Below are 72089 nucleotides of genomic sequence, written 5' to 3'. Positions count from 1 at the left end.
TAATACCGACACCGGAACACCGAGGATGCCAGCCTGAACGAAGGTAAGTCTGGGGCGGCCTTAGCGTTAGCTACAGGGGGGAGGGGGAGGATTAGGCACTCTAGCGGGGTTAGGCACCCCCCGGAAGGGATAGCTTTAGGCACCCTTGGGGGAAGCTAGGCACTAGGGGGGAGGTTAGGATTAGGCACCACTAAAGGAGGGTTAGGGGGGGACAGTGGGGGGTTAAAAATACCTGCCCCAGTCGGGATCTCCTCCTGTCGTGCATCCGCTGTTGGGATTTGAACTAGGGATGTGCAGGATCTGATAGGTTCGAGTTTGCACGTTGAGTTCGGATTTTTCCCTCCAAAAGTCCAGGAATGATGATGTTCGTCCATGCAAGTTGACGTTTTGCCTCTTTCTGAGTTCCGTTTTTTTTTAGGGAAAAATCCGAACTCAACATGCAAACTCGAACCTATCCGAGCCTGCACATCCCTAATTTGAACCGGCGGCTAAACAGCCGTTGGCATTTCAATCCCGTTCCGTTCTGTATTACTTACAGAATAGAACATATCCAGTATAGGAAAACATTTTCCAATAGCATAAATTCACCCACAAGGGGGAGCAATTTACATCAATAAGAAAAAACTATTTAAAGGATATATCAGCTGACTGGTCCCTAACTGAAACTCCAGAAAGGGTTATTAAGTAGAAGTGGCTGCAGTTTTCATCGCCTCCTCCAGGAATGCAGCCGCATCATCAGCAGAAGTAAAGTATTTAAACTCTTTTCCCTGGAACATTCTCAGTTTAGCTGGGAATAATAAAGCAAATTTCCTTTGTGATTGAATTAATTTGGTACAAACTGGGGACATCTCTTTACGGGCACGGGCAACCTCCACCGAATAGTCCTGAAAAAGTAGCAAACGTCAGTTCTGCCATTCAATGTGTCCCAACTTGTGGGCTGCTGACCAAATTTCGGCTTTGTACGAAAAGTTGAGACAGCAAAAAATGACAGTGCGAGGTCGTTTTGAATAACGAAATGGTCCCAGTCTGTGTGCCCTCTCTATGGCAAAATCAGGAAGTTCATCAGCCAATCCCAAGATTTGTAGTAGATCAGTAAGGAGAAATTTGGTCAGGTCAGGGCGCTTCAAACTTTCAGGCAGTCAGACTATTCTTAAGTTATTTCTACGAGAACGATTTTCTAGATCATCCACCTTATTTAAAAGCTGGTAGTTCTGCTTCTGTAAGAGTTGCATCTGTTGTTGCAGGTCAAATATAGCTTGCTCATGTTCCCCTATTTTTACTTCATTTTCTTCTTCGGGATCCACAGGGATACCATGGGAATATTATGGTTGGAGAGAGCAGGCACCAAACAGTTAAATCTTCAGCTCCCAGGATGCCTCGTGTCCTCGTCCATATATACCCCGCCCCTAGCCATAGGACTTAAATTGTTCGTTTGGTGACGGGACTGCTCAGGCAGTCCTAAGCTTTTATGTTTTATGTTTTATTTTATGTTTTTGGATTGGCAGTACTAAGCGCCTGGTTTAAGATGCATGTACTACAACTCCATCTACCTCCGCTGGGTCGCAACACCAGTAACTGGGCTGGTGATTCCAGCGGGTCGCGGCTGAGTTTGCTAGCATGGATGCTGTGACCTGGACTGCAACCGGGCGCACGGAGATGTCGGGTAATGCGAATCCTCGCTTACGAGGAATCACACGCAGCAGTTCTTGCTTCTGGTGTCAGAGATGCACCAGAAGCTGTTGCAGTCAGGGCCCAGGATTGTCCGCGTCCTCCCTACACCACCGGGGCCTTATCACCGGACGCGGGGATCGGCAGCAGACGCTTCTGCTGGCACGAGGTCAGCGTACCCGCCTGGTTAACGCAGCTATGACCCAGACACAATCCCTACGAAGAGTTTTGCGTGTCTGGGTTGCACCACCTCATGTATATGAGACGCTCACAGTCCATGTTCAGTGCACCCTGTAGCTGTTGGCCTCCAGAGGATTTGGGTCAGTCTCCCTGTGTACCTCTCCCTTGGTTAAGGTATATGGTGCTCTATTTCCTACCATTCCTTGTGTTTGTGTAGTTGATCTAGAGTTGATTGTAATTATATTACATATGCATTGTATGTCACTGTTTGATAGCTGCTGTATTGACACTGTCTTTTATTTCTGTCTGTCTATTATAACTATCACTGTTTTTTCTCTCCTTCCTCCGGGGTGGAGGTTTTTCGAGTACTTCACATTCATTAAGATTTTGTGATGGCTTAACATAACATTGCGATTATTGCCCTTATTAAACATGTCAAAAGATACAGGGAAACAGGAGAGGGAGCCACCTGTGCTGGTTTCATATAAATCATGTATGACCTGTGTATCCCCGCAGAATGTAAATGATGGATCATGTATGACCTGTGTGTCCCCACAGAATGTAAAGGTTGGTTTGTGTGTTGTTTGTTTTAAAGAGCCACCTTACCAATCCGGTTTACCTGTATCTGGACAAGAGCCATCTTGGGTCTTCTCATTGTCCAAGGTAATGAAGCAGGTTGTGTATCGTATGGTTGCTCCCACAATGCCTCCTTGGATGGGGTGTCCACAGTATGCTATGTTTGCTCCTCCTATGCATCCTTCCTTGAAGGATGTTTATGGTCAGTCTAGTCATAGTATGGCACCATCTAATGTTGATAACAGACCGGTAGTGACTAAGGCGCCTAAGCGCAAGTTATCTTTTATCAGTCTGCCCAACATATGGATTCAGACGCATCATCAGAGGATCAGATGATGCGCAGGGTTACTCTCCAGAGTCTAGCTCGGGAGAGGAGGATCATCCGTCCACAGTGGATGCTTTTTCTTTGGTGAGGGTGGTTAAATCAGTCCTAGATATTCAGGATGATGAAACAGCTCATAGTAAGAAAGCTCCAATGTTTAATCACCACTGAAAGGTGGCTAAAACAGAGTTTCCTGTTTCTGAACAGCTCACTGAACTTATGGATGAGGCATGGGGTAACACGGACTAACGATTTTATGCAAATAAAATAACATCGTTGTACCCTTTTCCAGCTACTGTATGTACTAAGAGGGAGGTACCTCCTACTGTGGATGCTCATGTAACGCATTTAATCCAAAATGCTACATTACCTATTCCGTCTGCATCTTCTCTGAAGGATTCCACAGATAGAAAAATTGAAGCAAGTTTTAAGGCAATATTTTCATCATCTGGAGCGGTTACTCTTCCAGCTATGGCTGGAGCCTGGGTAGCCAAAGCTGTTGAAGAATGGATGAGGGCATTGGAAGACTCTCTACCAAATGCTACCAGAGAACAGATGATGTATATCTCCCACATATGGGATGCAGCCTCCTATCTGGGAGGAGCTGCAGTAGATGCAGGAATCTTAGCATCTAGAGCATCAGCAGCATCAATAGTGGCATGCAGCGCTCTTTGGTTAAGATCCTGGAAGGCTGATACAGGATCAGAGAGGGCGCTGGAATTCTTACCTTTCTATGGAAAGGTACTTTTTGGAGCAGAGTTGGATAAAATAATAGCTACTCTGGTGGCTTTAAAATCAGCAGGTCTGCCATCCAAGGTTACAAAGTCTAAGCAGGTTTCTTTTTGATCCTTCGCCCTCAGGGACAAGCAAGGGAACAGTCTTCCTCTAAACCAGCTAGTTTTCGCAAAACCACAAGGCGACAAACTAAGAGGTCTGGCCCGGAAAAACATCCAGCTTCTAAACAGGATGACAAACCCTCGGCCTGATGGGGAGGGCCTCCTCCTGGGGGATCCCAGGGTGGGAGGCCAACTTCTTCAGTTTGCGGATTATTGGCATCAAACAACAGATGCCTGGGTTCGAGTAGTGGTCGAGTAGTGGTCTCTCAAAGGTATGCACTTACTTTCAGAAGGCATCCTCCCCACAAGTTTTTTTGTACAGATCCTCCATCAGATGTGGTCAAGGCTTTAGCCCTTCAGGAAGCCATTCACTCCCTGCTGCAGGTAGGGGTAATAGTCCCGGTTCCTGTGTCACAACAAGGAAGGGATTATTATTCAAAATCTATATCTAGTTCAGAAACCGAATGGGACCTATCATTCTATACTAAATCTAAAAACCCTCAACAGGTTTATCCATGTACCCAAGTTTCATATGGAATCTCTCTGGTCAATTATTTTGGCAATGGAGCCGGGGGATTACATGGTTTCCCTGGACATTCAGGATGCATATCTGCATGTTCCTATTATACCTTCCCACCAACAATTTTTACGGTTTGCTGTCCTTCAACAACATTACCAATTTCAGGCTCTACCCTTTGGCCTATCTACAACTCCCCGGGTATTTACCAAAATAATGGCAGTCATGACGGCCTATCTCAAGCATCAGGGAGTCAGAATTCTGCCATATCTGGACAACCTTCTGATATTGGCGCAGACTCCTGTGGTTTTACAGAACCATCTTCAACTGAACATAGCCTGCCTACAAAGGCTCAGCTGGATAATCAATTGGAAGAAATCATCAGTTTCTCCAACACAGTAGATGGTACATCTGGGAGCATTGCTGGATTCTCAGGCACAGCTGGTGTTTCTGCCAGAGGACAAGATTGCGGTCCTATCATTGAGAATACGCAAGCTGCTAAGTAAGTGAAGAATATCCATTTTGTTAGCGTTGCAGGTCCTATGATCAATGGTATGCACCTTTGACATGGTTGGATATGCTCAGTTCCATTCCCGGTCTCTGTAAAAATTTATTCTCTCAGGTGGAATGGACAGCATCATCTAATAAGGTCCCAGAGGATCCTTCTCACTCCAGAGGTTCGTCACTCCCTCCTGTGGTGGCTGAGAAATGATCATCTAAACAAAGGGCGCCCATTCTGGATTCCAAATTGGGTGCTTCTAACCACGGACGCCAGTCTTCGCAGATGGGGGCAGTGACAGGTCATCACACCTTTCAGGAAAGGTGGACAAATCAGGAAAGTCATCTGCCAATAAACATTCTGGAACTATGAGCAGTATACAAAGTACTTGTCATGGCACAGGACCTGCTCCAGGACAAGCCGGTCCAGATCCAGTCCGACGAGACTACTGTACAGTAGCCTACCTCGATCATCAGGGAGGCACAAAAAGTTATGCAACCATGAAAGAGGTGACCAAGGTTCTGGTTTGGGCAGAACATAATCTTCCAGCCCTCTTGGCAATAAGCATACCGGGAGAACTCAATTGGGAAGCAGACTAACTAAGTCGCCAGGACATACATGCCGGAGAGTGGTCTCTCCATCTGGGAGTGTTCCAGCTCCTGGTAAACAAGTGGGGTCTACCAGAGATGGACCGCATGGCATCACGCCACAACCACAAGGTCCACAAGTACGGGTCCAAGTCCAGAGACCCATCAGCAGCCTTCAAGCTGGTGTATCTCTTTCCTCTGATTTCCCTCCTCCTCCTCTCAATAGACAGTCCGTATCCTCTTCCTCTATCGCAGGATCTGATAATGCAGGGTCCCTGCCGGCATCCAGACTTACCTTGTCTGGCTTTGACAGCGTGGTTCTTGAATCTTCCATCCTAAGAACGAAAGGTTTTTCTATTTCTTTAATTCAAAAGATGCTTAGGGCACGGAAGCCTGCCTCTGCCCGCATCTATTACAGCATTTGGCATTCTTTTGGTCAGTGGTGTTCACATAGGAAATATGAATCTATGGTGTTCAGGATTTCCAGGGTACTGGCTTTTCTTCAGGCGGGTTAGATAGTGGTCTCTGCCTGGCCACTTTACAGGTTTCTGCACTATCAGTCTGATTCCAGAAGAAGATTTTTGCGAGTTCAGTCTCCTTTTGTTCCACCTGTGACACCATGGGAATTGTCTTTGGTTCTTAAGGGGCTACAAGCTCCCCCAGTTAAACCTCTAGACTCTGTAGATCTGAAGTGATTGACAGCAAAGACACTTTTTTTTTCTTGCTATCTCTTCTGCTCGCAGAGTCTTTGATTTGGCAGTGCTGTCTTGTCGCTCCCCATTTTTGATTTTTCACCAGGATAAAGCTGTTTTTCGTACAGTTGAGGGTTACCTTCCTAAGGTAGTGTCCCGTTTTCATGTGAATTAAGAAATTGTTGTTCCAGCTTTTCAGGCTCCAGATCTTTCTGTAGGTGAAGCCTCCCTGGATGTGGTTAGTGTTCTCCGTATATATGTGGAGCTAACAAACTCTGTTAGAAAATCAGATACTCTTTTTGTATTTTATGGATTTCGCAAACGAGGATGGCCAGCTAATAAGCAGACTCTGGCGAGAAGGCTATGCATGACTATCTCTCAGGTGTATATACAGGCTGATCTCCCTGTTCCAAGCACGGTGATAGCACATTCTACTTGGTCTGTAGGGCCATCGTGGGAATTTTGTTGTGGTGTCTCTGCTGAGCAATTGTGCAAGGCAGCCACGTGGTCTTTTATCCACACTTTTCTTAGGTTCTATGCCTTTGACACTTTTGCCTCTCAGGATGCTTCATTTGGGCGACAAGTTCTCCTTTCTGTTCAGGAGTGTCACCCACCCTAGGGGAATTGCTTTAAGACATTCCCATGGTATCCCTGTGGATCTCTTTGGACCCCAAATAAGAAAATCAGTTGTGGTAGACTTATCTAGATAACTCCTTTTCTTCAAGGTCCATATAGTCCACAGGGCACCCACTCTGACACACCTGGCTGCATGGGTCATTTTTTCTTTCGGTCACAGATTCCCTCATCTTGTGTAAGAGTGTTTCTGGTGTACAATTGCTCTTCCTTCTCTTTCCTTCTCCTGCTTTGAGGCTTGTTAACTAAACTGAAGTCCTATGGCTAGTGGCGGGGTATATATAGCAAGGACTGAGGCATCCAATCCAAAAACATAAAATAAAACATAAAAGCTTAGGACTGCCTGAGCAGTCCCGTTACAAAGTTGCATCTTGATCTTGCAGCACCAAACGAACAATTTAAGTCCTATGGCTAGGGGTGGGGTATATCTGGAGGAGGACACGAGGCATCCTGGGAGCTGAAGATTTAACTGTTTGGTGCCTGGTCCCTCCAACCATAATATCCCCATGGTTTCCCTGTGGACCTCGAAGAAAAGGAGTTATCTAGGTGAGTCTACCATAACTCTGATTATTAACTACTTGTAAATCTGCGGAGGCTAGGTGTGCATTGATTTCTTTGAGTGCTATGGCTAATTTATTCACTTGTTGCTCCATTATGGGTGACATTGTATCTTCAATCGCTCGAACCATATCATCATACATTAAACTATATGTTTAAACTATATTAGGTGTCCATGTGGGCTCCTATATATAGGGAAGACATCGCGACAACTCAAGGAAAGGATGGCCTTACATAGGTCAAACATTAGGGCGGCTTTGGAAGGCAAACTGTCAGACCATCCAGTCGCAAGACATTTCCGTGATAATAAACATCCTCTATCCACTATTCGGTATAAAATGATTGACTGGATACCGCCGAATCGGAGAGGTGGTAATAGAGACCGACAACTCCTACAAAGGAAGCGTGGTGGATCCATATCCTACAGACTGTGAATCCTCATGGGCTCAATGAAATCTTAACGTTCTCTAGTTTTTTTTTTAATTAGTCCTATTGCTATTTTTTTTCGCTCTGTTTGATAGTATGTGTCATTGATTAGGCTTTTGATACATAGATTTGGTATTTACCATATTGGCACCGATATTGATCTGTAGTATGTTCTTATGTTGGTATTTTGTTTCACTGGTATGTATGTTATATATTCTGTATAGCCGTCCGCTCTTTCTGCTCTTTTGTAATTTAGTGTTTGTTACTGATTTTAACAATTTATAAGAGTGCTAGCACCAACAAGTGTACCTAAAGCTGGGTACACACTGACAGATATATCTGTCCAATCTGTCTGGTGGTAAGGAAAATCTGGTAATGTATGGGAGCAAATACCAATAGAAATTTGCTCCAAAACCCTGGAAGACAGACCAGATTTTCCTTTCCACCAGACAGACAGATTGGACAGATATGTCTATCAGTGTGTACCCAGCTTTAAATACAAGCATACACAGAAAAAAGGAAAGGGGGGTTGGGCTGCACATCCTAATTTAAACACAATATGAGGTGCTACCTTGCTGAGATCTGTAGTTCTACAGCAGAAATAGAAGGAGGGAAAAGCAGATGCACACTCTAAGCACTAAGAGCACTTAATATCACAAAATATATAATAAACTGTCAATAAACATGGTTTTAAATTGAGGATCTTAGTACTTATTTGGTCAAAGATGTTTGACCACCTACCGCATCAAGGTGAACCTCATCAGGTGGGTCCCTAACATCCCTAATACCTGACACATTGTATACATTTATCTGTAATAGCGCCCATCACATGTTTGTATTGCAATGCACAGGACTCATACTAATTAAAATCACCTGGGGCAGGTAGGAAGATGTATATGCGTGTAGATAAGTGATTTTTATCAGGATTTTTGAGATATACACCCTAGTATGGGTATGATATGTATTAACACAGGGGCGTGTTCAGCAATTATAGGGGGTGGTGTTTCAGGTGATTTCAGGGTATTTAAATGGACTTGCAGCACTCAGATTTGTATCTTGACAAAGGTCCAAACTCGGGACTGAAACGTCAATATAAAGATGGATATGCTGTAAACCTGCCATGTTTTAAGATTTAATAAAGGACTTTTTTTTGAAGACTGGTGAGTGCACCCCATTTTTTGCATACATTTTTATATATATATTAGATATGAAGTTTCAATAGATTGTACATTTATGTACAATCTATTGATAAGTGGATGTATATTTTAGAAATAAATGTATACTTTTAGAAACTTCACACTCAGGTTAGTTTTTTTTAATCTATTTTATTGAATTTTCAGAAAAATATAGTTACATGAAGTATACATCTGACCTTAAATCACATTGGTATACAAATCAACAGATAAAAATATAAAGAGTACAATTATATAAAGATGCAATAAAGAAGATAATGATAACGTGTCACCGTGATTTATTACAGAGATACAATGATGTGTATAAGTGATTATTATCATTCAATAATTTTTGTTGTACATTTGTGAGTAATAACTATCACTGAACAATATATACTTAGAAAAAAACATTAAATCACAAATGATAATGGGGGGAGACAAAATGATTAGGGAGAAGGGGGAGGAAAACACACGAGGGAAGTAGGAAGAGGGGGGGCGGGTGAATGAGGTATGACCTCACAAGCCTAACAATAGAGTACATCATCTGAAAGAAATCTTTTATTAGAATTTAAGATTGAGGATGAGATTCTCTAGTACAACATGGGAAACAGCCGCACCAGTTGCAGATCCTGCCTCTCTTAAATATACCAAAATGAATTTATCAAATTCAGCATGAACCGCTACCCTACCCAGAATGGACAATGGAAACAACCTCCAATTGTCCAGTAGAGAAGTTATCTTTGCTATTACAGGGGTGAAATTTTCCTCATACAATCTGGCGAGATCCACCGTGATCTGAATCCCTAAATATTTAATCTTAGTAGTATCCACGACAAAAGAGGAGATCAATGAAGATTGAGAAATTAGTCTTTGGGAGTTCCCTAGGGTGAGGAGTTCGGACTTGGCGATATTAATACAATATCCTGCCCTCTTTCCAAATGTATGAATTGTTTGGAGAATGTCGGGTAAGGAGGAAGCGGGATCTGAAACAAAAAACAGCATATCATCTGCAAACAGTGCAAGTTTTAGTTCAATACCGCCAATCCTAATTCCCTTAAATACAGTGGATGAATGTAAAGCAATTGCAGTGGCTTCCAGTGCCACAGCAAATAAGAGTGAGGAAAGGGGGGTTCCTTTACATATAGGGAAGGGGTCAGAAAGGACTCCATTAAAGGATATCTGTGATCGCCAGTTAGAATAAAGCAGTTTTCTTAGGTTAATAAAAGGTTTGGGGAAACCAAAATGTGAGAGGGCACAACATAAGTAATCCCATCATCTAAATCAATGGTCTTTTCAGCATCGAGTAAGAGGATTATATTATTAACTGGTAGGGAAGGGGCAGTAGAGGAAGACCCGCCGAGCGTTAAGTTCAGAGTGCCAACCCCATATAAATCCCGTTTGATCCGGATGAACTATATGAGGAAGTGATTTTATATGATCTGCCAGTATTTTGGTTAATATTTTATAATCTAGGTTCAATAATGAGATGGGGCGATAGGAATCTGGGAGGGAAAGATCCCTACCAGGCTTTGGTAATACTTTAATAGTGGCTGTATTGAAATGTAAAGGCAGGGATTGTGAAGTAATAATAGAGTTAAGGACTTGAGCTAATGTGTCACCCATTCTAGAAAGTAGGATCTTATAGAAGTCAGAGCTAAGGCCATCAGGGCCTGGAGCCTTGTCTCCCTAAAGCTGCTGAATCTCATCTGGTGTAATTGGTGCTAAAAGATATTGAACTGATTCTGGAGAGAATTTGGGAATATCTAAGGTACTCCAAAAGTCTTCAAGCAGTACCTCTTCCGGATTTTTAGGAGATGAGGAAATTGAGGGCCCAGAATATAGATCTACTGTATATAAAATGATCTCATCACTTGAGAAATTTCTGCTTTGTTGTTAGTTAGATTGCCCTGTGAATTTCTTAGTGGTTGTGTGATCATGGGGGGGGGCGTGTACCATTTAAGAGATTTCTAAGGCGTTAACCTGTACTATTGCTGAATTTATGATATCGGTAATTAACTGAGAAGTGATAGCTGTTACCGTAATTCTGCATGAACTCATCAAAATGGGTTCTAGCCAGAAGATATTGTTGTTTAGTCTGGGGACTTGGTTGCATTTTGTACTGCTGAAAGGCTGTTAACAGAGCATATTTGAATTCCATATATTTGATAGAATATTTTTGTTTATTAGCAGAGACATAGGAAATAATTTCGCCTCTGAGTACAGCTTTCACTGTCATGTAGAATAATATTGGATCATCATCCAGATATGTCAAATTGTCGTTTTCATACGTTTTCCAGGTAGATTCTAGCCTTTGTCTAAATTTGAGCGGTTTAGCGAGATAAGTTGGGAATCTCCACAATTTAGGAGAATCATGGTTATCTAATATATGCAAGGAAGCTGATACCAGAGCATGATCTGAAAGAGAGATTGGTTCAATCTGTGCATCAATAGCATTCAGGAATAAGGAATGAGACATTAGTATACAGTCTATTCTCGCTAGTGTATGATGGGCAGCTGAGGGAACAGGTATATTCCCTGTTTGTGGGATGCAGGGCTCTCCACACATCAATTAATTGTAAACTTTCAGCCACCAGTGGTACGCCTAGTTTTGGTTGTAGAGATTTGTCTAGAAAAGCTGAGGACATCAGAGGGATCAGATAGTAAGGGAGGAAGGAGTGCTATTAATTTTTGAAAGAAGGATTTGGAATATGTGTTTGGGGCATATATATTACAGAGCAAATATTGCCTATTATCAATCTTAAGAGAAAATATCACATATCAACCCTCTGAGTCCTCATAAATCTTGATAAAATGGCATGTGGCGTTTTATTAAAATGGCAACTTCCCTAGCCTTAGAAGTAAAAGAACTAGAGCCAATTACTGACCAACCCAAAATGTTAAATTTTACTACTTCCGTTGGTAAGAGATGGGTCTCTTGGAGAAACGCCAACTCAACATTTTGCTTAGTCAGATATAACAGAATCTTTCTCTGTTTAGCTGGGGAGTTAAATCCTCCCATGTTCCAAGAACCAATGTTTACTTTAGGCATATCTCAATGAAAGAAACAAAAATAAATTTGACATAACCAATCATATATGTATAGATGTGCCCACATGGCCTATGAGTGTAAGAGGGGGAGGGAAAGAGGGGGAGGAAAGACATGGGTGGGGGGGGACAAAATAATATTACAAATGAGAATAGCGGTGGTCACACAATACAATACTGAATGTAGGAATATATAAGAACAAAAAAGTGACCACAAGCTTCCCGCCAATATGTCTGTATAGGTCATTTACAATTCACACCAGTATTAGACCTGATAGTAAATTGAGGTGAGCTCTGACCACACATCCCGAACATAAACTTGAATAGAATTATGTGATTCCTCCAGTATCGACAATGTTATAATTAGATAGAAGATAAAACAGGATCTTCTTATTTGAAAATAGATAACAGCAAATTTGTAATCAAATCCCGATAATTCAACTGGAATTGGATATATCTTCATTATAGCCCGCAATAGTAGAAAAACAACAGAGCATAAACTACACCTTATAATAAAGGAACATATATTCCGTTCTCAAGGAAAAATATACGTAATCTGGACAGTCACTTACATGTCCACAGGAGGGGAATCGCAGATGTCTGTCGAACCAGATTGGGAGAGTTCCTTTAAATATGCAGCTGCATCTGCAGGTGAGAAGAAATCTTTATGGGAAGACCATTCATATAATCTGAAACGGGCAGGATACAATACAAATTCAGGCCCTCTGCGATTGTGAGCAGATAGGATAGAAAGCCTTACGGGCCCTGGTCAGCTCCACAGAGTAGTCTTGGAAAATGAAGAGCTTATGGCCTTCCCATTGTAAATTTTTGATTTTGCATGATGCGGACCATGATGTGGTTTTATGAAGATAATTTAGGCAACGGAGCATAGTCACCCATGGGCAAGATTTATTTGGTTGGGGGTCGGTTCGACACCAGGGCCGCAACTAGGGAGGGCTGGAGGTGCACGTGCACAGGGTGCGCCGCTGCACCCGCCGCCAGTGTCCTCCAGCACGGCCTCGCAGAGGGGCTCCAAGCCATATGCCCGCTGAGATTTTATTATCAGCGGGCACCTAGCTGGTTTTCAGCCTGTGTGATCCTTTTTGTGAGATGCTGCATTTGGCTGGTGATGTCATTCACAGCCTGAGATAGAATGGGTGTCATGGTGGATTTAATCACCTCCACTACATCCCCATAAGTAACTGGGGAGTCAGAAGGGCAACATACCTGGGAGGCTGGAGTGCTGAGCGGATTCGTCGCTGATTTTTTTGAAGCAGGGGAGGTCCAGCACCATGTTTCCGGCTGAGCGGCGCTTCTCATGGCGTGGCGCCACACTAGCCGTCGGCTGATTCAGCGTTGCTGCGAGAAGGATATAACGGTCCATCCTGGTCGCGGCAGCAGAAAGGGCTGAGCAGGAGGAAGAGTGGAGGCTTTAAAAAGCCTTTAAAACCTGCATATTGGGATAGTGAGGACGGAGCTTCAGGAACTCCTGTCCTACAGCATCAATCTAGAAGCGGAAATCCACACTCAGGTTATTGAAGTGGATCACTACATATTCCTCTGATATAATTATTCTTTGAATGGTGGAGCGCAGCTCATATTTCACTGTTATATGTTGCAAAATTACAGAAGTTTTGTAATGGGCAGAAGCTGAACTAGTCAAGTTATTTTTGTAATTGTGGACATGATTCACTACGGAACGCAACTGCGAATGCAATAGCAATTATGCACGCAGTTCACTTGCAATAGTATGCTAATCTATTGTGAGCGCAATGCAATCTCAGCACAACATAAGGACGCCCACTTTACCTTACATCCGTAATGTTTAGCAAGACTGAGAAAACATCGATACAACCGAGAATCATCACAGCCTCACTCACACTTACACAAGCTCTGACCTTACTCAGAAATTGCTAACTTCCACACATACTATCAGGCCTCAGGCTGTGTAGGCCATTGCAGTGGATAGTTTGTGCATGCCCCTGCAATGGCGTTGAAATGCACTGCACACCTGTGTTTGCCCAACCCACCCCCCCCCGTCACCACCCACAAACGGCACTTCCTGTCAATCACTCTGCGATGGGTCTTCGTAGTCACTGCGATTGCAGTCCCAGTCGCAATGGCTAGTTCACGCACGTGCACTGCGATGCATACGCATGCGCAGTACGCAACAATCAGCCGATTGCATGCATAATTGCAGTTGCATATGATAGTGAATCAGGCCCTGTATCATTTGTTTTATATCCAATATATTTATTATCAGCGCCACTGATAGTGAGTTATATTGTAAACACTATCCCCCTGCCTGGTATCAGATAGTCAATTAACATATCCCAAGTCACAGCTGTACCCAAAATGTGGTAGGTATGCTATATCTGGAATACATTAGCATATCCTACATCCATATACCTAATGCCTGAGGCAAACTGGAAACTTAAAAAAAAAAAAAGGAAAGTGCCCTCGTGTAGACAAGACCAGATCTGTAGGTAGGGCAAACGTAAATATAGGCAGAGCGTACTCACTATTCACTCTAGCCTCATCAATATAATCTAAGGTATGCACAGTGTGTCTGTGCTTGTGAACGTGTGCCTCTTATGTATATACAATTTCTACTGTTTATTGAAGAATTACTTATTATAAGATGGCTATGGTGATACTCCTTTATTAGTAGTGCACACATTTTCAGTTGCTTTAGGATTGCTCAAAGTCAGTGATTAAAGAGATAAACCATTGGCATTCCATTTCCATTGGTGCCCCCAGCATGAAAATGAGAAGCTGGGGTTTGACAAAGACAGAGTCACTGTAATACTGCAGAGGAAGGGGTGCTACCATTGGTACAGGGGGTGCTGTTGCCATAGGGTCCACACCTTGTTTGGAGCCCACCTTCCCTTTTGTACCTATTCATGCATCAGACTGAGGTCCTTCCGCCCAATCCTGCTGCATAGTCTATACCAGCTGCCCACCCTACTGGGATGAACTGATGTCACAGTAGCCAAAGCCAGATGGGATAGAAAGACAATGCTCTGGAGTTTGGTACAAGATGAGTGCCGTGTGCTCTCTGTCAGCACTTAGAGTCAATCATTGTCGCCAAGTTCTTGTTATGCCCCTGGGTGCTGCCGTTTTTTGTGAGTATGAGGGACCACCTTATTGAACGTACATGTTTTTGCAATAGGCTCAGGAGTTGCTTAAGAGAGGAGGGGGACCATGTACAGTCTTCGTGCTTGCCCCCTCCACTGTCACAGGCAGTGTAGGTAAGTAAACTCTGGCACTGTGTCGTCTCTGATAACATGGTGCACACGTTGTGATCCACTGATTGTTCTACTGTACTACGCATGCACAAATCTCCATGAAAGTGTCTGCCACACCACCTGCCCGGTGATGTGTGCAGCGCCACAACGGGACTCCAGAGAGGTAAGTACAGTATATTACATGGGTCTAGTGTGGGCCCGTGTGCACTGCATATACTGCATCCATCACAGGTACACCACTGAATAAACTGCATGACCCCACCATTTAAAATGAGTCAAGGAGAGGGATTAAAAATCTTCAAGGTGGCAATGAATGTGCCCCAATGCGTCAGACACTCCCCCACCTCCACAACCTGGTGAAAATATATATTTTTTAAATTATAAGGGAAAAAAATAAGAGACATCAGATAGTCCCACTCAGACACTAGAACACCAGGAAACTTCCTGCTTAGGTAAGGTGGCCAATCCATGCTGCATCTGCCTCACACCTGTTTTACTGTTATCAAACCTGCAGGTGTAGAGATATACATGTGGTTCCCCAGACTTTGGTGTACTTACACAGATTCGGTCTTATATAAAATGTATAGATGTAAATACTTTAAGATTTGTATGCATCCAGTAGTACATGAGAATGTATGTTTGTACATTTTTATTCAGTTCACTATGCCAACAAGAGACAATAAAGCCCTACTGCAGTGGCCAACAGGGGGATGAGAGGAGGAGTGAGCAATGGAGTGGTGGTGAGCCAGCAGCAGACCACATGACTCAGAACTTGCTGGAGCCAGCAGCAGGTGGCTGAGGTTGACAGTTACGTTAGTTACAGAGGGTCTCTTCTGAAGCAGGAGACCAAGCAAGGGTTTGTACTAGTGAGGTGCCGCTGGTGATGGCCGTGTGTGATCACAGCGTGTGTCAGAGCCAGCACCAAGTGAGAGGAAGGCTGCAGTGATGTGCAGTCAGGTGAGGCAGGTCAGCAGAGTCTTTCCTATCATACTTAGGTATACTCAGTGGTGGCTTCAGAGGTGGGGCTGCAGCACAGTCCAAATTTCAAATAGGGGACCCACACCAACTGCCATTTCAAATGCTGCCAAACTTAGATGACTGTGACTCACTGACAGTTGGTGTGTCTCCCCTATTTGAATTTTGGACTGTGCCGCAGCCCCACCCCTGGAGCCGCCACTGGGTATACTCCAAAGTTTTAACTATAAAAATGATAAGAAATATTATAAATATCTTCTTTGTATTATTATTATTATTATAAATTTTTTATAGTCAAAACTCTGGAGTAAAATGTAAATGGCAGGTGAGGCACTGCCTCCCCTGCCTACTTTTTCCGCACATCCCTGATGAAAACACACCAAATTTCCAGCACTATATACTGCTGCACCTTTGTATAATGCCCACATGAACCATCGGGTTCATATATGTATCTGTATATCTAGCCAGTGCCTCCCCAGCCATTTACCTCACCGCAGAAAACTGGAAGGCTGACTCTCCTCCCCTGAAGGCAGGCTGTGTACACTGGGCAGAACAGGGAACAGACAGTCCCTCTCAGGGTAATGCCAGGATGGAGGGAGGCAATTCGGTTGTGTATAGATCCCTTTCAGTGAATGTACCGGACGTGACATGGAGTGAGGGCAGAAGTACGGTACCATGCCCTTAAAGACCACCTACAGAAGAAATTTGTATCCTCGCAGGCTCACTTCACTCGCCGTGCTACAGACAGGTTACTATTCCCAGTAGATGTCCACATTTATAGTAACTGATGACCAGGGTACATTTACTAAAGGGTAAATATCCGCAACTGAGGCGATTCCTCACTGACAGGAGACCCAGACCAAGCGATCAGACAGTTCTTTAATTATACATCAATTACAACCCTACATCTCTTCACTGCACTCCAGCTGACAACTTCAATTAAATGGCTACAATTTGCAAAGAAACAAATAATGGACAAAAAAAAAACATTTTTGGGGGCACTCTTGTAAACTGAATGATAGTGAAAGAATGAGAAGACAATCTAAAACTTAACTTTTAATAATAAGTACCTCTCTTAAAATGAGTACTAGAGTGCACTCAGGCCCTGATTCAGAGCCGGACGCTCTGACAGAGCGCTCGCTCTGAATCAGGGCCGTCCCTCTTAATTTTTAGAGCGGCCTCCTGGCCGCTCATATAGCTGTGGGTGACCACCCACAGCTATAGTGAGCGGCCAGGAAGACCGCAAACACCTGCAATCTTAAAAACACATGGGGCATACTTGGGGACCCCCCTGGAGTCTATTTCGCTAGTTTTTAAGTTTGTCTCCCAACTTTTTTTTTTTTTCGCCCCAAAATGAAAGTACTTTTTTGGGGTGTACTGAAGTTTTTTTAAAACTTTTTTGACCCAGTTTACCTTTGAGGGGCTGTCCCTAGGGTGCAGGTTGGTTTCCACAAGTTTGCACCCCAAAATCCCAATTCTGCACTTTTTTACGACAGCTGTCATAGGCGAATCTTTTTCGCCTATTCCAATGCATTGACTTTCCGCACCCGTGAAAAGTCTTTGGATTTGAATACAGGAATACGTTTTTGCCTGGCGAAATGATGTCACCGGCGATACTTTTCCGCAGAAACCGACTTTTTGCTCTTATGTGAATATGCCCCTTACAGTCTGTTTGCTGTTTCATAGAACAAAACTCATAATCTTAGGTTTTAGAATCCTAAATCATATGTCAGAAATCAGAGAAAACATCCCTTGTTCATATATTACTGAATGATAGGTTCCTACATTTACTCTCATAGAGTCGGCTGCAGCATGTAAGCAATTCTGTTAGCCAAAAAATACCTAATACCCCTTCCACACAGAAAACAATATTACCATGTAAAGCACTTTTAACCAGTATTTTGCAGATCAACACAGGTTTTTGTCTGTGTGAAAGGGTCAACCCGGGTCGAAATTTCCGGGTCTCCGACCCTGGTAAAGAGCAGAGTCGGAGACCCGGCAATTTTGACCCGGGTTGCCCTTTCACACAGAAAAAAACCTGTGTTGATCTGCAAATTATCGGGTAAAAGTGCTTTACCTGGTAATTTAATTTTCTGTGTGAAAGGGGGGCAAGTCTTTAACTGGCAAAGCCACCCAACATTTAAATGCCGGATAAAAGCCATTATATTTCACACATTCTGTGTAAAAGCAGTATAATACCCATTTTCCACCAAAATTCCGGTTCTGACCTGGAGTTGGAACAGAGGGCCTGATTCAGAGCCGGACGCTCTGACAGAGTGCTCGCTCTGAATCAGGGCCGGCCCTCTGGTTTTGCAGAACGGCCTCCTGGCCGCTCGCATAGCTGTGGGTGACCACCCACAGCTTTAGCGAGCGGCCATGATGATGGTCGCGATGGTCAAGACCATCGCGACCATCGGGCTTGCAACGAGACCCTTGTGGTAGGGTCTCGTTGCCACAAGCCCAAGAGTGCTTTTGGCTCAAACAGAGCCAAAAGCACTCCCACTGACATCACTAGTGATGTCAGTGGGGCCGGCCCCAGACGGTAGGCGTTCCAATGGGAACGCCTCTGTCTGGGCAGCCACACCCCCAGCCCGCCCACCAAAGGGGTGGTGCTGTCACTCAACATCGACAGCATGCCCCCTTTGGTACAAGACCCGGAGCGACGGTTTGCTCGTCGCTATCCGGGTCTCGCGCATGCGCACGACGGAGCCGGCTCCGTCGTACGCATGCACACTGGGCCACCATCAACCCGTCTGAATCAGGCCCAGAATTCCTATCCGGATCAGACCCGGAATTTTGCTCACACCAGAGTCGGGTCTGCATAGACCCGGCTTTCCTAGCATGAAAGTGGACGCTTGGAGATGACATCATCTTCAAGCGCCACTGAAGCCGGACCAATCGGCTGGCTAGCAGCGCACTCCAGGTCATCGTGACCCGGAGTGCGCTGTTCTCACAGCAGAGTTTCACGGGCTACGCCCGTAATTAAACCCTGCTATTTACCTTTGTTTGGATTGCCGGGTCACTCGACCCGACGATCCAACCCTCTCCCCTTTTACACCAGGGAGCTGCCCGGGTTAATCCTGCAATAACCCGGGTTTTAGCTCAGGTGTAAAAGGGGTATAAGTCAGCATACTGCTGAAGCATGATAATTAGGACATATAAGTTTAGACAAAAGATAGACAGTGTGTTCAGATGCAGGAATTGTATATGTACTAATTACTTTCCTAATTCCTGCTTAACACCTCGTAGAACTCTACATATAATCCTGAATTTTATAAGCCCAGAATTTAACTCAGAGAAAACATCCCATGTTCATATATTGCTTAGTGACAGGTTAATACATTTCATCTCATAAATGCGACTGCAACATGTAATCAGTACTGTACACAATAAATACCTTGGCTAGCATGCAACTGCAGTATGATAATTAGGACATATGAGATAGTGACCAGTGCCATAGCTAGGGTAGTGCGGCCGGTGCCATCGCACAGGGCACCACAGGTCACCACAGATCAGGGGGCGCTGTTTGGGCCTGTCAAATTTCTGTTTATTATCATTCTCACTTGTAGCTTTCTATTATTTCATCCCCAGCATCTCCTGGCCTCTCCTATCTCTTCCCTGGCCCTTCCCCATGAAGCCATGGCCCTATTTTGGGTGCATTATGTCCCTTTGAAAAATGAGGGGGGAGCCAATGCTCTTTCTGGCACAGGGCACCAAAAAGTCTAGTTACGGCTCTGATAGTGACAGATGAAAGGTTCAAGCATTTCCTCTCATAAAAGAGACTGTAGCATGTAATCAGTTTTGTTGATAATAACCAGCACATAGCTGTAGCAGGATAATTAGGCCATATGAGATAGATTAGAAAGAAGCAAACTCCATGGAAAAGGGTGTGTCCCTCCACTCTACTTTCCCTTGTCTGTGCCAGCGAACAAGGGATGAGAGAGTGGAGGACATTGTCCCCAGATGAAACAGTCACCACGCTTATACTGTCCAGGCACCTAGCCATGTCTGCCTCCTGTTATCTAAGCATTGCAGGAGGGAGAGCTGAAAAGAGGGATAGTGAAGATTACCTCCGATATAAGATCTGTTGGTAGTAAGGGCTACTGGAGCTGTGTGTCTGTGTTGCTGCTCTCCATGAGCAGTATGGACGGAGCGGGAATCACGTTTTGCCTATGGGCTTGGTCACCTGCGCATGGCACCTGTTCTCTAGTGTTGGGAGAGCCTGGGGGCTGCCCAGCATCTTTGAGAGTGCTGGGCACGCCCCCATCATGACGTAAATGAAGAGTTCCCGCGAGGCTCTGCCCCATTTTCCAAATGGCCCACCTCTTTTATGTGAAGCCCCACCCCATTTTCGACCACGCATGCCTACGGCGCGCGAACTGTCCCTCTTTAGGAAACTTAAAAGTTGGGAGGTATGCTTTCACCCATAATTTATTCCAGGCAACAATCTGCAGAATATTATTGTTCATTTGCATCTGGCCACAGCTGAACTTGAAATTAATAGCAACTCCGTTTGTGCACCAACTTTAAAGACACATCTGAACTTTTTACTGTAAATATAGTTTGGTATTAATTTTGCTGTAATCTACCAACATTATTGGTTCATTCTAGTTCTCATAGCAGGACATCTATACATATAGGGCCTGATTCAGAGCCGCTTGCAAAAAGCGTGCACTCGCTCTGAATTAGGGCGGCTGCTTTGTTTTAAAAAACCCGGCCTTCTGGCCGCTCGCTAAGCTGTGGGTGACCACCCGCAGCATTTGCGAGCAGCCAGGTGATGGTCGCGACCATCAGGCTTGCGACGAGACCCTTGTGGTAGAGTCTTGTCTTCCGCAAGCCACAGTGAGCTTCCTACTCTAATAGAGCCGGAAGCTCACTACTGACATCACTCGTGATGTCAGTAGGGCCGCCCACAAACTGCAGGCGTTCCTTCAGGAACACCTCCATTGTCCAGCCACCCCCCCATCCCGCCTACAAAACGGGGCGAGCTGTCGATCAACATCGACAGCCACCCCGTTTGTAGCGAGCCCCGGAGCAAGAGAATTTCTCTCTTGCTCTGGGGCTTGCGTACGCGCATTGTACACGTTGCACGTGCGCAATGCCCCACCATCGACCCACTTGTGAGTACATAGCGCTTGCGAGCAGGTCTGAATCAGGCCCATAGTGTTAGTTGTGCAGTAGTATTACTGCAACTTATTCTGTTTTGCTGAAATATTTAAGACAGTGCATCCTGTAGCTTTATGTAATTACATATGAATATGTGTTTACCTTGAGAAGAGTAGATTTGCATTACTAAATCCAGGTAAAAGCTCTTGGTTCAGATTAAGAGACACATCAGTTATCGCAGAGCTCCAGTATAATATATTGACATTTTGTTGTTACTTGCCAATGTTGCTGAATTGGAATTAAATGTAATATCAAAGTTGTTATTGTAGTTCTAGTAATCCAAACTTGTTCAAAATATCGCTTCCTTGAATAGAGAGAAACTTACATGGAAACATTGGCTGTAGTTATTTGCGGAATCAGTATGTAATAGCCGCCGGTTCAAATCCCGACACGAGAATCCTGACAGCAGGAGATCCCGATGGCGTCTGGTAAGCACCCTAACCCTCCCCTCTCCCCCCCTAACCCTCTTTTAGGGGTGCCTAACCCTAAAACTGCTAGGGGGGTGCCTTACCCTAAATCCCCCCCGGGGTGCCTAAACCTAACCCTCCTTGCCGCACCCTAAACCTAACCATTCTGAGGGGGTTCCTAACCCTAACCTACCCCCGGGGTTGCCTAACCCTTACCCTCTCCCCTAGGGGTGCCTAACCCTAACCTTCCCCCCAAAATCTAACACTAACCCTGCTGCATTTCCTAAACCTAACCCCCCCCCCACGCGGATAATGCTAAAGACGCCCTGGACTTACCTCTTACGGGCTGTCATCCTTCTGTGTTCCGGCGTTGGGATTCAGGTAGGCGTCAGTATTTTGATGCCTATCTGAAGTCCCCCGTCGGGCCTCTCGTGTCGGGATATAGATCGGCGGCATTTAGTCCACCGGTCTATAAACTGCATCCCGTTCTTTGCAATCAGGCTAATCCTCCTTACCTCTCTAAAATTACAAAAGAAACACAAGAACCTGCAGAAAGTAGTACATGCCATCCAGGCCTGGTAAGTTTGAAAACTTTACACCCCCACAGCACCCAGCTACCAGAGTACCACATACATATGCTTCGTTTTGATGATCCAAACATTTATCAAAGATTTGGGAAAAAATTTTATCAAACCTTGGAGAGAGAAAAAGTGGAGAGAGCTAAAGTACCAACCAATCAGCTCCTAACTGTCATTTTTCAAACACAACCTGTAAAATGTCAGTTAAGGGGCATACACACTAGACTATGTGTTGAAAGATATTGGTGAAAGATATTGGGTTTACACACAGAACGATATCGTTAATGATATCGTTCAGTGACGTCATCCTGTCACACCCCTTAACAGGCACTTTCTGATGATATCGTCAGATTGGCCTGCAAATTTGCATGACAGCAAACATCGCTTCGTTGGTCAATAGGTGCAGACACACTGGATGATATAAACGATATATCATTGAACGATATCGTTTTCGTTCACTTTTATCGTCTAGTGTGTATGCCCCATTAGACACTGATTGTTTGGTACTTTATCTCTCTCCACAGTTTGATTCATATTCCCCTTGATTCTTTTCTACTCTGATTTTCAAGCATTTGCTTATTGTTTCTTCTAACCCCACTTTCAATTCCTGTCCACCATGGGCGTAGCTATAGTGCATTCAGTGAGTGTCATTGCTATGGGGTCCAGAGGCTTAGGGGCCCACCTCTGGAGCCTGACTCAACTGCACCAGTTCATAAAATGGTCTACCGCACTGTGTGGCATAATGCAAACTGAGGGCCTGTGTACTGTAGACAGTACAATGTGGCATATTGCTGACATAATATGTACTAGGGGCACTATGTTGTATAAAATGAACTAGGGCACTGCTATGGGGCATAAATGAACTAGGGCACTGCTATGGGGCATACAATTAACAACTGCTGTGGAGAGAGGTATATCTCTAAGAGGTGGGAATGGGCACCTCCAGAATGTCGCTATGGGGCACATAAATTCTGGCTACACCCTATTCTCCGCTAATTCCTCTTGCCTAGCTATACTATCTTGCCCACTCTTTCTATCTTTACTCTCTCCCCTAGTTCCAATGTTAAAATCACCTTTAGCATTCTTATCTTTTCCCATCGCACACATCTGCACCTTTTCTGATACATCTGAATAGTGGGTTGCACCCAGGATTATGTTCACTCGCCCATCCTGGGTGCGACCCGGCTGAGACCCTTTGCAGACAGACGTCCCAACCCAGCACTAATGCCAGGTTGATGATGTCATCTGCATCATGTGATGAGCTGGCACTTGGAGATCTCCAAGCGCTGGCTCTTCCTATGCAGTGAACAGATCGCATCGACCCAAGTTACTCGTTCACACTGCATCATGTGACCAGGGTTGAAATGCCGTGTCGCTCGTCCTGGCTTATTTCAACGTGGCCCTTTCACACTGCACAGAAACCTGGGTTGCTGCGCGTTCACGTGCAATAACCCGGGTTATTGGAGCAAGTGTAAAAGGGGTATAATACCTCTTTTACACCAGAGCTAAAACCCGGGTTATTGCAGGGTTAACCCGGGCAGCTCCCTGGTGTAAAAGGGGAGAGGGTTGGATCGCCGGGTCGAGTGACCCGGCATTCCTACCCAGGTAAATAGCAGGGTTTAACACAGGTGTAGCCCGTGAAACCCTACTGTGAGAACAGCGCACTCCGGGTCACGATGACCTGGAGTGCACTGCTAGCCAGCCGATTGGTCCGGCTTCAGTGGCGATTGGAGATGACGTCATCTCCAAGCGTCCACTTTCACGCCGGGAAAGCTGGGTCTATGCAGACCCGACTCCGGTGTGAGCGGCACCGACATCTACAGCACGCCCCCTTTGATCAGACACTACGAGCGAAGGAAAGTCCTTCGCACGTCGCGTCTCGCGCATGCGCACGACGGAGCTCCCTTCGTCGTGCGCATGCGCAGTGCACACCATCGACCCACTTGCGAGCGGACAGCCGCTCGCGAGTGGGTCTGAATCAGGCCCTAAGTTCCTATTCCCAGGGAATCCACTTTAAGGCCCCTATACATCAGCTATCAGAAAACCACAATTGAACAATTTGAAGATTTGTTGCTCGATTTTAGGATTTCCCAATCCTGCAATCTGCGCCCATAAATTACAGATCTTTTTCAGTGTTTGGCAGATCTGTATTTGCTGAAATTGATCAGTAATCTTGAAAGGCCCATCCTTTTACTAGTACCGGTCTGCAAATCTGCTGATTGTTACCATACGCTAGCACTCTACAGCCCCAATTGATCTATGAAATCCAACATGTTGGACAATCTGATTTAACAATTCCAATCACTTTTTGATTGCAATCTGTGATCTGAAAAAACCATACAATGCAGATTTTTAATATAATCATCTGCAAAATGCAGAATTGCCACAATCAATTGCTGATGTATGGAGGCCATTTCCTGGCTGCCAATATGGGAAATCACTTAGGATTGGATACAGCTGAAGGGCAGTTCTTGGGAAACCCTCTACCTCCCCTAATAGTACAAGTTTTATGTAGAATTGCAAAATTCTAATGTAACACTGTAGCTTTTGGAAGCAGGAGTTAACCAGGAAAAACTGGCTGTTATATAACAGTATACTAAGTATTTAAACAAGGAGAGTCTTTGTTGAACATAATCCTGTAGACAGTCTTCCAGTGAATTGTATTTTATTTCAGTTTACAAGACTTTACAGTGTCTAGTCAACTGACTTGATGAAGAAGCAGCTTTCCTACAGGAAGTTTAATTCCTAGACACTGCAGATTCCAAACAAAATACACAGCAACAGTCTTCAGGTCATGGCAGATGAGACAGACTCTGGAAATAACTCTTTATCTCTGTCATTCTCTGGCAGTGGATTTTTGTCTTTGTATCAGATTGGAGCAGTGAAAGCACTTCTAGATCTGGCCCCTGCACTATTGAAGTCGGCTCCTAAGGTTTACGGAGCCTCCGCTGGATCTTTTGTTGCAGCAGCTGTAGTCTTCAATGTGGACCTAGGTAAGGAATGCACTAATAATATATGTTATGACATGTAACTAATCTTTGTGCATTGCATAATGCATAAGTATATAGACCTGTGGCATTATGATTTCTGATATATTCCCTTGATTTAGCTAAATTCTGACTAGTGGTGCTCATCCAGGCAAACCCTAAAACAAATTCCGTTCCCATTATTTCTAATATAGACTTGTTTTTTAATGTGTCATTGAATATTCATAGTTGCAGTTCTATTGCAGTAGTTCATTTTGGTAGCTCTCCTGTTATGTACTTACAACAGCATTTTAAGTACAAACTTTGAGAAGGAATTTGACCAAGGAAAAGAAAAGATAGAGATCAAGAAATTTGATAGTTTAAAAGTGGAAACACTGTTAAATGTTTACCTGAAATTCTATTGCGGCTCTGGTATAAAGTTAAGCATTGCCTTCAACCTCCATTACAGACTGCTGCGGACACTGTGCTGCCGGTATCTAATCAGGTTAATCCCCAGTCTGAGTTGCTTCATTTATAGTTCCACATTTTTGCTTCACTGTCCCTGTCCTGTATATGATTTAACCAGTTGCATGGCAAGGCTGGTTAGCTCTCAGTCCCGGCTACTGTGATTTTATTAATAGAAAAGCACCTAATTTGTAATAGGATAAACTGCTACAGAGATGAGAGAGAAAATGGTGACCCTCTTAGGTATAAACACTCCAGTTATTTCATGGATATTATTTAGCTCAGTATATATACTGCCTTTTATAGGTTAATGTCAATTAGGGGCTTTGCTTCCCCTTTAAATATTTGTTCTCTGTGGGTGGCTGCCAAATGTAAAACAAATAAGCATGTTTCATTGACCCGTATGTTGGAACAAAATAAAAACTACTGTATAAGCTCTTGACAAATGGATATAGTTACAAAATGCCTTCCTCCAAACTAACCCTTTTAAACCAATATCAATCTGTGCTACTTTTTTCTGTTATTTTTTAATATAAATTTTGGCCCGTATTCAATTAGCCGCTATAAGTCGGAATGGTTTCACCTGCCGCACTTTCTTCGTACATCGTGTGTTATGGCCGCGGAAACTTATCGGGCGAGCCCCCGCCATTCGCCCTATTCAATTCCAAACCACGCAAAAACGGGAAGCTGCGATGTCGGAACAGGCGGAAAGTGCTGTCAGAAATGGGGAAATCAGCCTGAAACCCCCCAAAAAGTGCAATAATATTGGGGATCAATGTAGTTGTCCCCAAATAGCCCTAGCTATTTGTGGTACTAAAGTTGTTTCAATAGCATCTAATTAGTGTCTTTACACAAGTGGTGAAGAATGGCATAAAGCAGTATTTTTTGGTAAAAATAAGTAGTCCTGTCAAATTTGGGGTACTTCAAAATGGGTGCAAGCATATTTTAAAGTGTGTAAAGTGAAGTAAAAAATATCGTGAAAAATCCACCTGTTGCAAGCACCTGCAATCAAAAAAACAACTCACCCCTACTTGCAGACCCCCCTAAAGTCTATTTCACTACTTTTTATGTTTGTACCTCAACTTTGAACTTTTTAACCCCCATTTTCAAAGTCATTTTTTTGGGGTGTCCCTCACTTTTTTTAGGGATTTTTTTGATGCAGTTATCCTTTGGGGGGCTGTCCCAAGGGTGCTGAGTATTTTCCTGATGTTTCCACCCCAAAACCCCAATTCTGCACTTTTTTTCCGCCTGCCTTCATAGGTGAATCTTTTCCGCCTATTGCATTGCATTGACTTTGACTTTCCGCGTATGCGAAAAGTCTTTGGAATTGAATACGGAGGTAAGTTTCCACCTGAAATGACGTCATCCACGATATTTTTTCGAGGAAAACAGCTTTTCGCGTCTAATTGAATATGGTATATTCATGGTATATGGTATATATTGATATACACATAGCATGTTTGGGGTAATTTTTTTGTTTTAACCAGTTTATCAGAGGCTCCCACTCCTTTTCACTTCTACAAAATTAATAAAATACAGCAGTTTCCCAAAATTACAGATACCCCTACATGTATCACCATATACCATTTGGGGTAGATTTATTACAATTTTTAAAATAGTAAAAGTGGAGTTGTTACATGTTGCAACCAATCAGATTGTCACTATCACACATCTAGTACATTCTATGGGGTCTATGTACTAAGCCTTGGAGAGAGATAAAGTGGATGGAATTAAAGTGCCAACCAATCAGCTCCTAACTGTCACTTTACAGGCTGTGTTTGAACAATGACAGTTAGGAGCTGATTAGTTGGTACTGTATCTCTCTCCAAGGCTTAGTACATAGACCCCTATACCAGGAGTGGGCAATTATTTCTGTTGGGGGGCCACTTAACAAGTTTTAGTTAACTATTGAGGACCATACACCAAATATTTCATATTTACAATACCTGTCAGTAAAATCGTAATGGTATTTATTGTACCAACCAGTTGTATATTTACCACACAAATTTACAACACTGCTGTTCAATAAATGAAATAAAAATGTATACACATAAACTGTTGTACCCCCAGACTCATTATGTTGTCACAGTAGAACTCCAGGTCATCTATGCCATTTAATATGTGCCCCCAGTCTCATTATGCACCACACAGTAGTACATCCAGGTCCTCTATGAAATTCAATTGTGCCCCAGTCAGAGGCGGATTGGCAGCGGTCTTCACCGGGAACATTCCCAGTGGAAGGATGGCTCAGGGGGCTGCTGGCTCAAAATTTTATATATATATATATATACGCACACAGTCAGGTCCATAAATATTGAGACATTGACAGAATTTTCAGATTTTGGCCTCTATTCACCACCACAATGGTTTTGAAATGAAACAAACAAGATGTGCTTTAGCTGCAGACTTTCAGATTTAATTTGAGGGTAATTACATCCAAATCGAGTGAACGGTGTAGGAATTACAACAGTTTCAATATGTGTCAAAAGTAATGGGACTATCAACTCAAAAGCTATTTCATGGACAGGTGTGGGCTATTCCCTCGTTATTTCATTATCAATTAAGCAGGTAAAAGGTCTGGAGTTGATTCTAGGTGTGACATTTGCATTTGGAATCAGTTGCCATCAACTCTCAATATGAGATCCAAAGAGCTGTCACTATCAGTGAAGCAAGCCATCATTAGGCTGAGAAATCAAAACAAACCCATCAGAGAGATAGCAAAAACATTATGTGTGGCCAAATAAACTGTTTGGAACATTCTTAAAAAGAAAGAATGCACCGGAGAGCTCAGCAACACCAAAAGACTCGGAAGACCACGGAAAACAACTGTGGTGGATGACAAAAGAATAATTTCCCTGGTGAAGAAAAACCCCTTCACAACAGTTGGCCAAATCAAGAACACTCTCCAGGAGGTAGATGTATATGTGTCAAAGTCAACAATCAAGAGAAGACTTCACAAGAGTGAATATAGAGGGTTCACCACAAGATGCAAACCATTGGTGAGCCATAAAAACAGGAAGACCAGATTAGAGTTTGCCAAACAACATCTAAAAAAGCCATTACAGTTCTGGAACAACATCCTATGGACAGATGAGACAAAGATCAACTTGTACCAGAGTGATGGGAAGAGAAGGAAAGGAACTGCTCATGATCCAAAACATACCACCTCATCAGTGAAGCATGGTGGTGGTAGTGTCATGGCGTGGGCATGTATCGCTGCCAATGGAATTGGTTGCCTTGTATTTATTGATGATGTGACTGCTGACAAAAGCAGCAGAATGAATTCTGAAGTGTTTCGGGCAATATTATATGCTCATATTCAGTCAAATGCTTCAGAACTCATTGGACGGCGCTTCACAGTGCAGATGGACAATGACCCGAAGCAAACTGCAAAAGCAACCAAAGAGTTTTTTAATGCTAAAAAGTGCAATGTTATGCAATGGCCAAGTCAATCCCCTGACCTGAATCCAATTGAGCATGCATTTCACTTGATGAAGACAAAACTGTAGGGAAAATGCCCTAAGAACAAGCAGGAACTGAAGACATTTGCAGTAGAGACCTGGCAGAAGAAACCCAGCGTCTGGTGATGTCTATGCGTTCCAGACTTCAGGCTGTAATTGCCTGCAAAGGATTTGCAACAAAGTATTAAAAAGTGAAAGTTAGATTTAGGATTGTTTAGTTTGTCCCATTACTTTTGGCCCCTTAAAAAGTGGGCGGCACATATAGAAACCGTTGTAATTCCTACACCGTTCACCTGATTTGGATGTAATTACCCTCAAATTAAATCTGAAAGTCTGCAGTTAAAGCACATCTTGTTTGTTTCATTTCAAAGCCATTGTGGTGGTGAATAGAGGCCAAATTATGAAAATTCTGTCAATGTCCCAATATTTATGGACCTGTCTGTGTATGTATGTGTATATATATATATATATATATTAAAAGTATTTCCCCTGCCTCCAATGAGCTGGCTCCAGGGGTCATCAGGGCCAGCTCCAGCTTATTAATACACTTCACGGTGGCTGGCCCCTCCCCAGGGACCAGCCACCTCTCTACAAGGGCAGTCCATCCCTCTTCCTCCTTCCACTTCATCTCCCTTGGGGAACTACTCATTTCACAGTAGAATCAAACTGAGGTGGAGCGCTGTATAAGCATTTCCCTGAGCACCATCAAAAGCCAGAACATTTCCTGGAGAAGGAATTCCCCATGGATAGGGCTTGGGGTAGGGGCTAGTAAGAGGTGTAGCATTGAAAATAAATGTGAAGCTCCGGAGAGTGTCGAGTCCAACCGTGGCCATGTTAATATTTTTTTTTCTCCAAAAGCATTATTTTCTGCTGGCAGGTGCCAGGATCACCCACTGGCAGAAACAATGGCACAAAATTGTGCACATGCTGCTCCCCCTGACCTTTTCTCAGAGTCCTCCTCACCAACTGGCCTGGAAGCAGATCTGGTGAGTACCTCTCCTGTCTTCAGCTCCCCCTGCTGCATTCATTATTATGCTGACTGGGGATCTAGTTATAATACCGATTATAATACAGTCTGGATACCAGCGCTTAGAATGCCGACGCCGGAAACCCGACACCTGTCAGCATCCCAGCGCCGGCATCCTGACAGTAAGTAGTGGGGTTAGGGATTAGGGTTAAGCACTAGGGGGAGAGTTAGGGTTAGGCACTGGGGGGAAGGGTTAGGTTTAGGCTGCGAAGGGGGTGATTAAATTTAGGCACTTGGGGGGAGGGTTAGGTTTAGGTAGCGGCAAGGGAGGGTTATAGGTAGGGGGAGGGTTAGGATACCCTGTCTGGTCATCTCTTCATCTTCGACCCCGTGTCTTTCTATGTTCCTCTGTCACCTCTTGCTTTCCACTCAGTTGTATTGTATTTATTCCAAAATTGGTCCCCCTTCCATTAATACCCTAACACTGCCCCCCCCTCACCACACTGCTCTCTCCTCTAAAACTGCAGAAAATTTTACCCCCAAAAAAACTACCACAAGAGTGCTCACCATTCTGAAAACTGCCCTGACACTGCTCACCCACCAAAAAAGTACACTAACACTGCTCCCCTTTCAAATAGTGCCCCAGCACTGCCCCACTCAAAATACTGCCCCAACAGTGCTCCTCCCTCCAAATACTATCTCAACGCTGCTTCTCCCTCCAAATATTGCACTGATGCTGCTCCTCCCTCCAAATACTGCTCCAATGCTGCTCCCACTCGACTTGCTGCCCTAACACTGACTACCCCTAAAAATAATGCTCGAATATGCTGTAACTCCAGATTGCAGCCCCTATTACCTATGTGTTCAAATCCCGACAACAGAAGACCAGCAGGAGTGAAAATGCTACGGCCCTGGGTAAGTATAGTAACTGCACCTAACCCTATCCCCCCTCTAACCCTAACCCTCCTTTAGGGGTGCCTAACCCTAACCTCCCCCCATATTGCCTAATCCTAATCCACCCTGTAAGTGCCTACACCTAACCACCCTCATCCCCACAGCCTGACCCTAACCCTCCCGGGGGGTGCCTAACCCTTAGTCCTCCCGGGAGCCCTGAAACCTAAAGCGGCTATCTGCGCCCGCCGCCCGGCTTACCTTCGTTCGGTATGCCGGCCAGCAGGTTTTCGGCGTTGGTATTTTGAGCCTGTCATTAGACCCCTATCGGGATTAGGCAGTCGGGAAGCCGGTGGTCGGCATTTTGACCGTCGGCTTCCTGACTGCATACCCTATTAGCGGTGCCACCAGTCTCCCTAGATAGTCCTGGCACATTAGCTGTATCCACTAATGTCAGCCCTGTGTGCACCATCTGTCTTCCCTTGCACTTTTTTGTCACTTCATCTTGCCCCGATATGCTGGCTCACTTCGATACTGGGAAGTGCAGGGAGGAGTGCTGTAGCGTTAGCTTGCTCCAGGCACTGCAGCTCCACGCTACAGCTCTGATGATAACTGGAGGATTGGCTGGCAGGGCCAGGGAGCTGACTTTGGGGCAGCTGTAACGTCACATCTGGTGACTGAGCAAGCTAGAGTATATGCTGTGCAAAGGCTTCTGGGAGTTGTAGTTTTCCTGTATCATGGGGAGCTGTGTAAACACTAGGGGCCTGATTCAGAGCCGAACGCTCTGACCAGAGCGCTCGCTCTGAATCAGTGCCCTCCTACCTGAAAATGGAGCGGCCTTCTGGCCGCTCGCATAGCTGTGGGTGACCGCCCACAGCATATGCGAGCGGCCAAAAAGATGGTCGCGATGGTCAAGACCATCGAGACCATCGGGCTTGAGACGAGACCCTGTGGTAGGGTCTCGCTGCCGCAAGCCCATGAGTGATTTTGGTTCTATCAGAGCCAAAATCACTCCCACTGACATCATTACTGATGTCAGTGGGGCCGACTTCAGACGGTAGGCGTTCCTATGGGAACGCCTCTGTCTGGCAGCCACGCCCACCAAAGGGGGCGTGCTGTCATTCACCATCGACAGCACGCCCCCTTTGGTGCGAGACCCCGAGCGACTTATTCCTCATCGCTCGCCGGGTCTCACGCATGCACACGACGGAGCTCCCTCCGTCGTGCGCATTCACACAACATCGACCCGCTTGCGAGCGTCCTTTGCTCGCGAGCGGGTCTGAATGACCCCCTAGGTGCAGAAGAGATTTGCGACTGGTTAGCAGCCGGTGTGTTACTATAATACTGAATCAGGAACCCTGCATGTTTTATTCCATCCACAGCCCCTGTAGTTGTATGACATACATATGGATTCACAGGTAGCAAACACTACAACTCTGGGTGGTTGTCCCCCTCCCCATTAATAAAAGCACATCAGTTTGCATTGGAAGGTCTCTCTATTAAGCTGTGCTCACTTGGAAGCTGTTTTTATGGTGGGTTGCTGTCTGTCCTATATTGCGGTTAATGGATGCTGTCTGTACTGCATGGTGGACACTAGTATGCAGTCTGTATTTTATGGAGATCACTAAAATGCTGTTTGTATTTATGGCAGTCATTGGGACATTGTTTGCCTGCATAGCGGTAACGTGGGTGCCGTCTGTCCTGTATTGGAATTACGGATGCTCTCCTTATTGTATTGTGGTCACATGGATAGTCTCTGTATTGTGGCTAGGTCTAGGTTTCTGTATGTCTCCACCTGTGTGAGGCCACTTCCATAAATGTTTCCAGGGTCACGTTAATTCCTAATCTGCCCTGTAGGTCATCTATGTCAATCTTGTGCCCCAGTCTCATTATGCACAACACAGTAGTACACCCAGGTCATCTATTGTATACCATACAGTTCTGCCACCAGCCTCAAAATACACTCTGTTTTACTCTTATCTTTATATTTACTCTCTATCCTCTCCTCCTCTGCAGGCAGCTGCTCTGCTCCTCAGTGCAACTTTGCACTAACCCTAACATGCATGACCTTAGGCCATATCAGCGTCATATTGAGAGCTTCCCAGAAGTTGTTAGTGACTGTGCTGGGAGAGAGGATCCTAGCATGTTTCCATCATATGGGATGCTATTGCCTGTGAGTCATATTTTGCCCACATTTACAGAGTTTATTTGGCCTACCACCATATTTGTTGGTTTCTTTTCAACAGCAGACTTGTCGTCGCTAGATGGACTTGTGTATGGTGTTCTAGGTCTATGGAGGCAATGGCATATTGTAGATCTAAGGAGACATATAGTACTGTATCAAGCAGCCGTTTGTCATGTAGTGGTAGCTTTACAATATGTTGGATGTCAACCGGTTCTCTCCCTCTTCCTGTCTCTACTGCACTTACCCTCACAATCCCCTGCTTCTCATGTGGCAGTATTAGAGGTGGTGGGTGCTGACCTCTGCCTGCTCTGACCTGACCTTACATTTGGATACTGATCACTCCTGGACCACTGCCATCCCTAACCTATTATTTTCAATGTATTCAATCTTATTGCAATGTATCTCCTAAAAGATATAGAAATGAGGCTGCTGTAGGTGAAGGTCATGATTAGTCAGTTCTAGTGATCTTATATTAAATATTCTGACCTTTCAGGTAGGTTTAGAGGTGGTTAAAGAGAATAAGGGAAGACTAGATCTGTTTAGATGTCCATGCAGGAGTGAAAGCCTCAATAATATATATTTTTATTTTTTCCAAAGTTTTGTTCAAATAATCATCACTTAATGAAATGCCACACCTAACCTAGTATCACCATGAAATTCAAAAAACGTAGGTTATAGTGGAATTCACATATTCTCATTGCAATAATTGCTTATAAATAAAACATGAATTTTACTAAATTATTTCAAATGTACATGTAGTACAATCAGCAAAAAATATTTAACACAAATAATAAAGTGATAGAATAAATAAGTGATTAAAAACCACTGTGTACCATACCTATTGTACTGCTTAAACATTTAATAATTGATGTTAGTCAGAATAAAATAAATGAACTTAATATCAACTAGCGTTTGCCCGAAGCTTCACTAGCGTGGATGTCTGTTATTGCTCAGCGGAACTAATTTTACGAAAACAGTAGTGGCATCTAATATTGCGATGTATATTTTGTATTGTAGACATTGATCACAAAATATTTCTGTAAACAATATTTGCAGTCTTTCCTTCAGGGAAGATGCTTGGGGCTACTAACTCTTGAGCAAGCCACTGAACCTACAGCTATGGCCAAAAGTTTTGAGAATGACACAAGTATTGGTTTTCACAAAGTTTGCTGCTTCATTGTTTTTAGACTTTTTTGTCAGATGTTACTTTGGTATACTGAAGTAAAATTACAAGCATTTCATAAGTGTCAAAGGCTTTTATTTACAATTACATTATGTTTATGCAAAGAGTCAATATTTCCAGTGTTGACCCTTCTTTTTCAAGACCTCTGTAATTTGATCTGGCATGCTGTCAATTAAATTCTGGGCCACATACTGACTGATGGCTGCCCATTCTTGCCGAATCAATGCTTGGAGTTTGTCAGAATTTGTGGGTTTTTGTTTGTCCAGCCGCCTCTTGAGGATTGCCCACAAGTTCTCAATGGGATTAAGGTCTGACCATGGACCCAAAAGTTCGATGTTATGTTTCTGAGCAGCCACTTAGTTATCACTTTTGCCGTATGGCAAGGTGCTCCATCATGCTGGAAAAGGCATTTTTTGTCACCAAACTGTCCTTGGATTGTAGTAAGCAAAAAAACCAAGGTCTGAGGAAACCGCCGATGATTCTGAGGCGGAGAAACGTGTAACAAGTGCTCACTTGTGGAATAGGCTACGGGTCTCTGGGCTGCTGCTTCCCACGACTGTGGTTCCCTGCTGTACAGGAAAGATACACTGCTACCGGTAACAATACTGCAGGCTTTTGCACCTGCCATGCAGCACCGTGATTGACAAAAGGGATACCACTGGGGTTGAAATTTGAGTGAGACTAAATACTCAACACACATGCATGTTGTTCAATATTGCCCCGGATACCCACGCTGATACCTCATTATGCCTCATTATTACCAGTGATTCATTTGGATTTATCTACAGTTTTTTTCTATCTACTTTTTTTCTGGCCCCAAGTGGAATTGCTATACATTAGCAGAACAGGAGACTATACACATATCAATTAGTCTCCTGGGAACTTTCTACAAACATTGGGTTGTTCAAAAGGATACAGTATTTTTCGTCTCCGACATGGAGCTACAACTGTGACAATTTTAGAGCACAACACATACTTTTATATCCATTTTGTTTCCATGTCGCTAAGTAGCATCAACTAGTGCTCTATAGAAGTTAGCGATTTTGGTTATGTCATATTTTTACTTTGTGTGGTGCATATCGTTTTAATTGTCTATTAGTTTTTTATTTATCTTTTATTTTTCACATTATTGTTTATTATTTTTGTATTTTCTATTTTTTATTTTATATATTTTTTTCATCATGTTTATGTCTCCTGATTATTAGCTATTATCTGTTTATTACATGTGTTATTAATATGTATTATTAAACATACCACATTATTTGATTAGCGCCCATACGTTCTTCTCTTCTTGTTCTTGGATTGTTGGGAGAAGTTGCTCTTGGAGGATGTTTTGGAACCACTCTTTATTCATGGCTGTGTTCTTAGGCAAAATTGTGAGTGAGCCCACTCCCTTGGCTGAGAAGCAACCCCACACATGAATGGTCTCAGGATGCTTTTCTCAGCTTCCCGATCGCACTCTGTACGCAGACGCTCCACTACAATGAGTGACAGGGCGTGCCGTTTGTGGGTGGTGACAGGGGGTGGTCGATGGAAAGGGTGGTGTGAACGCAGGTATGTCTGAAAGCCATTTCAGGGGCGTGCATAATTAAGATGCATCGTCAGCATACAAGTCACATAACTGAATTACACACAGCAGCACTCACAGTTCTTGCGGTAGGGTATGGTCAGCCACAAGTGTTGCGTATGTCCGATGTTACCGATTGTTTAATATACTTCCTGGACATTATGTAAGTTACTAAGGGAAAGTGGGCATCTTGTGTCAGGCTGGTGAGTGTCTAAATACATACTGCGATGGCACGGCAAGACATAGTGGGCGTGCTAATGTCTTGGTAGTGATCACGGGATTTGCATACTTTGGCTGCTTATGGCTGCATGCGAACGCATCCTAGCGAACGGTCTGAATCAGGCCCGGAGTTCTTAATAGCTACTTCCCCCGATGTCACATTGAAATAATACATAGCTCAGTTTCTTTCTAGGTGACTAAGCCATACAATATTGAAAGCGCAATTCAAATTGGCATCACGCAAAAGCTATGGGATGAAACAGACAGACAAATTTTTTTTTTATTTTTTTTTAAATAAATAAATAAATTGTCTGTATAGTACATACACAGGCCCTGATTCAGAGGCGCTCGCTATTTGCGAGCGCTCGCTCTGAATCAGAGTGGGCCATTTTTTTTTCCACCGGTCTCCAGGCCGCTCACTATGGGGCTTGCGCACACGCAGTGTGCACACCACGCATGCACTCTGCCCGGCCATCGACCCGCTTGCAAGCGCTATGCGTACATGCTTACAGACGCAACCATAACAACATTATTATAAGTATAGATAGAGATTGCTTATTCCCTGCTGTGGTATTATATATAAGTTTAATGATTGCTGATGATACTTGAATGAGGGATAATCTATACTAATATAATAAGAATTACAAAACAAAGGGTAAATAATATCATCCCAAATCCCGGCTCTAAAATATATAAAAATGGTATCCCAATTAATTACACTTGCTGCAGATCGATTGAGACCAAATGCCAATTGGTCTTAAGAAAAAAAGAATTATAAAAAACAAAAACGACTGTGCTAGTGCAATTAAAATGCCAATAAATCTCCAAATAATCTTCTGTGACAGGGACAGTATGCTTTCACATGAAGTTAATGTGGAGTTGCATGCTATCCAGGCCAGGTTTTCCTGGGACTAGTTGTAAGCCACAAGCAGGGCTAATTAGCAGCACCTGTTATCTGTCTTGCCAGTGCAAATCCACAATGATGCTGATGATGAATTAGTCATCCAGGTTATAGTCATCCAGGGGGTTACTAAGGGTACTCCCGTACTGGGCCCCGAGTCTCAGAAGGCCCCGAAGTTCAGATTGGTGAAAATGGGTCTGCGGGGCCTAGTTGTAGTTTACTAATGGGCGACTGACACAGGTGCCCACTTAATCCCGTCCCTTCATCTCCCTTACCCCTGTCAGGCCCAGACCATTCACATATAAATTATATTGCAGCCTCCGCTGTTTTATTTCTGCATTCCTACCTGCAACCACGGCGCGGTCCACTGAAGAAGCTGCTGAGGAGCACGAAGTTGGAACAGTCAGCAGGCGACGAAACCACCAGGCAGATGGTGGCACAAACAAGCAGCAACCAACACTGTCAGCTGAGCTCTCTGCTGACACATGAGGTAGCTGCAGCAGAGTCTGGTGAGTCTGGTAAGGTCTGTCTCTCTCTCTCTCTCTCTCATGGAAGTTTATATAATTATATAACAAGCAAGTGCCCATAATCACGGACCAGGCGGCACTCACACGGACTTCATATAGATGTATAATGTGCTTTTATTGCCAATGTTTCAAGGCCCCGTAGGCCTTTTCGTAAGGTGAATATATATATAACATGGATGGTGGCCCCAGAGGTATAAATGTACTGGGCCCCAAGATTTCTGTTCCTGGCCCTGAGGCCTGGGGGTGACTACTGTTAGGGATCCTGGACCTGAGGGTCCACTAAATGTACTGGTTTGCTGGATAGAAGATTCTGTGTACCTGCTGTAATATCTTGCCTGTGAACACTGCACTGACCTGTATATCTGCCTGTGGTGAGAAAATAAACTTATGTTGTTTTTACTCCGGTCTATGTGATTCTTGTCACATTTGGTGACCAGATCCACCCACAGTGGCAGTGAGACGCATTGCAGGATGCTACCTGCTGTGCAGCGGCTTGGTGAGTCTGAGTTGCGTTACTAGCAGCTGGGTAGGTGAGTGTGGCAGGCCAGCCATAAAAACAGCAGTTGTCCATGTGTATATGCAAATTTTGCACAATATAAAACTGCTTAATTCCTGTGTATGGGGCTGGTAGCCCAGGTAATGTAGTGTGGTTTTAAAGGTAGCCAGATGATATAGATTGCTGGGAATCTGGCTTGCAATGAGAGTTAATTAAGACTGCTATAGTTATCCACAAAGTGGGAAAGCAGTGTAATATAGAAGAGCTTTTGAAAAGTTTTGCTGAACTGGCTGCATGGCAGCAAACTCAAATACAGTTACTACATGCTGAATTACAGGAAATAAGAAAATCTGGGCAAGAGCAGAAGGTGTTACAAAAGCTTACACCAACACATGATATTGAGGCATTTTTGTGCACCATTGAACACATTGCTGTTCACTTAAAATGGCCAGAGGAGGAGTGGGCTGCCAGATTAGCTCCCTGTCTCACAGGGTAGACACAAAGAGCATATGTTGATTTAACAGTGTGTGAAGTGAGCTCCTATCCTCATATGAAAGAGGCTGTACTCAGCGGGGTTTTGGTGACTGGCCCCAGTAAAGCCCAGGAGTTTCATGAGTGGCGGTTGATCCCATCTGAGACTCCTAGAGTACAATTGGAAAAATTATCTTCACTGAGTAAAGCCTGGTTGCAGCTGGATAAAAATTCTGCACAGTGTGTGGTGGAAATAGTTGCTCCTATAGACCATGATATACGGGCATTGTACAAGCTGAGCTCCAAACATTTGAGGAGTTACCGGTGGTAATTGAGCGGTACCTGACTTGGGAAATTGAATAAAGCCAAGCAGGGGTTCCAGCCAGTACCCATGCCTAGAACCCAGGTCTCAGTTGTTAAATCGAACAACCCACCTCCGGCTGTGTTTTTTTGTTGCGGCGACACCGGTCATGTGTGCCATAACTGCCCAAAGCAGGGCAAGCCGATGGACTGCAGTGTGGGAAAAACAACTTGACCGGTGCTCAGCATGGCTGCTTGAAGCATTTCCATGGCTGAGACTACCTTGTTTCGTTTGATGGTTCAAGTGGAAGGCCAGGAGATCTGGGCCTTAGTGGATACTGGCAGTGAAGTAAATATCATCTCTGTTAACCTGGTTCCACCCGGGGCTGATCAGGTGCTTCCACCGGTAAAGGTTATATGTGTACATGGGTATGTAGAAAAATGGCCCCGAGTGCACCTCCCGGTGGTAATAAAAGGGCGATATCTGAAGGTGGTAGCTGCAGTAACCGCCAGACCACCCTACCCATTGATCCTAGGTTGGGATTTTCTGTTACTACAAGAGGTGGTTACTTGGCATGATGATGGCAGACAGACAACGCCAGAGGTGTCCCAAGAGCCAAGCTCTGCAGTATCCCAAAATTTGCTGGCTGTAACACACTCCTTGGCCAGTGAGCAGCAGGAGGGGAGTGAGACCGAGACTCAGTGGATTCCCATCGGCAAGGAAGTGTCTTAACTGGACTTTGGCTAAGACCAACAGAATGATGGGAACTTGATAAACGCATTTGAAAATGTTGTAGAAGTAAATGGTAAAGTAATTACGGCTTTACCAACAGAAGGTGTACCATACTTTGCATTGAAAAATAATTTGTTATATTGTGTAACATATTTGCAGGGTAAGAAAGTAGACCAATAGTTGGTTCCCTGGAAACACAAGCAGTTGGTGTTGAGGGCGGCTCATACACACCTGTGGGGTGGCCATTTAGGGGAGGAGAAAACTCTTGAGCGTATTCAGTTAACATTCTTTTTGCCAGGCATTCATGCAGCAGTAAAAAAAATATTGTCAGGAATGTCCAGTGTGTCAGAAGACAGCCCCCTGACCAGGGTTTCAGGCACCTTTGGTTACCCTCCCTGTCATTTCTGTACCTTTTGAGAGAATTGATATGGATCTGATAGGGCCGGTGGAAAAATCTGCTTGTGGGCATCAATACATATTAGTGGTAGTAGATTATGCCACAAGGTACCTGGAGGCCATACCGCTATGTCCATGAGTTATTGATGCTATACTCAGATCTGGGAATACCAAAAGAGGTCCTGACAGATCAAGGTATCCCTTTTGTATCTAAATTAATAAAAGATTTGTGCCATAAGGGTAAGGGTAGATAGGATTACCACCTCAGTTTATCAACCACTAACAGATGGCTTAGTAGAACGCTTTAACCAGACCCTTAAACAGATGATAAAGACAGCGGTGTCACAAAAAAAGCGAGATTGGGATTTACTCCTGCCCTATTTGATGCTTGCAGTTGGAGAGGTGCCCCAGGAAGGTTTAGGTGTATGAAACATTCATCTGTGAAAACAGGGAGCCAAGCAGTGACTATTTTAGTGAAGCAAACTCACAGAAAAAATCTTGCACCAAGCTGCTTTATAAGAGCTGCCCAGAGGGCTGAAACAACCAGAGCCAGTGAGAGCCGATCAGAAATGGCAATGTGCCCTGTTGCCTAGCAGCAGCCTAGATTGGGGAGGGAGTCAGGGACTGAGCAGGGTCATATCTGAGGCAGAGAGTGTGAGATGGCCTCTAACGAACCCATGAAGATGCCCTGATGCAGACACAGTAGCCAGGGGAGGCATATCTATCAGGGATTTTTAAAAATAACAATGGGACACCATTGAATTATTTTCATTCCATGGTAGCAAACATTGGACCACCACCATCCAATGCTAAAAACACTACCATTGGAATGAAAACATTGATGGCTAGCATCGGATTCCAATGTCCATCCCTACACTGAACCTGCAGGCTGACTTTGGCCACCACTCCTACACCATGAAGTGTTTATTCTCCAGTGTGATGTTCCTGCTCAGCCTCACACCCTCAGTGAACAGGAGGCACCTCCCATAGAAGTCAGCGCTGTTCTTGGACAGGAGCACCATGAGGAAAAAGCTCAACAGGAAGCCCAGGAAATATAGGGTACAATGTGCAAAGAGGATATTGTTCATCGCCAAGTTCAGTAACTGCGGAGGGGTGCACATGGAGGCTGCAGAAATATGCACAGGTGTCCCAGCCCTAGGGACATGCTGATGATAATGCTTACATTAGCTGCAGTACAAATCTCTCATCCATGATACTGCTGCCCTTCCCAGCACACCCCAGTGGCCGCGCCCCAGCCAGCTGCAGGGCAGGGGATTGTGGTGAGAAACGGGATTGTGGTGAGATGCAGGGGACTGTGGTGACATAGTGCAGGTTGTTATGAGAAGCAGGTGGCTTTGGCGAGATGAAATTAATAACCCTAATCCACCATGCACCCTAACCCTTCCCCTAAACCTAAGTTTTCCCCTTTGTGACCACCCCCCCAGAGTGCCTAAACCTAACCCCCCCCCCAGTGGTGCCTGACCCTTACCCCCCTAGGGGTGTCTAACCCTAACCTCTCCCCCCAAAAAAACCTAACGCTAACCCCACTATGCTACCTAAACCTAACCCACCCCCACAGCTAACACTAAGGGCACCCCAGCTTACCTTCATTTGGGCTGTCATCCTCCTGAATTCCGGCGTCGGGATTGAGATAGGTATTGGTATTTTGACGCCTATCTTAAGTCCCTTGTCAGGTTTCCAGCATCGGGATTGAGACCGGCGGCATCATAGCCACCAGTCTCACAACTACTGTACATCTCCTTCATGTATATGGTCGCACCGTTCACTATTTTTTTCCAGCTGCAGTCATTGGTACATCACTTACACCCACCCATTGCTGGGTGCAAGAGATCCATCTGAAACTGACATCCCCTCTGAAAACCCATAACTCAGAATAGGACAGGTTCTTTTGCATTGTTTCCACCCAGAAATGTCCATTTCACAGATGGAGATGAGCAACAAAGGTTGGTCTGGCTGAGAATCGTCCAGAGATACGCAAAAAGTGTATTTTCGCTTCAGCGCATGAGCATTTTGCTTAAATCCGCTAGATGTGACTGTAAATGTAACTGCGGGCAACTCAGAATCAAGCCAATGTTTGTAATGTGTAAAATGAATGCTGGTGCAATATTATGTGTAAATGCATGCATTTATTTTCTAAGCATGTATAGAGAGATACTACACAAGATATGCTATACAGAATGTAGTACTCACTGTGTATAGGCTACATGTTCTTTGTCCCAAAGGGCCATAAGCTTGTGTTTTCTGGGAATTCTCTATTGTCTTCTATTATTTATTACCAGTTAATTATATAGCACACACATATTCCACAGCACTTTACAGATAATATTTGGCCATTTACATCAGTCCCTGCCCCAGTGGAGCGTACAAACTATTTTTCCTAACACATGCTGTTACACATATACCCTAGGGTTAATTTTTTTGGAGCCAATTAACCTACCAGTACATTTTTGGATTGTGGGAGGAAACCGGAGTACCCGGAGGAAACTCACGCAAGCACAAGGAGAATATACAAACTCCACACAGGGCCGCAGTGAGAATCGAACCCATGACCTCAGTGCTGTGAGGCACTAAATCTAACCATTCCACTGTCTGTGTTCTAAGCACTTGTCACTTCTTTAAAAGGTTTTACTTACTTACTTCTTTCTTTAACTTTTGCATTATGTCTGGCTTTATTCCTCTTCCTAAACTTCCCTGATGACTTTTCAGCTAGGTTTTAAGCCTCTCCACTCTTCCTTAAGCCATTTGATGCATGCAGGGAGGTTTTCTGAGTATCTATATGAAAATTCCCCTCTGTAAACACTGCGTTTGCCTCTGGTATGTGACATCGTGAGGTTTCCCTCTGTCACTCCAAAGGAATCGGTATGAAATGCCGCTGGTTCAAATACTGACAGAGAAAGGCCGAATGCTGAATATCCTGACTACGGCTGCTAACTATCTCTAATCCCCCCTTCCCGCCGCACCCTAACCTAACCCTCCTGGGGGAGGTGCCTAACCCTAACCTTCCCCCAGGATGCCTAACCCTAACCCCCATCCCTGTAGCCTAAAACTCCCTGGGGGGTACCTAACCCTAAATCCCACCGGGGGTGCCTAATCCTAACTCCCCCATCCCCAGCTAAGCTTGCATACTTACCGCCATTCGGAGGTTCGAGCTTCTAGCGGTTAGGATGCCGACGCCGGTATCATGATGTTCATCGGGCTATTGGCGTCAGCATCAGCACTTGTAGCTGGCCGCGATCGTGCTGTGGCCCTGATTCAGAACCGGACCCTCTGAAAGAGCGCTCGCTCTGAATCAGGGCATTTTTTTTTTGTGCGGCCTCCTGTCCGCTTGCAAAACTGTGGGTGACCACCCACAGCTATAACGAGCGGCCAGGTTGATGGTCGCGATGGTCAAGACCATTGCAACAATCGGGCTTGCAACGAGACCCTTGCGGTAGGGTCTCATGGCCGCAAGCCCCAGAGAGATTTCGGCTCTAACAGAGCCGGAATATCTCCACTGACATCACTCGTGATGTCAGTGGGGCCGCCCCCAAACGTCAGGCGTTCACATGGGAACGCCTCCGTTTGGGCAGCCACCGGCCCGCCCACCAAAGGGGGCGAACTGTCACTCAACATCGACAGCTCGCCCCCTTTGGTGCGAGACCCGGAGCGACTGATTGCCCGTCGCTATCCGGGTCTCGCGCATGCACACGACGGAGCCGGCTCCATCGTGCACATGCACTGTGGGCCACCATCGACCTGGTTGCGAGGGCTCAGCGCTTGCGACCGGGTCTGAACCAGGCCCTGTGTGTGAAGAGACGCCAGGGATAGAGCGGTGCGTCACTTCCAGTTTTCGGAGCTTCTGGCTTCCGGTTTTGCGTTCCATCTGTGTACCAGAAGTCAACTGACGCGTTTTTCCGCTCTAGGAGACGGCGGTTTAATCATCATTTTTCTGTAAATTTTGTTGCATTTTGTTCAAGAGCAGATGTGTAGTAGTATCCAGACCTTTATTTAATTCTTGAGTTTGTTATTTTTATTAGATCCAGTATAAAATAATAATATTAATGAATTACAATTAATTACTTTTTTTTTTTTATACCAAGTTCATTCATTTTTTTTTTTTTTTCAGATGAGCTGAAGAACATAATATTTGATGCAGCAAATGAAGCCAGGAAGAGCATACTTGGGCCATTTTTACCAAGATTTAATTTACTCACAATTTTACGAAATGCTCTTGTAAACTTTTTGCCTGACAATGCAGCTCAGCTTGCAACTGGCAGACTCAATGTAGCTCTTACACGACTATCTGATGGAAACACTATATTGGTGTCTGATTTCAAGTCTAAGGATGAGGTTGTGCAGGTAAAAATATTCTTAATCTTAATTTTATATATATATACATATACATAAAGCTGGTAAAATATGTATTGAACACATCAACATTTTCTCAGTAAATATATTTGTAATGGGGCTATTGTAATGAAATGTTCACCAAATGTCAGCAACCACCCATGCAATCCACACATGCAAAGAAGTCCATAAATTAAGTTATGTGTAATAATATGAATTGACACAGGGAAAAAGTATTGAACACATGAAGAAAGGGAAGTGCATAAAGCCATGAAAAGCCAAGACACCAGCTGAAATCTATCAGTAATTAGAAAGCAATCCTGCCCCTTGTCAGTGCGAATTAATATAAGATGGTTCAGTCCCAACTGTAGGCCAATAAAAAGGTGTCTCATTACCAAGGTGTCGCACTAGAAACATCTCATGATGGGTAAAAGCAAAGAGTTCTCTCAAGACCACAACCTTATTGTTGTAAAACATACTGATGAATGATCTTGACATGTTCAATACTTATTTTACCTACTGTATGTATGTATGTATGTATGTATGTGTGTGTATATATATATATATATATAATGTATATATAAACTGCACTGATGTGCTGTGATGCAATAGCATTTAATTCAATAGCATTTAATTTAATTACTTAAATAAGGGGTGGGGAACCTCTTTTCTGCTGAGGGCCATTTTGATATATATTACATTATTCATGGGCCTGGTGCAGGCCACGCCCCCTCCGGGTGAAGTTGCACGGGACGGGGCCACAATCGCCAGTGATTACAGCTCCCCAGAGCATCCTGAGGATGCTCCAGGGAGCTGTAAGGGTAGCGGTATGACCATCTGAAGTGTCCTAAGGATGCTCCAGGCAGTACTGCTGCATAAATTCTGGCTGCAGGGTGCCATTCTAGCCACCTTTCTAGCCAGATGAGGCTAACAGAAAAAGCTCAGAGGGCCAGACCAAATGATTCCGCGAGCCTTATAAGGCCCCCAGGCCTGAGGTTCCCCTTCCCTGCCTTAAATGAACAATTTACAGGTATATCTTACTGTCCATTAGTACATTTCTGTTAAATTGTATCAACTTGTATATTATTTGTACATACTGTATATTGAAATAATACTTACAGTGCTAATATTGGTGTGGTTGAATACATAAAAAACAACTCTGGCCATACACATGGAAACAAAGTATTTCCATTCTGACCCACAGGAAGATAAAGATAATCTGGGATTTTGGGCTGTACATTCACCATGGGCCATCACCCAGTATATGTCTCTAAGAGCTCTATGTATACAAAAGCAGGTAAAAATCAACATGGTCGCCTACTTTTGTATAAATTAAGGATCAGTACAAGAGATTATTTTAAAGCAAATGAAGGCAGTTCCATGCCAGAGCTCTTTAGTGCCTTACGCAGGCCCCCACCACCCCTTACGTCCCGAAGGCACATGATCTCATGATGTCAAGTGCACTTGAAAGAGTTGGAGCCTGGGAGCAGGCAGCCCACAAGCTGGGCACAGATACTGCCTGGTCAACAACCGTGTCTCCCCCTCGGCATTGCACTCTGGGTGGTGGCACTGGTTGCACTGCCCTTGGTACAACCTGGAATGGGGTATGTGGCAGTATATCGACACTCGCTATGTCCACAGTGAGTATATTGACATGACAATGCTGGCACCCGGATTCGGACACAGGTCTAATGCTACTTACTGTATTTTAACTGTGCTATAGTAAAGAGTTTAAGATTAACAGTATATTTTAAAGAGTAAAATGGTTATTAATCACTATACCAGTGGTACCCAAACTGGGTGCCGTGGCACCATGGGGTGCCTCATGGCTCTTGCAGGGGTGCTGCAGTTTGGTGGTCCAAACCCAAGTCAAATTATTTATGGTCAATGTGATGGGCAAAACCAATGCCGGCGTCTGACAATCATTAAATATATTTACAAACAGAGCACAACCCAGTGTACCATCACATTACTAGACCTAAGGAAGTTATATAAGTTACATCATTTAAAAATGTTGCTAAATTTCTCAATAAAAAAAGTTTGTCAGAGGGGTGCCGTGAAAAAAAAATGTTGATACTCTAGGGGGCCACGATTCAAGAAAGTTTGGGAAGCACTGCACTATACAATAGAATTTTAACTGCAGTTAAGTTAGTTGCATCCACAGTACCACACCGTGATTCAGAGTTAAATATGCGCCTGTAGGTGGAGTTATCTATCGTGTTATACATTGTGCATGCCCTGGAAATTAGCAGACAGTCTATGCAGAGTCGCATCTACACTCTCAAATGCAAGGGTATAACTATAACAGCGTGTTCTCATATAGGCTATTTCAGTAAGGGTCTGTCAATGGACTATGCAGAGATGGACATAAGCATAAATATGCCTGTTTCAGGGCATATCATTTGTATCCAGACAGGTGCAAGTGCGGTCGCATGCAAGAGATCTGTCTCATGGGAGTGTTGTGGGTGTATTTTTAGAGTTACGTGTTTTTGAATTGAATTTATTTATATATTTTTTGTTGTGATTTGTATGCAACTGTGTACTTGTGTTTTTTATTTTTAAATTGAATATATTTAACATTATATGTATTGTTATTTAGTGCAAACAGCACTGCAAGTGTTAAAAAGTTTATCCACATTAGTGAAACAGCATTACCACTTTAGGTTTAGTTTCTGTGGGGTTGCAAATCCCCTATACTTGTATGCTGCAGGTGCACTTTATTTACTGTATTTATTTCTTCCAGAGCAGAACAATTTTTTCCTTTTCTAAATGTGAAACTGGCCTTATTTAAAAGGTTACATTTATTTATATACTATTTTATGGTGCTCCTTTAATAGCTGGTCACTCCTCTCTTGTCAGATGGCCTCACCTAAAGTTATGGGGCCAGATGTAATAGGGTCCGAGTTTTGCAAATGTGTGAGTATAACGCTATACTTGCACATTTTTAAAACACCCTATGTAATAGGGTGCGAGAGCATGCAAACTCGCATGTTTCTCACACCCCTGCAACTCGTAATGGCAAAACTCACATCCAGATGTTTTGCCATTGTGAGGATACAACTCGCCCAATGTAATAGAGTTCAAGTTTTTAAACTGACCTAAAACCCGAAAAATAATACACCTGCTTCAGGCTAGCAAGTATAGCCTGAGCAGGTTTGAGTTTCACAGAAATATGCAAAGATCAGTGAGATCCATGCATGCTTCTGTGTAAAAAGTTAGAAGTGTAAAAATATTTTTTTTAAATGACGTGGAGTGCCCACCTAAATGCACAACAAGCACCGGGCTTTTCTGAGCCCAGTTGTGAAAATAAAACCAGCACTGGGCTCATTGAGCCAGTCTTGTTTGTGAAAATACAGAGTACAAAATGAGTAGGTGTCCCCTGAATTTTCCCCAGCCAGCACCGAACTCTTTATAGCGGGGGTATAATGCCACAGACATGGGACCCTTTCACCGGGTCCCCGGGCCACAGCATTCAACACCTGACCGTTAGTCAGCCCAGACTGGGGATCCCTGGGGAGGTGGGGACCCCCACTAAAGAGGTTCCCACTCTCTAGGGTACCGCAGGGCTATCCCCAGCACCGCACCTCTGTGCGGTGGATGCTGGGTTGCTTGTGTAAAAAATAGATGAACTAATATTGTCTTTCACAGTAGAGCTAGAGGTCCCAGCAGGCCTCCTCCGCCTGCAGGTACCTCCAGGAAATTCCACAGTGAGCCCTTTAGCCAATCCAACCGTAGACTTGTCACACACCTTGAGAAATGGAACTGAAAGGCCAAATGAATATGCATCTTATACCCCTTTTACACCGACTGAAATATCCCGGGTTGATGCACGTGAACGCGCATAACCCCGGGATTTTAGCCGGTGCAAATGGATCAACCCAGGTCCAGTGACCTGGAGATCTGACCCTGCTTGATTGCAGGGTTGAGCACGGGTTGTTCCCGTGTCACCCTGCAATGTAAACGGCGCGGCCCGGCTCACGATGACCCGGGTCGCGCCACATGCCGCCTGATTGGCCGGCTTCAGTGGCGCTTGGAGATGACAATCTCCAAGCGGCCACTGCAAGAAGCGCCAGCCCGAGTGGCACGAAGCAGCACACCCCACCTGCTCTCCCTGCCTCCGGACCGCTGCAGGATAAGGTAAGAAGGTCGCGGAGGGGGAGGGAGGGGAAAAAGCGTTGGTCACCTTTGCTGGACAGGTGTGAATGGTGCCGACTCGGGCATAGCCCGGGTCGGCGCCGCAGTGCAAAAGGGGGTTGTCCCGGGTCTGATCCGGGTTGGAAACGTGTTCGAAATCCCGGGTCAGACCCGGGGACTTTGGTGTAAAAGGGGTTGTCTATAACAGTACTGTAGTTTTAATGTGGGTGACTGTGAGACAGACTGACAAAACAGTCAGATGCACTGAGAGGACAGAGAGAGAGGTGGACGACTTACAAGAAGACATACACACTGATAGTACTTACCATCTTTTCAATGGGTTTCAGGCAGCTACAGATTCAACTCTACCCTTAGATGTGTGCTCAGTTGATGGCATAGTGAACATAATTTTCACCTGCGATTTGGGGCAGAATTGCAGCCAACTCAGAATCAGCACCCATGTCTGAATTGTACTCTATGAGAAAACATTTGTGTCATGACACTAGGATGAAAGTGTTTCCAGAGATTTTGTGAAACAGAAATTCTTCTATTGTAAAAGAAAACAATTAGCTGTAATCCCATTAAATTTAAAACATACACACATTAAGCTATGTTTTATTTATTGCAATATTTTAATTTTCATGCATCAAAAAAGTGTATCTTAATTGAATTAACATGCAACAATTCAAAAAGGCTTGGGAACCACTGTAGATCATTGTTTAATTATTTTGAAAAAGCAATTGTTCTAATTATTGTTCTACCACAGGCTCTTATCTGCAGTTGCTTTGTTCCTTTCTACTGCGGGATGGTACCACCTTCATTCCGGGGAGTGGTAAGTCATTCTGTTTTCTTTGTGTATGTAAATTGTAGCACAAAATCTCTGTCTAACTATTTAGAGAGCTTAATTGCTGTCATACCAAGCAGACCAACCCATACTTATTGGTCAGTGCTGACCACCAATAGGAGTGCAGGGTCAGTCCTGAGCAGTGATGTGCGGTGATGTAAATGGCTGCGGAGGCACTGGCTAGTATCAGCCAGATTTACAGATACATATATGAACCCGAGGGTTCATATGGGCATTATACAAAGGTGCAGCAGTATATAGTGCTGGAAATTGAGTGTGTTTTGATCAGGGTTGTGTGGAAAAGGTAGACAGAGAAGGCAGTGCCTCACCTGCCGTACACATTTTACTCGAGTTTTGACTATAAAAATGATTAGAATAATACAAAGAAGACATTTATAATATTTTTTTTTTTTCTCTTAGAATTTTTATAGTCAAAACTCTGGAGTATACCTAATTATGACAGGAGAGGCTCTGCCTCACCTGACTGCACATCTCTGGTCCTGAGTGACAAGGAGACAGAGACCCAATAGAGAGTACCACCTTCAACACAACATTTTTTTTCTTAATTTTATATTTTATTTTATTCATTAGAGGCAGAAACATACACGGATCACACTGATCTGTGTATGTTTCTGAAAGAGACGCTGTGCAGAAGGGGGTCTATTTCAAACTTTTATTTTTTAACAGAGTTTGCTTAAATTACACCCATGAGTATAATCACTATTCTTTGTAAAATACATAAAATACACCTGTTTTTGCCATAGTAAATTTCCGTGTTTGTAAAAATGCCGAAATACTCCTGTGACAGCAAATTTGTACCGTGCTTAGTAAATTTACCCACAATTGTATATACGACTGAATTTGCATACAGGCCCAAGTGCAAATCTTCAACTTGTGCAGGCTAATATGGAAATAACTTCTAAAGAACCCGCACACATCCAACTCTGCATGATCCCCAATGTGCTATGATGCACATTCTCCCAAGCAAAGTATATCCTGAAATGAATGTAGTATGTTGCCAAAAATGCACAGAAACATACATGATTATTGATTGGGTTATTCATTTTGTAGCTATAGAACTGGTTAATCCTGGTAAGTATTAGCGATGAGCGGTTCGGATTCCACAGAATTCGAACCACTCCGAACATCGGAGATCTGAGTCCACCCAAGCCGCAGCTCGGGTGTTCCCGTCGACTCGGATCCCACTGCGAGGCCGAACGTCATCCTTCGGACGTCGGATCCTCGCGAGAGGCAAGAGTGTCGGATTCTCACGAGAGGCGAGAGTTTGCCTTTACATAAGGCGCCGAGACCGTGACTCGGCACCATTGCACTTCCACGCTGTGCACTGCTCTGCTGATATTCTATGGGACAAGTGGCTCTGCTGGAAAAGTGACTGTACAGCGCTATACTCTGCTGATTAAGTGGCTGTGTCCAGAGACTCACAAGTGGCTGTAGTGGTAAAGTGACTGTATAGGGGGCACACTGCACGCTGATGTATGCTGATTAAAGTGTCGAGACTGTGTGTACAAAAAAAAAGTTTAAAAGTAAAAAAACTTTCAAGAAAGTTAAAAGTTTAAGAATAAAAACTTATTTTTTGGTTCTGTACCCCACTGTGTATACAGGCACAGTGACTCCTTGGGCCTTAGCTCTCTGTGTAACTATAAATTAAAAGCACCGTGACTCTGTGGACCTTAGCCCTCTGTGTATATAAGCACCGTGACTCTGTGGGCTTTAGCCCTCTGTATACAAGCACTGTGACTTTTTGGGCAAAAGTCCTCTTTGTATAAATTTAAAATATAGTAAAAGCACTGTGACTTCTTGGACATAAGCCCTCTGTGTATACAAGCACAGTGACTCCTTGGGCAGTAGCCCTCTGTATATACAAGCACTGTGACTCCTTTGGCAGTAGCCCTCTGTGTATAAAAACACCATGACTTCTTTGGCCTTAGCCCTCTGTGTATACAAGCACCGTAACTCCTTGGGCCTTAGCCCTCTGCGTATCCATAACACACAAGTACTGTGACTCAGTAGTGAGTGGCAATGTTTCATATATGTGCTTTAAACTGCGGTGTCTGTTGTTTAGTAACCAGCCAGCTCACTGCAGCCTTTAGCCAATAAAGGTGAAAACAATATTGTGAGCTGTGATGTGGTCTAAATTGACTGTAAATGACTGGAAATTAATGTTATTGGGGTTAATAATACTCTAGGAACAAAAAAAGCCCAAATTATGTGATTTTTAGCTCTTTGTCAATTTTTGTAAAAAAATCCAAAGCCAGTCACGGCACTTTTGGCAAATCCAAACCCAAAGCCGGATGACGAATCAGAACCAAATCCAGCAAAAATGGTCCGGCGCACATCCCTAGTAAGTATGGGATGTATTAAAAATTTAGACATTTAACATGTCGACATTCATAATGTCAACATCACCGTGTCAACAGTTATGATGTCAACATTGTTAAAATGTTGATATTGAACATGTTTGCATTTTCAGAATTCTCAATATGTGAAACGCCAACATTCTGCATCGACCGGCAGCAAAGAGTTATGGTTAGACTGCATGTGGGGAGGTTAGGGTTAGTCTGTGGGATGGGAGGACATGGTTAGGCTGTGGATAGGGTTACGCTGCTGGATTAGGCTGTTGAAGGGGAGGTTAGGGTATGGTTTACGAACAGGAGGTTAGGGTTAGGCTACGGGATGGTGGGTTATAATTAGGCTGTCGAAGGAGAGGTTAGGGTTTGGTTGTCGATCGGGAGGTTAGGGCTAGGCTACAGGAGGGGAGGTTAGGGTTAGGCTGCAGGACCATAGATCCGAAGTCCTCATCACCTCTGCCGGAGCTGCCAGACCACATAAGTCACTGTTAGACCACCAGGGACGTTTTGTCAACATTGTAATCATGTGGCGGTTTCATCCGTGTTGAAACAAATGTCAACCTGGTCGATGTTGACATTATGACAATGTCATAATGTCATCTCATGACGACGTTATGAATGTTGACAAAATATATACCACACCCTTAAATAGAGAATTAGTTATGAGACCGGCGGTCGCATGGCCACCGGTCTCAATCCTGACACTAATCCCAGCAAGGGATTTAACATAGTTGTCGAAAGAGCGATGCCTATGTTAATCCCCACGCCGGAACGCCGAGAGGACACCGGACCGATCGTCCTCTGCTGGGGGTGAGTATACACTTAGCCGGGGATGGGGGGGTTAAGCTAGGGGAAGGGGGGGTTAGGTTTAGGCACTAGGAGGGGAGGTTAGGGTTAGGCACCCGTCCAGGAGGGTTAGGTTTAGGGTACGGGGAGGGGGGGTTAGGTTTAGGCACTAATGGACGGAAGTTAGGGTTAGGCACTAGGGAGGAGGTTAGGGTTAGGCACCCCTAAGGGAGGGTTAGGGTTGGGGGGGGGGGAGAGGGGTAGGGACAGTATACTTACCTGCACTGTCAGGTCTTTCACCCATAGGGGTGCCGGCATCAAGATTTGAACCGCCAGGCTGATGTCCGGCGGTCATTCATACTGATTCCCCTTAAATATACTGTATATACACTAAGATAAAACTTATTCTTTATTTAATATACCATGTATCCACTAGATGGCAGCACACATACAGGTATTGTTAAAATAAAAACATAACTTTGTGAAATATAACCCCCAAACATAAGTAAATGGAAAAAAATTGTATTTAAAAGAAAATACATTTTTCTAATGTATGCAAGTAATTGAAAATATCAGTGTGATTTATTTTTTAAAATAATTTATTTAATATATTTATACACCAGTATATATTCAGGCCATTGTAATCCTTACTATCTACCTATACAAATTTCGGTACTTGTGTACTTTACGGACTCATTGCAGAGAGAACCCAATTAACGTTTTAAATGGTACTTGTTTACTTTACATATACAAGTACCGAAAGTTGTCCCCACCTAGAGAAGAAAGTTGTCCCCTTGCGGTGGCTCGCTACGATCACCACAAGGTAATGATGCTGGACACTGGGCTTGATTCAGAGCCGGATGCTCTGACAGAGTGCTCGCTCTGAATCAGGGCCGGCCTTCTTGTTTTTTAGAGCGGGCTCCCGGCCGCTCGCATAGCTGTGGGCGACCACCCACAGCTATAGCGAGTGGCCAGGAAGATGGTCGCGATGGTCAAGACCATCGCGACCATCGAGCTTGCGACGAGATCCTTGTGGTAGGGTCTCGTTGCCGCAAGCCCCAGAGAGCTTTCGGCTCTAACAGAGCCGAAAGCTCTCCCATTGACATTACTTGTGATGTCAGTGGGGCCGGCCCCAGGCGGTAGGCATTCCCATGGGAATGCCTCCATCCGGGCAGCCCCAGCCCGCCCACCAAAGGGAGCGTGCTGTCACTCAACCTCGACAGCACGCCCCCTTTGGTACGAGACCCGGAGCGATGGATTGCCAGTCGCTATCCGGGTCTCGCGCATGCGTACGACTGAGCCGGCTCCGTCGTGCGCATGCGCACTGGCCTACCATCGACCCGGTTGCGAGCGCACAGCGCTTGCGACCGGGTCTGAATCAGGCCCACTGGCTGATGACGTCAGGGTCATCTCTGTGAAGGTGATTTAGACATTCCCTACCATCCAAGTTGGCATAGAGGTGGAATATAACCTTGTGGCTCGCCACCGAGCCCGAAGCGTGGTGAGCGCAGTGAGCCCGCAAGGGGACAACTTTCTTCTTTAGGTGGGGACAACTTTCGGTACTTGTGTATGTAAAGTACACAAGTACCATTTAAATTATTCATTGGGTTCTCTCTGTAATGAATCCGTAAAGTACACAAGTACCCAAATTTCAAAATTTTACGCTTTATCTCTCTCTCTCTTAATCTTTGTCTCTGTCACCTTTTCCTTTTTTTGTCAAATTATTTAATAAAAACTTTTCTTTTCCACAGAGATATATTGATGGTGGATTGACAAACTTCCAACCACTTTATGATTTACGATCGGTGATAACCATATCTCCATTTACGGGAGAGATTGACATTTGTCCCAGAGATTGTCCTGTCAGCCATTTATGTTTTGAGATTTTTAATACCAGTTTCCAGCTTTCAGTACAGAATCTATGCAGAGTGAGCTATGCTTTATTCCCACCTTCATCCTTTGTAAGTATTCTTTTATAACCAAACAACTTCTATATTTAGCACTAGAGATTTTCAGAGAAGACTGTAGATAGATGGTATGCTACATGTGGCTCTACACTTTTGCGGAACTATAAGTCACAGTATGAAACACAAAGTATATAACTGTGGTGAAGAAACGATGTCTGTTGGTATAGAAGTGAGCCAAGAAAGGCATTAGAGTGAAAGAAGACATTAATAACGCCACAAAACTGCACAGAAAATGCAGAGGAAGTACAGTACGGTATAGTGCTATATTGGTCAGACCCAAAAAGAAATCCCCAATAAGTAGCATATTCACAAGTAAAAAGACCCCATTAACGCATAGGTCCATTAACTTTTCAAGGATCCTATGTGTTAACGCCGGTTAATGTGTGTTAATGGTTGTTAACATGTTAATTTAATGGGCGTTAAAAGGGGCTCTAATTGAATAGCCCTGGGCAATAAAGCTCAAGACTTTCACCTTTTTTCACACCTGTTGAATTAACGAGTCTAATTGAATTCCCCCCTTAGCTAGGTATTGTGTGGATGTTAATCTTTGCCTCCAATAACCTGTGTATGTAGCCTGTAGGACTTAAAGTGGCCTTAGAAGGGGGGTGAAACTCATTTCAACTCCCCCCCCCAACCACACACACACATAGGGTTGATGGTGCCAAAAACTAAATGTTTCACCGTTTAAAATTCTGTAAACACAATAATGATTGCACAAGAGCAAGCTAAAATCTCAATATGACTGGGATGAATGGTTCGGGCCACGTAAACTCCCTGAAGTTTTGGAGACTATGGACCTGATTCAGACCCACTCGCGAGCGGCTGTCCGCTCGCAAGTGGGTCGATGTTATGGACTGAGCATGCGCACGACGGAGGGAGCTCCGTCGTGTGCATGCGCCAGACGCGACGAGCGAAGGAAAGTCCTTCGCTCGTTGTGTCCGATCAAAGGGGGCGTGCTGTCAATGTTGATTGACAGCACGCCCCCTTTGGTAGGCGTTCCGGGGGCGTGCCTCCCTGACGGGGGCGTTCCCACGGGAATGCCTCCCGTCAAAAGCCGGCCCACTGACATCACTAGTGATGTCAGTGGGAGTGATTTTGGCTCTGATAGAGCCAAAATCACTCCGGAGCTTGCGGTTGAAAACCTCAACCGCAGGCTCCGGCTCGCAATTTCGATGGTCGCGATGGTCATGACCATCGCGGCCATCAAAATGCATGCTCGTATAGCCTGTGGGTGGTGACCCACAGCTATACGAGCATCCAGGAGGATGCTCCATTTTCATGGAGCCCGGCCCTCATTCAGAGCGTGTGCTCTGCTCAGAGAGTACGGCTCTGAATGAGGGCCTATGATAGTAGTGTGAAATACATTTTAGATGCTTTTAAACACTCCTGCCACCAGCTGAGACTACAATGATAGGTCACTCCAGAACCATGCTCCTGTGTTTCTCCAACTCAGCCCCCTATATCTTTCCAGCTCAGCACCTGCGTCAGCCCCCTAAGTCTCTCCAGTTCAGCCCACTGCATTTATCCTGCACCATCCACATAATTTTATTCATCTCCCTCCTCCTGTCTCTCCGTGCCATCCTTTTGTGTCTCTCCAGTGCCATCCTCCTGTGTCTCTCCAGTGCCATCCTCCTGTGTCTCTCCAGTGCCATCCTCCCTGTGTCTCCACAGGATAACCCACCCTGCATGTTTCCGGCACCATTCTCCTGCATCTCTCCAGGACTATACTTCTGTGTCTCTCCAGCTCAGCCCCCTGCATCTCTCCAACTCAGCCTCCTGCATCTCTCCACCTGCGTCTGTCCAGCTTGGTTTCCCATGCTTTTATTTAGCACTATCCATCTCTCCAGCACCATCCTCCTGCCTTTCTCCAGCTCCTTCCTCCTTTGTCTCACCGGCTCAGCCCCCTGCATCTGTCCAGCTCATGCGGCTTGTTTCTTTCCAGTGCCCCCACCCGTATCTCTTCAGCCCCCTCTTACCATTTTGTCTTCTTCACAGTGCCTGGTGGCCCTGTTTGGGCCTTGCCCACTTTAATCCCCAATTAGAAGTGATACAGTAATTAATTTAATGAACAAGTATGTAAGAGAAGTACTTTACCATATGTAGCAAGGCAAAAATGGTAGGGGACCATATGTGACATATGCCCTCTGTACTCTGTCCTTGTTGCATATGCTCTCTCACCATTTTTCACTGTTACATTTTACCCAAGTTTTCATCATGCTGGGAGCTTGCCCAGTGCTCCAGGAGCTTCTGGACAGGCCCCTAGTTTCTAACATAGCCGGCACTGTGTATATGGATATGTCATCCAGTCACAGCTGCTCAGCTCTGCAGAGCAGCAGTGTGCCAGTGTTCTCCCCAACTTCCCCCCCGCCCACGGGACACTGCACCCGCAGGTGGGATAGCGGGACAGTGCCTCTCATACAGGACTGTCCCACTGGAATCGGGACAGTTGGGCGGTATGCATGCACACATTATATTAATGCCATCGCCACCACCTCCCCACCCACACATACTACATTAACACTGTTTCCCCACACATATATGAATATCACCACAGAGTATGTACTTATATAGTATTTTAATCAGAGATGTGCACAGACCCCCATGTTTTCTTTTGACAAAACCACCCTAAAGTGTTTTGTTTTTGGATCTGGATTTCTTTAAAAAATAATATGAACAGCTAAAATTGTGTAATTTGTACCTGTTTTTGTGTGTATAATAATAATAATAACATCAATAACATTAATTTACAGGCATTTCCATAAAATGTTGGCATGTTCATAGCTCACAATATTATTTTCACCAATATTGGGCAAAGGCTGCAGCGAGCTGGCTGGCTAAACTAAGCGACAGAGCAGCGGCACAAACACATGGCAGTTTAAAAGAACATAGCACATCTTTGAAACCTAGGGCCGTATTCAATTAGCGGAGAAAATGGCCATTTTACACCAAAAAAATGGCGAAAACAGCAAACAGGCGAAAATGGAGAAAAAAAAAACTGGAGCACCGTTTTCTCCATCCCAGACCAGGAGAAAAAAAATGCAAAATCCCTATTTTGGGCTAAAAATGTGGGGATTTCTTTCAGAACCCTTTGGACAATGATGATTAGTTGCGTACTTTGGCGAAACAAAGAAAACATTTTTAAATGGTTTCATTGTGACAGACAGGATGTCAGTTTCATGAACTATACAGCCCTATGCAATGTTTTCATTAATCAAGAACAGATAACGGTAAAAGCCTAGTAGAAAATATATTATATTACAAACCCACTTCTCCAGACAGCAAATCAGGAATCACAGGCTTCAGACCAATACAGGCTAGTACAAGAATTTAATACTTCATAATTATCAATTAAACTAAGTGACAGAGCAGCGGCACAAACACAAGTAAGTTCAGTAATAACAAACATACACAAGAACCTGTTTGCACTAATTTTAGGTGCTAGCTAGTGTCTGACAAACATACAAAGTGACAAAGATGCCTGCAGTTTTTTACATGTTTCCAGCCCACTCTATCTACCTACAACTCTCTCTGATGGCGACTAGTAGGTATCATTGAAATATGAACTACAGCCCATACGCTCTCCGTACGCTCTCCTGTTGTGAAATGGCACCTGAAATCACGAGGGAGGGACTTACATGCAATCCAAAAAACAATATTCGTTTTTGAGATCTAATCTTGGCGAGAAGATCCAAGTCGGGACTTTGGGCCTGATACAGACCTGGACACTATCCGTAGTGCGCTCGCTATTGCCGATGGTTGCTAATCTGTGCATGCGTATTCCTCGCGGTGCGCGTGCGCAAACTACACAGTGCGTTCGCAGATCCCTCGCTTGCACAGTAAAGTGAGCCCAGCAGAGTGAGTGACAGGAGAGGCCGTTTGTGGGTGGTAACAGGGGCAGTCCAGTAAAAACGGGGGAGTGGAGGTGCGAATGCAGGTGTGCCTGAGTGTTGCAACGCCGTTTTAGAGGCATGGATAATTAACAGGCAGAGTCATAGTACACGTCACCAGCCATTTTTTTACTCTGTTTTCCTCGCAATGCTTGCGGTAGAAAAAAGCTACCACAAGCACTGCGTTCACATCCGATAGTGGTCGATTTACCAATGTTTTCACAAACTTCAAGGAAACGACGTGGGGCAGTGAGCATCCCTGCATTCGCTAAGGGGAGTCGGCATACACAAAGCGAACACTCGTACAGGTAAGATGGGCGTGCTTATGCCTTGGCGAGCGATCGCTCCCCGCCGCGTCACTTTCAAATATTTGCATACGCATCGAGCAAGCGTACGCTCTTAGCGACCGGGTTTGAATCAGGCCCACTGTTCTACTCGGGAACCCCAAAGTTGGGATGTGTTTGGTTTTCAGCAAAACTGAACTGCTCATCTTTAATATTAATAACACACCCTTGCATTCAGGCATTACATTAATATCTTACCTGTCCTGTAGATGGTATGGGGTTAGCAGCTCAAGAACTGGAAGGCTGTGTGCCAGGTGGATCATTGGGAGGAGTAGCTGACCAGTCCCCTGCCTTGACTTTCTGTGTAACCCTGTCTGTTAGCCTAAACCCTAGGTTAATAAACTTGTAGATGAGGCGACTATGTACTAAGCCTTGGAGAGACATAAAGTGGATAGAGATAAGGGCCCTCATTCAGAGCCGCTCGTTAGCGGCAGTACGCTCGTTCCGAGCGATGTTTGCACATCTGCGCATGCGTACGGTTTTTAGTACGCATGCGTACGGTTTTTAGTACGCATGCGCGAACCAGTCAGTGCGGCCGAAAATCGTTGGTACGCAATATAGCGAGGGCCTGCTATTTTGAGTGACAGAATGAGGCGTATGTGGGTGGTAACAGGGGAAGGTGCTTGAAAATGGGGAGTGGAGATCCGAACGCAGGCGTACTTAAAGGTCAAAACGGGCGTTTTATGGGTGTGCATATTTAAAACAGCAGCGTCATTGACCACGTCACTGGGTTATTTTATAGCCAGAACTGCTCGCAAATTTGTGGTAGCAAACACCAACCACAAGAATAGCGAGCAGTTCATACGCTGGTCGATGTACTCGATTAATCTAATAAATAGCGGACATGACGTAGGATGCGAGCGGCCAGGGGGCGTTTTTAACAAATAAACGAGCGTATGTTTTGCTCGCTCGTTCAGACTTAGAGGTGTGAACAGACTGCAATGTGCGTACGGATCATTTGAATAGCCACCCCTTGTTTTTAAACGAGCGACCACAAATAGCGAACGGCTCTGAATCAGGCCCAAGGTACCTATCAGTCAGCTCCTGTAATTTTTTAAACACAGCCTGTAAAGTGGCAGGAGCTGATTGGTTGGTACTTTATCTCCATTCACTTTTTCTCTCTGTAAGGTACATAGACACCTGAGTCACTAAGGGCAGAGGTTTGGACCCCACAAACTGCAGAAGCTAGGGATAGGTAAGTAAGCCGTGACCAGCCAGACCAGAGCTCCTGGGTTCTCCCACCCCAATGCCAAAACAACTGTTTTTGTAGGGTGGACCCCAAATACAAAGAAGTAGCACAGAGTGTTATGACATCTTGGGAGCTACAGTCTGATGTGCTGATAAACCCCACATGAAGTACACACCAAAAAAGCATCTTTGAGGGCCTTGGAGCTGCCATTCTGCTATAGTGAAGTTTTTTTTATATTCAAAACGTGATAACATTTTGAAATGGTAACAGCAACCTAGGGAACTTAATAGTGCATACTATTATAAGTTTTTATTTTTCATTCACAGATACTCAATGAATTTTACTGCCAGGGTTATAAAGATGCCATTGTTTACCTAGGTACAAATGGTAAATACTGTATACACCGGGAGGATCCAAGAACTATTACATTTGTCTCAAAATGTAAAGCGACTGAAAAAAGAAAAAAGTTTAACGCAAATGCAAGATTTATATAGATAGTAGATAAGGAATATGAAAAGCAGGACTGCTCTGAGGTATAAGATACATTATAATTGCATATCCAAAGCTTAATGTAATGAGAGAGATACAGTACCAGTGCAATTGGATGTTCCCTTCCCAAACCAGAAATGGAACTACAGTAACACTATGGCACTTTCCGGCCCATTGCCATTATAATGATATGGAGATATATCAATGTGACATTAATGTACAGTGTCTGAGATTTTGTCATTTTTTAACACTTACTTTGAAAGTGGATCTAAAGACCCTTAAATATTTAAAGGTGTAGAACAATTTGCTAATTTCATTCAAATACTACTTATTACACACTACCATATTTCTTTCATAGTCCATACCACTAACAAAACCACATTAGTGGTAATTTATTTATGTTAGAGCTGATTTTTTAACTTTTACATGACATTAACTTTTTTCAGTTTAGAAACTTGTAAAATAGTTTTTAGAAAAATAAAGGGCAAATAATTTCTAGCAAATCCTCCATTATCCACTGTATATATAATACAGTATTTCCCAATAACATTATCAGTAATATTAAATGTTTTATTTTTTTTAAATTGTGGGTTTAGTGCCACGTTCACATTTACCAGGTGCTGCTAGATCTATCTCCTATTCTCAATTACTTAGAGGCTGCATAGCAGAATCCCAGAGCCAAGGGGAATTTCCACCGTCATTTATGACATGGCAGCAAGAGTATTATGGCAACACTCCTAACTAAATGTACGAACTTAACCATACAACAATGAAATTTAGCATTTTGATATCACAAAGATAAAATAATTATTGAACAAAAAAACAACCCTGTACAGAATGGTCATAGTTTATAATTGTATGTCTGTGTATACCTTTGAATAATGTGTAAATTATACAGTTGGTTTAAAAAAAAATTATTAAATGAAATATGTACATGATAAATGCAAAATGATCTATTGTCATATGTGACATGTTGTCCTTATAATACACAATGGTAGCTCTTTCATTTTAACTTTCTCTAATATATAAACTATCCATGTCAGTATATGGGATGAGGATACTACAGTACATGGGCTCTATGTATAAATGTACATAAGTACACACATTGCTGTTTGTGGAGCAGCACCATAGAGTAAAACTCAGGTGTGCTTATTAAAAAAAAAAAAAAAAAAAAAAAAGGAGCAGATCTGACTCAGATGTGATGTAGTATTGTAGAGTACGGAAGAGGGGAAGAATCAGTACACACTGGGCTCCATTCAATTCAACACAAATTGAATAGCACCGGGAAGGAGCTCCCGGAGCTATTCAATTCAGCGCGCTGTTATGTCGCGAGAACCAGCATTTTCCAACTTAAGTGCCTGGTGCGATGCTGTTTCCGCCGCGCTAAGGGCAGAAAGTGGCACTGCGCCGGCAGTTTTGTCGGATTTATGCTCGCACCCCTCCTTCTTTCGGGCTTAACAGCGCGTTGAATTGAATTGAGCCCACTGTATGGTAGTGAGTAATCCATTCTCTTGGTAGACAATGTACAAAGTGACATCTACCATAGGTGTCAAAAATTTAAAATGTGTATCATCATTGCAGCCATTCGATTCATACTGGATTTGGCAGTAACACCTGGATAACAAAAAGAAAAAGAAAGGAAGTGCAGTACAACTGACAGGATGGATAGTAAAGTATATTTAATAATATAGATTAAATAGGTGATCATTTGGAGTCAGGTTCAGAAACCCATCAACAATTTTAAAAATGATTAAAATAGATAATATTGAGAACAAATCAGGAAAAAATACAGATAGGTAGATAAATATACACAGCTCTAATAACCAAGAGTCAAAACCCTACACAAACAATAATATTGGAAATAACAGTATAACTGTGGAGACTGTGGAAATGCAGTATAAGCAATAATAAATACTATGTAACTTGAAGTCTGACAGATGAAATTTGAAATAAATAACCACTGAATGTTACAGTGAATCAAACTGTAGTCCAAGATACTGTCTGTGACAGATGGATATTGTGTAGCAGTCAGCACTGAATAACTGGCAGTGTGACAGCTCCCAGGACCTTCAATGAGTGGACCGGGTTCCTCTCATTATAATAGTCTTAATGAGGAATATACACGTGTAATCGTCATGTAGTGTGGTAAGTAAGGTACCTTACAACCGGGGGGTATCCGGACCTGACCGTCGGGGGTGGGGGATATTGCTGACGGCTTTTGTTGCCTCACTTTCCCCAATCGAGTTTGGGTAGACACCGCAAGTGAAGCCAAAAAGCATGGAGATGATCAATACTGTGCTGGCACCAACAGCAATAGTAACATCTATCTCCAAATGGATACGGGAGCAGGTAAGTAGATGAGATCCAAATTACGCTATTGAGACAGCCGTGTCCTGGGGGAGACAGCTGGAGGCTCTCCACAGTAAGTGGAGCCAGAGGCAGGGTAACCACCGAAACTGATGTGTGAGACGGTCGTGTGAGGAAACAGCTTTGTTGCTGAGAAATGCAACAAGCGGTACTTTGTTTTACTGAGACATCAGCACAGCGCTTTTCACTGCAGCACTGATCCACCCTGGTTTCACTCCACTGCTGGGAGTGAGATACGCTGACCGGCTCACACATCAGTTCCGGTGGTTACCCTGCTTCTGGCTCCACTTATTGGTGAGAGCCTCCAATGGCCTTCCCCGGGACATGGCTCCACTGCTGGGAGTGAGACACGCTGACCGGCTCTAACATCAGTTCCGGTGGCCACCCTGCCTCTGGCTCCACTTACTGTGGAGAGCCTCCAGCTGTCTCCCCCAGGACATGGCTATCTCAACAGCGTAATTTGGATCTCATCTACTTACCTGCTCCCGTGTCCATTTAGAGATAGATGTCACACAGGCGCCGGCGCCAACACAGTATTGATCATATCCACGTTTTTTGGCTTCACTTGCGGTGTCTACCCAAACTCGATTGGGGAAAGTGAGGCAACAAAAGCCGTCAGCAATATCCCCCACCCCCGACGGTCAGGTCCGGATACCCCCCGGTTGTAAGGTACCTTACTTACCACACTACATGACGATTACACGTGTATATTCCTCATTAAGACTATTATAATGAGAGGAACCCGGTCCACTCATTGAAGGTCCTGGGAGCTGTCACACTGCCAGTTATTCAGTGCTGACTGCTACACAATATCCATCTGTCACAGACAGTATCTTGGACTACAGTTTGATTCACTGTAACATTCAGTGGTTATTTATTTCAAGTTTCATCTGTCAGACTGCAAGTTACATAATATTTATTATTGCTTATACTGCATTTCCACAGTCTCTACAGTTATACTGTTATTTCCAATATTATTGTTTGTGTAGGGTTTTGACCCTTGGTTAGTAGAGCTGTGTATATTAATCTACCTATCTGTATTTTTTCCTGATTTGATCTCAATATTATCTATTTTAATCATGTTTTAATATTGTTGATGGGTTTCTGAACCTGACGCCGAATGATCACCTATTTAGTTTATATTATTAAATATCCTTTACTATCCATCCTGTCAGTTGTACTGCGCTTCCTTTCTTTTTCTATCAGTTACTTATATGAGGTTCAGCACCTCTTTGGTAGCAGCAGTCCTGTAGGATTACCACTACACACCACTTAGTCATAATATTTGTACCCACACCTTTTGGCGCACTCCCATAGTTTTTTCTTTTTTTCACCTGGATAACAGTTGTACAATGGGATCGGTACGCCTTCATCATCCTACGGGACAAATCAGATTTGTCATTCCCCCTACTCATCCCCTTTTTATCGGGCACGTGTCTTATGTCCCTATTTCAAAAATAGGGAGGGGGGCTGGGGAAGCTAATGCTCTTCTGGCCCTGGGCACCAAAAAGTCTATTTACGGCTCTGCTATAGGGGCCCATTTATTAAGGATCGCATTTTGCAATGCGATCAGGGCATGCAGTACCGCCCATGATCGCATTGCAAAATACGATCATACCGGCCGAATGTATGACCCGGCACATGCAGGAAGATGGGCTCCGAAAAGAGCCCGTCCCTGCGATGTGGCTGGAGTGCATTCCGGGCTGCTGCGCATGCGCAGTCCCGCGGACTGCACATGAGCGACGCTCATTGCCGGCGGAGGGATCTGGAAGATCCCTCCGTCGGCTGAAATGCGGGTAAGTGCCCATAGGACACAGTGGCTAATGCTATCTTCAGATGATATTGATACATTTGGCAGCATCGCATCCCCCATAGAAACCTATGGGGGAGGCAGCTGCCAGCGGCAATGGAGGGATCGCAGCAGGTATCGGAGATACCTGCTGCGGTCCCTCCTTCATACATTCATGGGATACTTGGTATTTGAGGTAAACCCCCGAAAACAGGTGTTTTCGGGGAATTTACCTCAAATGCAGTTTGATAAATGGGCCCCTAAGTCTATACACACATTTTTATCTGCTACTCAGGATGGCAACAAAAGAGCAAGGTAATATACCTGACTACTTTCGCCATGAAAAGTGAAAAATCACGTTATTGTTGGTGAAAACAGCCATGTTCGCTTGTACCATTTAATATATTGACACCTATCTTTCAACAACACTCAATCATACCATGTTGTATATTTATTAGAGTTTGCATACTATATATTATCTTTATTGTTCTGCAAAAATCCTCAAAATGAAACTTTCTGTAAATTTTGGCTAAATTCTGTACTTTTCTTTTCATATTCGCTCACAAAAAATTGATTATAGGAAAGTATTTTTATTTAAAAATGTAACCATCCTGCTGATTGATAATAAGCTATGTGAGAATATTAAATATTAACATCAACCAAAGTATTAGTTCCATAAGGTAAAAATACATTTAGGATATTCTATACTGTTTGGCGATCTACCGTATCCAATAGGGACCCAATGGCTGTGGCAGTCATTGCTTTTTAATGCTTCATTTGTATATTAATTTTTTTTTTTAAATAATAGTTAAACTCATATAAAAAATAATTATGACCTATTCTTCAAGAATATACAAAAAATATTGAATACCGAAAGTCCTGGAACTGCTTTACTGTGAATTTCAGCACAAATTAGTCCCCGGTGCAGGTGCTGTCTGTATTAAAAGGTACCCTTGGCAGCAGTGAGGTGATAACCTTTATGGTCTAGGAATGCTCTCTGGGTGCTTGCCAAGGCAGGTTTTTTTTTTTTTTTTTTTTTTTTACAGAAGTCACGTTGCTGTGTTGCTTATAGGTCTTTGGACAACCTACTGTACTCTGAATACACCAGACATTGGGGGTCCCACCAGATCAAGTTGATCGCCTGACCCTAAGTAAGCAATATTCTGTTTTTGTTTTTAACTTCTGGAAGAATATAATAATTATTTAAGGTATTATGCTGTGTAAATGTTTTATACTTCTGCTACTTGCACTTTATCTTATTACTTATTTTCTGTTTTGTTGTATGAAACAAAATTCATGTATAACTTAAAAACACATTGCCCGATATGTGTTTTAAACACCATGTCAATGTTAATTACTTTCATACATTGTTAGATATTCTCTTGCTTTTTGATAACTAAATAGATATTTTTTTGTATTACTGTACATATTACTAATGCTACATTGGTTTCTTTATTTTTTGCATTATTTATATGATGTTTCATATTCACTTTTGTTACATCAATAGAGAGACCAGTCACCCTAGTCCTATCCTCTATCAGAATATTTTATTGTAAAAGAACGCCTTTGAATTTTAGACAAGCATTGTACATAATGCATCCATGATTCTTATTCTAAATACTACACACACAGAAAGTCCAATTTAGAATTTGAAGTTTATTTATATGTAGAATACAAATTGCTGTACTGCACCAAATTTGTATGTGCATACTGCATGTTCATTTACTGTATCTATATACTAGCTGTTGCCTTCAGCTTCTCCCATGATGAAATCGATTCTGCTAACACTTTTCTTTTAATTTGAGGCATTATATTTGCATTGCTTTACAAAGGGGTCCTGTCATGGGAGTGGTCACGTAACTAGCAGCACTATACAGGCTGGTGGCATCAGCTCCTTCACTCATCACTCACACCAATGTCACTGTGTACCCTGTGCACAGACTGCTATGTAGCCTATCCTATTTAAATGAATGTGGGCCCAAAGCACCTCTCCCCCACCACTTACCGGCCACATGCCTGGTGCCACACCTATCTCTTGCAATTGATGATGTCAATACATTTTCTTTTTGTTATTGCTCAGTTTTATTTTGGTGGATGTAGATGAAAGAAACATGCAGGTTATTTCTTGGGGCTCCCACTACACTATAGTTTTCATGAAAATTGGTTAAGTAGCTTTCGTGCCAATTTGGAACAAGCAGACAGACACAATATTTGTATTATATTAGTATTTGTGGCTCCATGCACTCACCCCTGGAGCTTAGGGCCTGATTCAGAGCCGCTCGTAAGCGGCCGCTCGTTCGTTACGAGCGATGTTAGCCCAACTGCGCATGCGTACGGATCGTTATACGCATGCGCTAACCAGTCAGCGCGGCCGAAATTCATGTGCTCGCAAAATAGCGAATGCCTGCTATTTTGAGTGACAGAAAGAGGCGTATGTGGGTGGTAACAGGGGAAGGTGCTTGAAAATGGGGAGTGGAAATCAGAACGCAGGCGTGCTTAAAGGTCAAAACGGGCATTTTATGGGGGTGCATATTTAAAACAGCAGCGTCATGGACCACGTCACTGGGTTATTTTATAGTCAGAACTGCTCGCATAATTGTGGTAGCAAACACCAACCCCAAGAATAGCGAGCAGTTCATTCCCTTGTCGATGTACTCGATTAATCTAATAAATAGCGGACATGACGTAGGATGCGAGCGGCCAGGGGGCGTATTTTTCCAAAAAACGAAAGCAAGAAATTGTGAAGCCCAGTATAGATGGAACAGACAGTCCCCCCTCTTCCCCCGACATGGATGCAGAGGTCCAACAAGCCTTGTCATCTAGATCAAGTATATGCTAAATAATATGCTGTATATGTGTAATAGATAAAACCAGCACTCTCCAGACGTCAACTGAACCAATTTTATCCAGTTTAAATCTGACGTTTCAGTCTTAGCAGACTTTTTACAAGGACCCAAACACCAACTGACCATGTCAGAGCTAAATACCCCCACATCACCTACAGTCAATTAGCAATCACTGAATGTAATGTCCAGCACCAGAAGTTAGGGACATTACCATAAAAAAAAATTACAAATATATAGAAACAGTTACAGTTGATGAGTAGTAACAATCATATGTGTATCAAAATTTAACATAGCAACACTTAGTTAATACAAATCAAGATACAGTATGCATGCACATATATATTGATGGAATTGGTATGGGATGCCGGCAGTCGGGATCCCAAATGTCAGAATCCCAACAACGGATTCCCGTCATGGCTAGCATACCGGCACTTGTTCGGTATGCTAACCCTCCACCTCTCCCTACCCAAACCCTCCCTCTTTGGTGCCTAACCCTAACCTCCTCCTAGTGCAGGGATGGTGAACCACGGCTCGCGGGCCATATATGACCCGCAAGAGTATTTCATCCGGCCCGGCCAGCTGTGGCACTCTCCCCCTCAGCCGCGCTCTCTCCCTTATATTGCCTGCTCACAGTCCACTGCTTGCTGGAGGATTTTATCTGGCCCGGCCAGATGCGGCGCTCTACCCCCTCAGCCGCGCTCTCTCCCTTATATTGCCTGCTTACAGTCCACTTCCTGCTGGAGGATTTTATCTGGCCCGGTCAGCTGTGGTGCTCTCCCCCTCAGCCACTCGCGCTCCCCCTCAGTCACTCGCTCCCCCCCTCAGCCACTCTCTCTCCCCCTCAGCTGTGCTGGCTTAAATTGCCTGCTCACAGTCCACTGCTGACCCGGCTTCCGAAATTTGTCTTCCGCTGTGGAACGTAACAGAGATGGACCACCAGGACCGGCTGCTGCTGACACTGACCGTCTCTACCCGACGTAACACAGCTGCGGCCGTTGCTGACACTGATTCCTCCCTCACTCTGCCTCTGACAGCCTGACGCTCTTCGGGGAGGGAGGAGGAGTAAGCATCAACACCTGCAGGAAGCCTAAAGCGCTTGGATCCAGGTGCTGTGGGCAGACTACGTAATCTCCGTAGTGCAGTACCACTGCAAGACTTACCTGCCTGGTAAGTGTCCTAATAGCTCCATTCCCTCCCCAGTACTATTTAATTGCCAGTCCACTGTCTTTGTCACATCTTTGCAGCTTTATCCTATAGTAGGAGCTATATGTAATCTCCATTATCTGTCCTGTCTAAAGTCAGAACTTCTGCATCTTTTTTTCAAGTTATAAGTAAATATTTTTTTTTATCACGTGAAGCCTTATGTACATTGTTTTTTTCTGTGGGGGCCAATGTGCTTTATTATTTTCCCTGTCATTGGCAATGTGCAAGTTTATATGGCCCGCAAATGATTTTATAAAAATCAAAATGGCCCTTGGCAGAAAAAAGGCTCCCCACCCCTGCCCTAGTGCCTGCACCTAACCTCCCCCTCTCTGCACCCTAAACCTAATCCTCCCCCTATAGTGCCGCGCCCTACCCCGCTACTTACCTTCAGTATCCCGGCGGTCGGGATGTCGGCACCGGGATTGTGATAGGTGTCGGGATTCTAGCGCCGGTAATATCAGTGCTGGCATTGCAGCCTCTGTAATACTGACTTAGGGGTAAATTTACTAAAGGTCGATTTGGCATTTTGAGTAATTTGAGGTGCGATTTTCATTCGATTTGTATTCGATTTTGTTTTTGGGTATTTACTAGAGGCAAAATCGAATGTAAAATCGAATTTGTGTCAAATCGACCTCAAATCGAACATCGAAAAAACATTGGCACTTTTACATAGCCCAACACACAAAACCCTTATTTACTATCAATCGACTTGAAATCACCAAATGAATAGACCTGCTTCATGCTTTCGATTTGAGCATGAACAGGTCGGATTGACACAGATGCATGCAGACATCAGTGAGATGCCTGCATGTATCTGACTGTAAAAAGTAAATAAACAGTTACAAGTAAAAAAAAAAATGACATGAGGTCCACCCCCAAAACAGAACCAGCCCCGGACTGCTCAAACCCAGTTATGGTTGACTAAGTACAGGGGAAAAATTGCGTAGGGTCTCCCTGTACTCAGTACAACCAGCACTGGGCTATGGGAACCAGGGCTGGTTCTGGAATTACAGGAAAAAATTTGCGTAGGGTCTCCCTGTAACCAGCCCTGGACCCTTTCTAACGAGGGACTGATGCCACAGCCAGGGGATCCCTATCACTGGGCCCCCAGCCGCAGCATTATCTCTCACTGCTAGTCAGCCCAGGCCAGGGATCTCTGGGGAGTTGGAGACCCCTCCAATAAAGGGGTCTCCCTCTCAGGGGCACCCCTAGCCTAGGCTTATAGCCCGGGGCTATCCCCGCCACCCCTGGGTGGTGGGTGGCGGATTGATTGTGTTAGTGTAATGTAAAAATAGGAGAATAAAAACATTGTCTTTACAGTAGAACTGCAGGTCCCAGCAAGCCTCCCCCGCATGCTGGTACTTGGAGAACCACAAGTATCAGCATGCGGGACATTAAGGGCCCACTGGGACCTGTAGTTCACCTGTAAAGAAATGTTGAAAGAAACGCACACCTTACACAGTATAAGTTTAATACATACATACACACTCACACATACTCACCTGTATTGCCTCGAGTTGGTACCCTTGTCCAGTAGGCATCCAAAGTGTTGTTAAAATAACAAAATGATAAACGCGACCCTCGTACTAAGCAATAACCATCCTAACAAGGATGATTATTCCTTTCCGAATGAAGAGCTCAGACGCGGCTTCCTCCTTTTGAAGGTCCGGATCTGAGAGAGGTCAGGCCCCGTCTCCATTGAACTCAATGATTGGCACCGCAGGATAAACTTTAGTTACCTGGCGACTCTCCATTGCGTTCAATGGAGGGAGCCGTTCATTTCCTGAGAGGCTCCCTCCATTGAAAGGGTCCAGGGCTGATTCTGTAAGTTACAGGGAGACCCTACGCAAATTTGACCCTGTAATTCCAGAACCAGCCTTGGTTCCCATAGCCCAGTGCTGGTTTGTACTGAGTAGAGGGAAACCCTACACAATTTTTCGTCAACCAGAACTGGGTTTGAACAGTCCGTGGCTGGTTCTGTTTTGGGGGGGGGGGACCTCACATAAATTTTTTTTTACTTTTAACTGTTTATTTACTTTTTACAGTCAGATACATGCAGGCATCTCACTGATGTCTGCATGTATCTGTGTGAGAACGAACTGCTCATGCTGAAAGTGAAAGCATGAAGCAGTTCTATGTTGTCGGGGATTTGCAGTTCGGTTTGAAGTGTGATTTGCCGTTTGATTTGTACATGAACATGTCAAATCGAACAACAAATCACTTTCACAAATCGATCTAAATCGAATTCGATTTGCAAATCGAACACCAAATCGATAATAGTAAATCTGGCAAAATCACTGGTTTTTCTACATTCGATTTGAGTCAGTATGAGAAGAGCTAAATCACTCTTCAAATCAACCAGCAAATTGACCTTTGATAAATTTACCCCTTAGTGTTCACTCTAGGACCCTCATTCACTCGCTCCGGGGCTCACTGCAACGGGGCGGCTGTTGATGTTGATCGACAGCTTGCCCAGTTTTGTAGGCGGGGTGGGGGGGGTGGCCGGACAAACGGAGGCGTTCCTGAAGGAACGCCTGCTGTTTGTAGGCGGCCCTACTGACATCACCAGTGATGTCAGTAGGGAGCTTCCTGCTCTGTTAGAGCAGGAAGCTACCTGGGGCTTGCGGTAGATGAGACCCTACCGCAAAGGTCTCATCGCAATTCCTGATGGTCGCGATGGTCTCGACCATCGCGACCATCACCTGGTCACTCGCTAAAGCTGTTGGTAGTCACCCACAGCTTAGCCAGCGGCCAGCATTTAAAACAAAAGCGGCCGCCCTCATTCAGAGCGAGCGTTCGCTTTTTGCGAGCGGCTCTGAATGAGGGCCTAGGTCTGGCAGCAGGCAGGGCGCCGGACCTAGAGCAAGGGCACTTCTGCGCTTGCCGAAGGCGTGCACCCACCCGAAGAGGGGGTGTGGCCAACAAAAAGGGGGCATGTCTGTATGACGCATCCCCTTTTTGTCACTCTTGGGGACATGCCAGGCAGCCTCCAAGTGCCGTGGTCAATGTGAATGGATGTCGGGCGCATGCGTCCGGCATCATTGCACTGGCGGTGACCACTGCTCTGCCATTTACCCCACCCGCAGGACACTGTGGCCTGCGGGTGGAGGACAACACGCAGGCTGTTTCAGCAGGGCACCGCGCTCGAGGGCAGGGTGCGTTCTGCCCTTCAGAAATAGGGCAGGGCACGGCGCCCCGCTGAAATAACCTAGCGGGAACGCTACTGACTGTATCCCATAATCCCATAATGATATGCACATATAACTATGTATAACACAAGACATGTCAAGAGATTGCAAAGACACTTTAAATACTAGCAGCATATAAATCTAAAAAATAGCATTTTATATATGAACCATAGGTCACACTCAGATATAGAAGTGTCACATATCAAATTAATCAGTGCAGTCTCTTGGTGTGTCTTAGTCACATCACGCCAGGCATCTCATGCCACATGGAGTGTTAAGGTTAGCTTTATCAGGACACATCTGTATATAATAATGCTTGGTGAGTAGCAGTTCCTCACCTTATAACAGTTTGCAACATAGGGCCTGATTCTGAGTCAGCTGTAGCGGGATCCGTGTCTGCCTCTTTTACCTTTCACACGTGTGCGACTTTGTGGAAAATACCACTACAAACTCTTCTCTTGTGTATGATAGACAATCTGTGTGTATCTGAGTAGCCACCTCTCATTCACCGCCCAGGAATGCCCATT

General features: G+C 44.3%; 1 protein-coding gene across 1 annotated transcript; it reads left to right on the top strand.

Moving 5' to 3' along the window:
• The first annotated feature begins 24879 nt into the window (after positions 1-24879).
• Positions 24880-60174, top strand: LOC148542641 (omega-hydroxyceramide transacylase-like). Its single transcript, XM_088467413.1, has 5 exons — positions 24880-25078; positions 43940-44172; positions 49061-49126; positions 54045-54254; positions 60007-60174. Exons 1-5 carry the CDS (start codon positions 24880-24882, stop codon positions 60172-60174), a joined length of 876 nt encoding a protein of 291 aa, XP_088323539.1.
• The last annotated feature ends 11915 nt before the right edge of the window (positions 60175-72089 follow it).

This window comes from Taudactylus pleione, unplaced genomic scaffold (genome assembly GCF_031769625.1).
Source record: "Taudactylus pleione unplaced genomic scaffold, aTauple2 ptg000010l, whole genome shotgun sequence".
In the NCBI taxonomy this organism is placed as follows: Eukaryota; Metazoa; Chordata; class Amphibia; order Anura; family Myobatrachidae; genus Taudactylus; species Taudactylus pleione.
Note: the sequence above shows the minus strand (reverse complement) of the source record. Positions and strands in the feature narration are given on the sequence as shown.

Excerpts from the sequence above, each read along its gene's own strand:
- LOC148542641 (XM_088467413.1), top strand. The coding sequence starts at position 24,880 with ATGGCAGATGAGACAGACTCTGGAAATAACTCTTTATCTCTGTCATTC. Across the intron at positions 25,079-43,939 it reads AGTCTTCAATGTGGACCTAG|ATGAGCTGAAGAACATAATA; the intron begins GTAAGGAATGCA and ends TTTTTTTTTCAG. Across the intron at positions 44,173-49,060 it reads CTAAGGATGAGGTTGTGCAG|GCTCTTATCTGCAGTTGCTT; the intron begins GTAAAAATATTC and ends GTTCTACCACAG.